At 39.7% G+C, this 72,089-nt stretch overlaps 1 protein-coding gene across 1 annotated transcript; it reads left to right on the top strand.

Moving 5' to 3' along the window:
* The first annotated feature begins 22,763 nt into the window (after positions 1 to 22,763).
* LOC148034871 (uncharacterized) lies at positions 22,764 to 53,765 on the top strand. The gene is made up of 3 exons (XM_087680727.1): positions 22,764 to 23,087; positions 23,183 to 23,614; positions 53,733 to 53,765. Exons 1-3 carry the CDS (start codon positions 22,917 to 22,919, stop codon positions 53,763 to 53,765), a joined length of 636 nt encoding a protein of 211 aa, XP_087536853.1. The 5' UTR covers positions 22,764 to 22,916.
* Positions 53,766 to 72,089: the final 18,324 nt, after the last annotated feature.

Genomic DNA, 72,089 nt, shown 5'->3' with positions numbered 1-72,089 from the left:
ATCATCAAAGTAGTCAAATGATTCCTTTCCATGCATTGTATGGGTAAGGTTGTCTTACGGCACTAAGTTTTTATTTTCCTACCCTATAGGTAGAAGCATTTAAGCAAATGCTTGAAGAAATGGATCAACACAAGTAAAGGCTATAAGGAAAAATGTTTAAGCTGCCAAGGATGGATAGAAAGCATATGCTAATCAATGAAGACAAGAACACATTTTCAAAGAAGGTGATATGGTTTTTATTCAAGTTCACCCAAAGAAAAGTTCCTTATTTTTAGGAGAATTCAAGAAGTTAAGTCCTAGATGTTGTGGACCATATAAGGTGCTAAAGTATCTAGGGCCTAATGCTTATAAGATACAACTCCCTGACAACTTGAAAGTGCATAATGTATTCCATGTCATTCTATTGAAAGCCTATGTTCCTAACCATTATCATGTACTTAACAACCAACAACTTGTGATGCCAAGTCAATGAGTCCTTAAACATCAACCAAATATGCTACTTAATGAGCGAGAGAAGGTTCTAAGAAGTAAGAACTTTAGGGAGTATGTCATCTAGTGAAAGACTATCCTAAAGCAGATGCCACACTTGGGTTGATGAAAAATCATTATGTGACCATGATAGCTCCAATTTCATTCGAGATAAGAATGTTTCCATTCCCCTGAGGGAAAGAAGATGTGATGTTTCAACTTTCGTGACTTTCTGTACATTAATTTGGAAAAACTTAGAATATCAAAAGCAAAAACTTGAATTAAAAATATATATCTTGTACCTCGATACCTTCTGAGATCAATATGGCATGCTAATACCTCTACATCAGAATTGCCATGTGCATGGTGATTATAGCTAGTATGTCCGGAGTAGACTAAACACATTTAATAATTTAAGCAAGTCAAGACTTGACTTAAGGAGGATGAAAGCATAGAAAAGAAAAAAATTTAAGCTTTATTTAAAGCTCAATAGAGATAAGGAGATGTTAAGCTCATTGTACTGTCCCTCCCCTCCCTTTTTTTCAATTTGTTGCCATCATCTTCTCCCCTCCCGATTTGGGAAACGAAAAGATAGAAAAAAAGCATGAGATCTCCCTTCTGAATCTCAACAAAAGACTTTAACAATCTCCCCCTTTTCTTAATTGGATAAGAGGCCCAAATTGAAGCAAGATCCCTCAAAATCCAAGCAAATCAATCATGCCATCTTTGGTAGCCTTTGTGGACCTCAAATGACAAATTGTCAGCATTGGATTGCATCTCAAAAGCTTTTAGATAGCGAGATTGGAAAGATACCATCCATAACAAACTCTCTTCTTCACCACATCTCATAAGACCCCTCTCGCTTCAATTGAATTATAAATATAGGGCATGAGAAGCCATAGAAAATGGTAACTTGAACCAAGGGAAGAGAATCTTCTCAAATCAAGAGAGAAGAGCAAAGGGGGGGAGGCGAGAGGAGAGCAAGAGATAATTCTTATTGCAAAGACAAGGGGGATACTTTGCTACCTTTCTTAGTCCAATTCTGTCTCTTCTACCTTCATTCCTTTTTGTAGAATCGAGACTCTACTTGATTTCTTCTCAATTCCTATTGTCGCCATGTCTATCGATCCAATCAAGACAACCCATATCTCTATAATCAAAGCCTTCTTCTGAAATTTCTTGATCGAAGTCCATGGCCTTGAAGGAAAAATGTATGAAGACTATAGAAGCGAGAGTTGTTAATAACATTGCACGTATGACCACTATAAATGGAATGGCAAGTATCAAAATTACAAACAAAGCACTCATCATAAATCCTGAAGTGCCATATTTGACTATTATTTTAAATATTAAATACAAAAAAGTGATCATCATCTCATGGACTAGTAAAATTGCATTTGTAAGAGTAGGATTTTTCCATATAACCTCATGCATAGAAAATTTTCCAAAGAAAAATTCTTAATCACAAATTCAAAGGATTAATTTGATTACATGAGATGTACTAGCAATAGGACACAAGGAAGTTATTGTACTACACCCGAAAGACTTTATAATTTTATTGCATTGAATTGGATTTACCAAGAACTAGATTTAGGGACTAAGATTTTTTACAACAAGAAATATTTTAGTTAAAAATGTTGAATCCAATTTATACTAAATTGATGAAACCTCTGATCGATAAATACAAATGCTAATTCCTTGAAAAATCTTGAGATGGAGTTATTAGAAACTTTCTATAATAAAATATCCCAGGGTTTAATATCTAATGAATTATCACTACACAAGGACCTATAGAATTTCATTTTTTTAAAGATCGTCATGAAAGTTTGCTTATAGAAGTCCTTTAGCAATCTTTGAAGGTTGATGGGTTGTTTGAACTTTCCAAGATGAAAGTTTTGAAAAATAAACTCTTGTTAAGATTTATCTTGGCCTATATCTCAAGGAAAAGAGTAATCCGAGAGGATTATTGAAAGCTATTACCACTTATGCTAAAGTTTAATCTTGATATTGTTATTCTAGGGAAAGGATTGTCTTGGAATACCATACTAGGGAATTTGGGAATCTCCCAAATTCCACTTTCATCATCTTGGCCACAGCCCACCATCCAATGCCGATAGGACTATTATCAATAGTAAGTACAATAGGTATTCCATACTCATAATTTTATTTTTGAAGAGTCAAAGCACCTCTCAACAATCTCTTTAGTTTCTGCATAGCTCTAGTGTGTCTCATGTCCCAAGAAAAATGCTGCCCTTTCCTCAAGAGCTGGTAGAGATCATCTGCAATATGAGCAAAATGAGAAATCCAAATAAGGTAAAATACACAAGCTCCAAGAAACTTGTGAACCTCCAAAGTAGAAGAGCAAGTCTCCGCAATCTTCTCTATGGCATCAACCTTCGCAGATGAAGGCCTCTTGCCATAATAACCACACATATGTCTAACAGTCAAAACCTCTTTAGCACCAAAAATAGATGTCAGCCCCTGACAAGGTCAAATTCACTTCCTTTAACCTGCAAAGAATCCTCTCAACATCTCTGATATGGGCAACCATAAAAAACCTGCATCCATGATCATCTAAATTATCATCCTTCTCTTTCTCCAAACAACCCTTGATAGGCAGATCATAAATGAAAGGCATGGTAAGATCAAGAATAAAATCCCATAAGGCCTTGTTCATCCCATTCATCATATGAGCAACCGAATTAGTAGCTCCTTGCGGAAGCGTACACATCTAAGCAAGGCCTAAAGGTATCTTCATTGTAGTCAAATCTTTGCTCTCAAGGGCAAGCTAGAACTGGTCATAGCCGGAATAAAGATCAACAAGTGAATAGATATCACATCTAGTAAAAGCCTCTACAAACTAATCCACAATAGATCCTGCACCAACATTCCGTATATAGTGACCCTGTTCATCGACTGTAAGTCTTGTATGAATCTAGTTTTGTATTCTTCTTAGGAACTGTGAACGATTTGTTAGAATATGGAGCTGAAGATGGTTGTAGAATGCCCATCATGATCTGCTCATTCAAAAGCTCCACCAATTTAGGCAAGTGAGTCTTAGGCACAAGAATAGGCCATAGATTCAAGGGACATGTTGAATGGTAAAAATAGCCATAGGCGTCACAACCCTAGGATCAACGCATCCAATCTCATGCACGAAAAAAGTAAAAGCTCTCCCATGTCTACTCAACATCTCTTCAAAACATCTCACCTCTGTTGGAAGCAAAAAATCTTTAGTCCCAATCTTCATCTCTTTCAATGTCTTGACTGAAAACCTATGTCCAATACCTACAAGTTCTCGTAGAGGCTACATAGCTGCTCTTCTAATCATCTCATCACTGTCCAAAGGTAGTGGTCCTACAACTAGTCTAACCTTCTTGTCAACTGTCTTATATTTTGTCTGTACTCTGGCTTCATTGCTACAACTTGCAAATTTTATCCCTTGTTCTAAATACCCTGGTAAACAAAAATTTTGTTGTGTATAAACAACACCCAACTCTTTTTGCTGAAATATTTCTACAAAGAACAAAGTTTTTGTTGAGAATCCTCAACACCCAAATTTTCTTGTAACATGAAATCACCAATTTTGCAATACATCACCAGATAATGGACCTGTAAGACATATGACAACTCTTGATTTTCAGTTTCTAGCAATGTTGAAAGATCCTCCATATAGTATCTAAGAATGACAACCGGCCATAGAGACCATCTACCCTATCTTCATCCTATAAAACACCTAAAAGCTTAAATTCTTTCTCTTTTCTCTTCAAATATTGCCTAGCAGCTCTAGACATGTCTGAAATATGCTGAAAACACAAAGCACTTTCACTACTCACACCATACACACTTGAGGAAAAACTACTACTGCCAAGAAGCGAGAGCTTTCCTTGTCTAGTACCATTGTCGTCTCGCAAGACAGTGGTACCTAACAAAAATTCAACTCTCCTACTCGAAGAGGGGAATCCCTCAAAGAGTCCTTATTCCACTAATTGTTGACACAAACTGTCATGAACTGAATAGCCCTCTTTCCATCCTTTCTTCGGATCTGTGCATAAGCAGGACCCATCATCCAAAACCTTAGTTTCCATCCGAGACTCAGCAATGAATGGTTGCACCAAAATAATCGGATAGAAATAAGAGTTCTGCACGAAGAAATGATAAGTATCATCCACATCTCCACCAATAGAAATCTTCAAGTTCGGATAAGCAACATACAAATCTCTGATAGTTTTGTTGGCTGCATGCATGCGCCATCCATGATCCACATCAATTGGCCATCCACCAATATCATACAATCCATGCACTATGATATTCATCTCAGAGTCATGATCCAAATTAAGAGCAACACAAGGGGTCTCTATCTCACTAAGCTCGACTACCATCTCCGTATAGTCGCACGAGCGTAGTGATTACGAGAAAAATGGCTACAAGGCACCAATCTAGGCGCGCCATCACTCTCTGCATACTGTACGGGTTGAAGTAAAGGCTAAAGAGTCTTCTTGGACTGCATACATAAAGCTCCATATGTAGACTCCTCAGTAATCTCCCCATTAGAATCAATCTCCTCAATTTGCAACCCATAGATAATAGCCTCAGCAACAACTACTAAAGCGTCTCAATGGATCATATTCTGTGCCAGCTCCTCAATAACATGTCATTTTCTTTTAATGATGTCGATGATAACATCATGAAATTATCTTTTGGTGATCCCCAAAACTTCTCCAAGAGTGAATTCAATTTTGCAGTTAAGAATTTGATCCTCAAGTACCTTTTTCAAGTCTGTAGTTGTCTCAATGTCGGAAAGCAGCTTGAGTCCAGGTTGCTTTTTTGGCTTCAAATCCTTTGTCTTCGGGGATTTTTGATTGTCCTGTACTTTCGGCTTCTGAAACATCAGCCATACTCTACTCTGGTCCTGCAAAAGAAGGCTAAGAAACTAGATCACTCCTCCTAGTCACCCCCTTCAAACCTTCGGATTGATCATGATCTCTTTTCCACTTCTCCTCAACAACTGCTTCAAATCCTTGAGACTTCACCATATAAGCATAGATAGAAAAGATGTCACCTTGATCATCCCATCCAATCCCTTTTCTGATCCCATGACCTATGGCTAAAAGTTTGGATGATGAAGCTTTTTGGTTTTCTCTGCATGTAGTGCATAGGACCATAAAGGAGATTTGTCCTTCGGCAATTGCTCTAACTGAAGGCCATAGGCAGTAGCTTCTCTTGCCACCTCTCGTATCACATAAGAAGAGCAGAAAAGAGACTCCTCTAACAATTTCTTCATACCACCTTTACCAAAATTTGGTTTGATCCACTACTCTGTAGTCCTTCCACTCATGATTTGGACTATCACACCACATGCAACAATGGACACGATCATTCCTGGAAGAATTTACAGGAGTAGAAGAAGTTGGGGCTAAATTTGGAGCTAGACTAAGTGTCTATTGCTCCATTCTAGTCATCTTGATTTGTAGATCTTTTAAGTTCTTTGATATCTCCTCCACCATATCTTCAACAGTCGGTTTTGCACATGGTCTGACAATCGCACCAAGAATAGGCATAGGCATAGACATAGGATGAGAAATAGGATAAGTAGTGGATGCTACAAGAGGACAAGTAGGAGAGGTTGTGGTAGGAGAAGACATCAGTGATGATGACTGCATTCCGTTTTGCAAACAAGCCTTCCATCTCCGCCACTTTGTTAGTGTAGAAACCGCATTGACAACATTCTACCAATCCATCTTCAATCCCATAGGCTACGTACTATCCTCTAGCAGCTCTCCCAACTCATCCTAAAGTGCAAGGTCAGTCACCTGTAAGAATAACTCCACTTTCTCCAAGTTCAAAGCTCTTTGCTCTAGTGCATCCAACTAGTTGTATCGCTTGCAACAATTTAGATGCAACAAGTCCATTGTTAGGCTAATAAACCCACTCTCTGAATGTCTTTCATGTAATAATACCATAATCCTCTAGAAAATGTTCGTCTTTAAGTGCTTTCTTGAAAGCATCCCAATTAGAGTCCTGTACAAACAAATCTGTCACTCTAACCCACAAAGCAGGCATGACAAGTTGTAAGAAATAGTTGCTCTAGTTAGTCAAAACTTCAAAGAAGTGCATCTGGATTTCAAAGACTTTAATGTAGGCTAAAATATTCTGGCCATCAAATAATTTTGTCTCATTAACCATAGCCTCGATCGCCTTGGTTGCACCATGCATATACTCCTGTTCTTGATGCAACAGTCATTGATGATCCAACTGTTGTTGATGTAACTGTTGTTGCTACTACATAGATAATTGCATCTATTGATTTTGCATCATAGTGGCTGAAGAAAGAGTTTGTAATAAAGTTTTCATATCATTGGTCAAAAAGGAAGAAGCAACTGATGAAGAATGTGGATCTTCCATCTTCATGATCAAAAGCGATGTCACATTGGGTTCTGTAATGTGCCCGCCCATCGGCTGTCCAGGCACGCTTTCAGCGGTCTATCAAGAAACGAATCTAAGAATCATCTCTTGGCACTCCCATGGAATGTTTCGAGTTTTGTCACCTAGGGTTTCCCGAATCTGCCTCGTAACGGAACATTCGCAGCCGAGACCCACTAGGATCGACCTGAAATTTGGGCTCCTAATGACCAAGGTCTCCTATCAGCATTCTAGTGTCAAATCTTGGACATCCTACTTTACATAGAGATATCCAAGCCGAAGCAGACCCGTGCCGCACTTGGTTCAAAGAGAATGGGAAATGAGAGGGATGCGCCGCTCAACCTCTCTGCTCGTAGGGCATAGTCCCATTAAAATGGCATGAATCGGGTTCTAACCTAACAATACCTAAAGGTTGAATGACAGTAAAATCTTGTGAGAAGCCTCCCAGTTCTCTGGGACCACCCTTCCGTAGGACGGACCCATCAGGGGTTCCGTGTTGAGATATCGAGCTCCACTCATGATATGCTAGGGTGACCGTTGTGCATTTATGTCACCAACGTGTTAGTTGCAGATGCGGTTGGTACACCGCCCATGAATAATAGCTACATGATAGCTATCCTTATCTACTCTAGTTCGTGGCTCAGTTAGTATGCCACCTTAGTTAGTTGAGTTTGGTTTGAGACCCATATATAGGGTTCTTCTATTTCTTTGTATGAGAGTTCTTTTTGCTTACACAACTAAGAAGAGGAAAACTGTTTTCAGCCTCCACCCTTGTGTGTATTCCCCCATTGTGCAAGCAAGAAAGCTACAAGTGAGACTCCTTCCTTCTCTCCCACAATCTTGACATGGTATCAGAGCCTTGTTCGTGGTAAGGAGCTCAAGAAAGCAAGCCAAGCTCGCGGTGGTCTGGTAAGAGGAGCAGTGTTGCTTTCATTTTCTGTTTTGGGAGCAGATCTCTGCAGGTAGCACAGCCGGAAATTGCAAGAGTGCATTGTCTCAGGTTGAGACGCCCTTCGCGGTGAAGCAAGAGGACAGTATATGTTGCGGGAAAGAGCTTTAGCTCCTGGCGACCCTGTTTTTTTGATTTGAGGCCATTTCGGGGCCTGTTTTGGAGGCGGAAGTTTTCTGCACGCACTCAGGAAGAAGCCCTGTTTTATGCTGTGCGACCACTGTTCTACAGGTCGGTGAAAAGTAACCACAGATATTGCATCGTATGCTCGTGTGCAGAGACATTGGGAGTTACAGAATCATCCTTGGTTCCTGTTTATGCAAAATCGTCACTAGGAAGTGACTGTGTGGTCAAATACCACTTTCGCCAGTTTTGCAGATTTGCCCTTGTGAGGGTGAAGCTGTGTTTTTTGCAGTGACAGAATTTTTTGCAGTATTCTGTAATGGCGTCTGATTCTCTTTCACAGATTGTAACTGAAAAGCTTGACAAGAACAACTTCCAAGCATGGAAGTTTAGAATGACGAATTTCCTCTTGGGAAAAGGATATTGGGAATTTGTTGTAGGAAATGAAGAAGAACCAGTTCTTCCTGATGTTCCCAATCAACAGCAAATGCAGGCATTCAAAGCATGGCATGAGAGAGCCAGGAAAGTTATGTACTGGCTGTCTATCAGTATTTCAGACTCTATGATTGTGCATATTCAGGATGCAAGTACGCCAAAGGAGGCATGGGATACTTTGTCAAAAATATACAGCACAAATACTCAAGCCAGGAAAATGCAGCTCAAGCAAGAGTTGCATAATGTGCAAAGAGAAAATATGAGCATCAACGACTACCACATGAAGGTGAAGAAGATTGCAGATGCACTTGCTTCCATTGGGTCGCCAGTGGAAGATGATGATTTAGTTTCTGTGACCTTGAATGGTCTAGGAAAGGATTATGCACAGTTTCGGACATCCATTTCAGTTCGTGAAAGATTTCCTGATTTTGAGGAGTTGATTGCTCTTCTAATTTCTGAGGAGCAGAGAAATGGTGGTGCATCTTCTTCAGGAGGAACTTCAAAAGAAGCTGTCTTCTACTCAAATGCTGGAAGAGGTAGAGGCAGAGGTAGAGGAGGCCGATTTGGAGGCCGTGGTAGAAATCAGAATATGCAGCAAACTCAAGAAAACCAGTCCTATGGAGGAGGACGTGGTAACTCTAGAGGCAGGGGGAGCCAAAGAGGTCGTGGTGGATGGCAAAGAGGTCAAAATGCAAACTGTAACGTTGAATGCTACTACTGTGGTAAAATGGGTCATATGGCTAAAGACTGCTATAAAAAGCAGAATGACATCATGAATGGAAAACTGCAACAAGGAAATTATGCATCTTCTAGTAGACAGGGTGATGACAGAAATGAGCATTTGTTCATGGTACAGCACATGAACAATTCTGTGACAAGTGTAGAAGAAAGCAATGATGTATGGTATGTTGACTCAGGTGCATCAAACCACATGACAGGTCATGCAGAATGGATGGAGGATGCAAGGAAAATGGAAAAACCAGGATTTGTGGAGACTGGTGATGATACTGCACATCCTATTGTGCAGATTGGAAAAATTCCCTTGTCTATGCAGGATGGGAAAAAGAAATACCTGTCCGATGTATTTCATGTCCCGAATATCACCAAGAATCTGGTTTCTGTTGGTCAAATGGTTGAGCAGGGCTTGCAGGTCAGATTTAATCCTCATGGATGCTTTGTTGAGGATATGAAAAATAAAGGTCGCTTGATAGCAAAAGGAAAGAAAAAGGGCAGAATGTTTACATTGGATGCAGACATGCCTGAATTGAGTGCAGCAATGTTTGCACATGGGACCGGTGTAGTTGCAGATATTGATATCTGGCATAAACGCATTGGTCATGTTAATGTACAACGACTTAAATCAATGCAGGCCCAAAACATTGTTGCAGGATTGCCTAAATTCAAGGTTGCAGAAATGCATAAGGTATGTGAAGCCTGTCAGTTTGGAAAACAGGCAAGGAAACCATTTCCTAGACATGTTCAAGAGAGTGAGAAGCCATTGGAATTAATCCACTCTGATGTGTGGACTACTAAAGCTGCATCTCTTGGAGGCTGTCACTATTTTGTCACTTTTATTGATGACTATAGCAGAAAAGTTTGGGTGTATTTTATGAAAAAGAAAAGTGAAGTTTTTGGGCATTTCAAAACTCTTAAAGCTATGGTTGAAAAAGAAACATGCCTGCAGATAAAATGCCTAAGGTCAGATGGAGGGGGAGAGTACCTCTCAAATGAGTTTGCAAGGTTCCTGCAGGAGCATGGCATAAAGCAGCAATATTCATGCAGTCATACCCCACAACAAAATGAAATTGCAGAAAGGAAAAACAGGCATATTGGAGAGGTATCTCGTGCCATGCTCAATGAAAAAGACTTGCCAGATTTTTATTGGGCTGAAGCAGTTGCTACAGCAGTCTACATAATGAACAGGACTCCCACTGCAGCAATACATGGAATGACTCCAGAGGAGAGGTATACTGGTAGGAAACCAGATACTTCTCATTTGAAAATTTTTGGTTGCATTGCCTATGTACATGTGCCAGATGAGTTGAGATCCAAGTTGGATCCAAAAGCTGAGAAGTGCATCTTTATTGGTTACTCTCTGCAGCAAAAAGGGTATAGATGCTATAACCCTTCTACTCGTAAGTTTACAGTTAGCAGAGATGTTGTTTTTGATGAGATGAGTAGCTGGTATAAACCAGTAAATGTGATTGATGATGTAGATGCACAAAATGGTAATGCTGCACAGAATTCACAGCAGCAGTCAAAATATTAGTGGACCTGGAGCGTCCTCTAGCAGTGGTTCACATTCTTCGCCATGGACAGGCAGATTGAGATCAGGAGAATCTTCTCAAAGCAATGCAGATAGTGGTATGCAGGTATCACGAAAAGGAAAAGAGAAGGTTGATCAGCCCATGTTTGATGTGAATGCAGGTCACTCTTATATGGATGGTGAATCCAGTGGCTCAGAACAGAGCATTGATGATGAGTTGGGTATTCCTTCTATTGTTACACCTGGAGTAAGGAAGACCAGGGATGTTTTGAGAGCACCTGGGAGTGAACCTACTTTGCGCAGGTCTACCAGAGCTAGGTATCCTGTGGATAGGCTGAAATATGATGGATTTACAGCCATTCATTATGCATATATGGTTAAAGTGATACAAGAACCAGAACCCACTTCTTTTGAGGAAGCCATGGGAAAAGAAAAATGGGAGAAAGCCATGGATGAAGAAATGGATGCCTTGGAAGCAAATGCTACATGGGAATTGGTACTTTTGCCTAAAGGTAAAAATGCAATTGGCTGTAAGTGGGTTTATAAGGTGAAGCACAATGCAGATGGTTCTGTGAACAGATACAAGGCAAGATTAGTAGTCAAGGGGTATACACAAACATATGGCATTGACTATGAAGAAACATTCAGTTCGGTTGCAAGGATGGCAACCGTGAGAGCAGTCATTGCTATGGCTGCATCAAAGGGATGGTCTTTACATCAGATGGATGTAAAGAATGCCTTCTTGCATGGTGATTTGCAAGAAGAGGTCTATATGGAGCAGCCACCAGGTTATGTGCATGCTGTTCATCCTGAGTTTGTTTGCAGGTTGAAGAAAGCCTTGTATGGCTTGAAGCAAGCACCTAGAGCATGGTCTGACAAGATAGGACAATATCTTGTCACTATTGGCTTTCAGATTTCCAAGGCAGATTTCTCACTTTATGTGAGAAAAACAGAGAAAGGTATTATGCTACTTGTCATTTATGTTGATGATTTGATTATGACAGGTGACAGTGATGAAGATATCCTTCATGTGAAAATGCTATTGAAGCAGAAGTTTGAGATGAAGGATTTGGGAGAGCTGCGTTATTTCTTGGGCATTGAGGTGATTAGATCACCAAGTGGGATACAGCTCTTGCAGAGGCAGTATGGATTGGACATGCTGTCCAAATATGGGATGACAGGCTGTAAGCCTATTTCAGTTCCTTTGGAGCAGAATGTGAAGCTGAGCACAGATGCAGGTGAGCTTCTAGAAGACCCTACTATGTACAGACGCATAGTAGGAAGTTTGATTTATATGACTATTACCAGGCCAGATTTGAGCTATGCTGTTGGATTGGTAAGTCAGTTTATGCAGGCTCCAAGGAAACCACATTTGGATGCGACTAGACGCATACTCAGGTATGTGAAGTCTACATTGCAGTATGGACTATTTTATGAGACTGGGTTCAGATACAGCTGCATGGATACACTGATGCTGATTGGGCTGGTAGTATTTCTGATAGATGATCTACCAGTGGATATGTGTTCTCTTTTGGGAGTGCTGCAGTCACTTGGAGCAGCAAGAAACAGCCTACAGTTGCCTTGTCGAGCACAGAGGCTGAGTACAGGGGTGCAGCAATGGCTGCATGTGAGGTAGCTTGGTTGCATAAGCTACTCTATGATATGCATCAGTCTACAGATGGGCCAGTTGTCATTTATTGTGACAACATGAGTAGTATACACTTGGCAAATAACCCAGTCTATCATGCTAGAACAAAGCACATTGAGGTGCATTATCACTATGTGCGGGAGAGGGTTTTACTAGGTCTTATTGATCTAGTTTATGTCAGCACAGAGGATCAGGTAGCTGACATATTTACGAAGGCATTGGGCACAGAGAAGCTGCGCAAGTTCAGAGACCTGCTTGGTGTGCAGGAATTGGGATTGAGCTCGAGGGGGAGTGTTGAGATATCGAGCTCCACTCGTGATATGCCAGGGTGACCGTTGTGCATTTATGTCACCGACGTGTTAGTTGCAGATGCGGTTGGTACACCGCCCATGAATAATAGCTACATGATAGCTATCCTTATCTACTCTAGTTCGTGGCTCAGTTAGTATGCCACCTTAGTTAGTTGAGTTTGGTTTGAGACCCATATATAGGGTTCTTCTATTTCTTTGTATGAGAGTTCTTTTTGCTTACACAACTAAGAAGAGGAAAACTGTTTTCAGCCTCCACCCTTGTGTGTATTCCCCCATTGTGCAAGCAAGAAAGCTACAAGTGAGACTCCTTCCTTCTCTCCCACAATCTTGACATTCCGCCCACTCGCTTTCCTTAATAGCTTTAGTTTTCTAATTAGATCCTACCACATTTATGTGTGACACTTAAAGTCAGCTTCATTAATTAAGCCTTTTAGGGAACATGGTTCGTTCCCATAACTTATTCCATAAACACGAAAATACAGTAAAGCAACCTATTGACAAAAAAGTTCAAACAAGTTCCTTAACTTATCTTCAAGTTAATCTTTGTCTCCTACCTATACAAGAGAAATTATATATCCCTTCTGTCCAACAGAAGTATCTCTTTTTCCCTACAGAAGTAACTGGTCCAAATCACATAGCACCACAAATTCATACCTTTATCTAGAATAGGATCTCCCAACATGACAAGACGTTGGGGGCCACAGAGGTCTTCAACTCCATTCTAGACCTAGGAAGAGGTGTCCAGAGCTCCACCTGACCCGAAAACTTTCTAGGAGCGAAACATCATTCCCGTGGTTGGCCTTTTCACCACTCAACCTTTGGCCCATGAATTGAGCAGTGCTCTCTTTGGGTTAATCCCCGATGCAATCATGGAGGTCATCCACCCGTGCAATATATCCTTAATTAAATCCTTTAGGAATCTAGCATAACAAGGCATTCAGCCCTATTATCATTTTCTAGGAAAACATTCATTTATCCCCATGGCAACTTGTCATCACAGACCCTTGCCATGCATTTAGCATAAATCACAAGCACTTGGAACAATCGTCCAGACAACAAACTAACAACCAACTGAATGTAAAAGCGTTTAGGATGTTGTTAGGTCAACCAACAAAAAAAAACCAATTGTATTCTTGCCAAACAATGCAAGAATAGTCGCGATAACATTACCATTACATATACGTTCTTCCCCTTGGGATCAAAGAGCGATTCTATGTAAAATTTACTTAACACTTAGATGCATAATTTTTAATGTCATGATTATGCCATTCATAACCCTTGACTGATTCCTCCTTGTAATTGCTCTATCAACGAACAAGCCATATGCAACTAGGTGTAATTAACTTTCCTTAATACATGCACTTTGCAAGCTTGATCCTTTGAATGCGTGAGATAAAGTTTATCCCTTCCAATAACCTATACTCGTGCATCATAGTATGGGGCCTAATGTATCTCATACGAGAATCAAAAAAAGCATCTATCAATTTGGAAATACATTACTTACGACCGGAATCGCAGTTGGATTGACAGTGATACCTTTGCTCGGAGCTTCGTTGCTGGTTGTGGGATTTCCATCCGCATGCAACATTCTTCGCTTGGAGGCTATTGTCTCGCAAGTAGATTCAAGAGATTAAGAAGGTGGAATAGATTCGAGATGGGAGAGCGTAAGAGAAGATGGGTGAGTCAAGGATTAAAATAGAGGGAATTTAGCTAACTCTCTTCCTTGCAGCCTCTCGGGGTGACTCCTCTCTCTCTCTCTCTCTCCCTCTCTCTCTTTCAAGATCTCTCTCACAATCTCTTGGAGGGGTATCCTTCTCTCTACCTCTCGCTCGCAGGCTATCGGGGTCTCCTTATACTTATTGTGCCTCCCCATGCCTCATATTTATAGTGCATTAGAGAAGAGGGCTTGTAGCTGGGAGATGGAGCACTTTGTGGAGGGGAATCTTGGAAAGATCAGAGATCTAATGCTCAGATCATAAATTTGATGGTTCCATTAGCTCCGAAAGGGGGGTAAAAAGCCAAAACACTTGGTTAGAAAGCTCTTAGTTCACTCCTTCTTCTTTTCTCTGTTCGAAGTGTTGTTTTCTATCTGTAGACTGCGATCGCGGCCACGATTTTGCAAATCCCTCTCTTTATTCTTTCTTTTAAACTAACTGAAAAATCACTTGTCTTTTCTTTTAAATGACATCCAGTTCTTCTAGAAATCTCCATATCTTTTTAAGATAATATCTAAAGTATCTAAAATATACTAGTTGTGCCCAAAATCTAATATTTTTGGATCATCCAAACTATACACATTAATACTAGTGATTAATATAGCTCATAAGCCTCGTTCACATTGTAACTTACGTGAAGGGTGGCTACGGTCCTTGTCAATCCGAGAAAAATATCAGATTTATGACTCTTGATTTTTAAACATATATTTTTAATAAAAAAAATCCTTAATTATTAACGTTAGATAGTTTTTCTTTTTTCTTTTTTAGTTAGTCTTTAGTTAGTAATCTTACTAACTTATTAATTGACTAACTAACTTTCAAACTAACCAAATAACTTTTATTGTGTGGAAATACTACATCCTCCTCCCCTTAGAGAAATCGAGATGTCCTCATCTCGAGAGAAACCGGGGGTATCATTTTGGAACATGTGGATTATTGGCCCACCATGCTTTCGCTGCGTTACTTTGATCACTCACAAGCATGTGGTCTTTTGAAACAACAACCTATTGTATTTGATATATTGGAGTCTTGATTACGATAGAAAATTTATGGTAGTTACATCTTATGGATATCTTCTAGGTTTTTCGTAAGCACTAGTATATTCTGGATCACTGGAGCTTGTACAACTTCATTTCTTGTAAGCTCAAGTTCTCTTTGAGTTTTGTTGGGACAATTGATGTAGTTATATCCAATGTTGTGGCACTCGGAGCATTGGTGTTTAGGGTGCTTTGGAAAATCCCTTTTGAAATGACTTAACTCCCTGCAATAGAAACATCGCGGAACTTTATCACTTGTGGTCACAAGATTCTTGGTTGTCCTTGGTAGGATTTTTTTCTTTAGACCAAATTGTCCTAGGATCGTTTTAGCAGATTGGAGTGGTCCTTTATCTCGAAAACTACGTTCCCAGATTGTCCTCTTCTTAGTTCGGGACGATTAAGCTCCATGGACAATTGGCTTTACTTGTAATGCGAAAGAATACTTCCAAGCTTCGACATTCTAGTAAGACCCAATCTATATAAGTTGATAAGAAACGACTTAAGAGAAATTCATTGCACGTTATAACTGTCAATTCTTGCAAGAGTATCTCTAATCATTTGCGAGTTCTAGGCTCAAAATAGATGCAATACATATGATGCAAATTAAATGTAGTTATAAGAGTAGGATTTATTGGGGTGTTCTTAATACCAAATGTATTACATTTTTGAAAGATATCTAGGGTTTCTAATCATCGTGAAGAGGTGTTGTAGGTTCTAGGTCTTCATCTTCATCTAATTCCTCTATCTATCCCTAGAGTGCACCTATGTAGCTTCGTTTTCTTGGAGGTTTAATGTATTTCAGACTTAAGTCAGGGAAGTCTGCTTGGACATGCCCTAGCTCATTGCAATGAAAGCATTGATGGTACGGACATCTCCTACAGATGTGCCCTATCTCTCCACACGTATGACATCTCTCATCCAGATCTCGAGAGTCGACTTTGCTACAATTGCCCGATTTAAGTTCTTGGACGATTGGATTCACTCGGAGTAATGCATCTTGCAAGTTTGTTGGATACATAGCTTCAAAATGGTGGTTCAGAGGAGTGTTTAGGCCATGGAAAAACTTGGATACTTGCTGCACAATATCCATAGGTGGTGTATATTTTAGTAGGGTTACAAACTTTGACTAATAGGCTTCCAAGGTTAATTCCACATGCTTGAGCTTAAAAAATTCATTCATCCTCAAAGTCTGGTAGATTGACGGAAGGTATCGTCCGCGTACAGCATCTTTCAGTTGAGCCCAAGTGACAGCGGCTTCAAAAATACCTTGATCCTTGCACCATTGCTTCCACCATAATGGGGCCTAGAAAATTAGCTTAAGTTTTGCTATCATTGCTTGATTGGTAGAAGCAGTTCTTCCCGAAGTAGAGAGATAATCACCCATTGACTCAATCCATATCTCCGCCTCAACTGCGATGTCTATTCCTTCTCCATTAAACTAGTGTGCCTTAATTTGCTTGAGAAGAAATTTCTTCTCTTGCATGTCAAAATTTGTGGATGTAGAAGGTGCCTAAAAAGAAGCTATTTGAGAAGGAAAGATAATTTTTATCATGGTTAAATATTTATAAATCTTATACTACCTACTTGTTGATAATAGTAAAATGTATCATATTACATTTTATTTTTAAGTTATACTATTAGTCTAAATCATGTTATATTAGTATATCATACTATGTGCATATTATGGAATATATTATCAAAATATAATTTAAAAATATATATATTAAATTAATTTATTAATAATTAATAAATATAATTTAAATCTATTAAATCATATTTTGTAAGATTATGTATATTAAATGTATCTAATATGTAATGTGTATTGTCATTGAGGATTTTGAACCCACCTTAGTGATAGTTCGAGAGTAGAATCTCTAGTAGGGTAGGATAGAGAGTATGTAGGAAAAATCTCTAGCTGTGGAAACATGGGCAATATCACAATGGTGGGTTCTTAAGGAGGGGCGAGGGGGAAAGAGCTGGTTTAGGAGAAATGCCCCTAGTAAGAGTTTGATGGCAATGTCTTCCTCAGTGGAGGTTTGGGAGCAATGCCCCTAGTTGGGGTTTCAAGATAGCACTCGTTGTAGGGATTTGGGGACAAAGCTCCCAATGGGGGATTTAAGCAGTAGGGCCCTTGGTGGGGGTATGCGGGCAACACCCCTAGTAGGGGGTTGGGGGTAGTGTCCTTGATGGGGGTTTGGGGGCAACGCCCCTAGCGGGGGTCTGAGGGTAGTGCCCCTGGTGTGGGGGTTTGGGGGGGCAATGTCCCTGATGGGGGTTTGGGGGCAACACCCCTAGCGGGGGTCCGAGGGTAGTGCCCCTGGTGTGGGGGTTTGGGGGCAATGTCCCCAACGGGGGGTCCAGGGGGCAGCGCCCCCTTGTGGGGTCTGGGGGCAACGCCCCCAGCGGGGGTTCGGGGGCAGCGCCCTCGGTGGGGGTTTGGGGGCAACGCCCCCAACGGGGGGTCCGGGGGGCAACGCCCCCCTGTGGGGGTCTAGGGGCAACGCCCCCAGCGGGGGTTCGGGGGCAGCGCCCCCGATGGGGGTTTGGGGGCAACGCCCCCAACGGGGGGTCCGGGGGGCAGCGCCCCCCTGTGGGGGTCTGGGGGCCCAGCGGGGGTTCGGGGGCAGTGCCCCCGGTGGGGGTTTGGGGGCAACGCCCCCAACGGCGGGGTCCGGGGGGTAGCGCCCCCCTGTGGGGGTCTGGGGGCAACGCCCCCAACGGGGGTTCGGGGGCAGCGCCCCCGGTGGGGGTTTGGGGGCAACGCCCCCAACGGCGGGGTCCGGGGGCTGCCGGTAGACCCCGGCGGCCTACGGTATAGCCATTACGTGATTTTTGAAAAAATCGCGACTTGAAATCTTTAATAAAATTAAAAAATAGACACAAAAATAAGATCTAAATCTACTCGTATTCCGTAACAAGTTATGGTTATTCGAATAGCGTGATACATTAAATGATTCGTTTCATGAGTCGGCCTTTACAACTAATCATGACGTTTTTCAAAATGAGTTTCTCTTCCCCTCCCTCTTTCTTGCACGTAACTCTCTAACCTGGGCGTTTTCTCTGTTACGTTTTTACAGTTGCAGGTTTCGCATTTTTGATCCTCTGCGTTTTTATCTCTGCTCCTGTCGCCCCTCTCTTACTACATGTGTTGCAGCCCTAATCTTTGGCAGTTCTATCCCCCTCCTCTTCTTTGACTACTCTCCATTGTTTCATTTTCTCAAACTGAAACAGATTGTGTAGTGCAATTTCTGGTTTGAATCAGGGTATTTCTTTGATTCGCTCCACTGTTTCATTTTCTCAAACTGAAACAGATTGTGCAGTTCAATATCTAGTTTGAATCAGGATATTTCTTTGATTACTCTTCAGTGTTTCATTTTCTCAAACTGAAACAGATTGTGCAATGCAATTTCTGGTTTGAATCAGGGTATTATGACCAAAAGTACGTGCATCTTTAAATCAAAAATCTTGCTCCAAGGCTTCAGCAATTCAACAAGCTAGTGAATGATCGCTAGTCCACACCGTGCCTGCTCCTACTTCACGGGTGATTTCTGTTACGTTGGCACACATTACTGACCTACTAATTACAATAGGTTTTCAACTTTTCCCTACTTCATTTTTGATTTTGAGCTAAACTACATTGATTATGACTATTTCAATCCATACAATTACTACAAATCACACTACTACTCTTTTGTATGATTAGTATTGAATAATATTAAGATCAAACACCAAAAGCATTTTCTAAATAAGAATCATGTATGAAAACTAAATGCAATATGTATTTCTGTATATGTATTTCTGTAGCAATGAGATTAGGCACTCACTCTTGAGAATTCAATGTCTTCTTCTTCTTCTTGATTGCTTGATTGATCTCCTGGAGTGCTTGTGTTTTTTGTTCTCCAACCACTACCTTGCAAGTGATAGCTTCACTCTACGTCAATATTGAAAACATGACTTCTTGCACTGTTGAAAATACTCTTTTTGTTGTGAATATGAAGTATATGATTTGTGTAATGTTGAAAAAAGTCTCTTAGATGTGAATATGGAATAAATGGTTTGTGCAATGCTTTTATCAATGATGAGTGCTTTCAAAATACTAGCCTTTCTTTCTATTCTGTGATGCTATATACCTCAAGATTTTGCCTCAAGGCTAAACCTAGCCTTATATTTATTGTATCATTCTGTAATATTAGAGCATTTTATCAAGTTCTTATACATTGTATTATACTTTACTATATAGAACTTTCCATTATACTGTATTTTCATAGTAAAAGCATTACCATCAGATTTTATGGTTACACTGTTTATAATTTTGCAATAAGCATATGGCTATACAATACTTACAAATAGTCAATATGATTTTGCCATAGGATATAATTTGATTTTCTAACAACACATATCATGATCTTTCATCAATTTATAGATTAGACCATATGGTCAAAAAATTTCTTGCAATATAAGAAGTACTTTTTGTTAATTTATTCAATACAATCTGAGATTTGGCCATGAGGTCAAATCTTTTTTTATAATATAAGAAGTAATTTATGTTCGTTTTTTCAATATACTATGAGATTTTGCCATGTGGCCAAACCTTCTCCTTAAGCTATCTCTTGGCCAAAATAAGGACTCCTGTAGTATCACAATATCTTGCAACCAATCAAGCACTTTGTTCATTTTACTACAAGAATGACATTTTGCCATTTGGTCAAATGCTTTCTTATATTATCAACCCTTGCTTACTTCCAAAGGGAAAGGCTAGTTTCTACTTAGAATTCCTTACTTTCTATAATTTGGCCATGTGGTAAAATCTTGTCTTGCAACAAACGAACCACTTTTTTGGAATTTGATCCTAAAAAATTATGACTAAATCTATGGTGGGTTCAATCACACAAATTTTGGGTATGCTAGATTTGGTTGTATGGAAAAATGTTCTAAGAAAAACATCTTCTATATTATCTCCAAAAAAGGAAGACCATGTTCTACTTGGAACTCCTTGATTACCTACTATATTTATAGGAAGTCTCGCCATGTGGTCAAAACTTGTTGTGCAACAAAAAAACCACTTTGTTTCCATTAACCATTTCTTTCATTTCAATTTTTCATTACTTTTTATAAATATCATATCATTTTTCCACAAATTAGCCACTTTTTCCATTCCACTACAAAATAAAAATTGGCCATATGGTCAAATCTTTCATTTTGTTATCAATGCTAGCATCCAAGAATCCCCCATTCTTGTTTTGTTCAGCCATATGATCAAATCTAATCTCATAAATCTTACAAACCATGAGACTACTTTTTCATTCCATTATAAAACAATATTTGGCTATATAGTCAAATCCAATTTCACAGCATGTTACAACAAATGAATCACTTTCTTCATATGGTTATGAAACTAGATTTGGCCATATGGTTAAAACTAGTTTATAGAAATCATCTTGTCTTGTAGGTTTTGCCATGAGGTCAAATCTCCACCTTTCAAGTGTTTTTCGCTTTATCTTATATTGATATCTATGGGATTTGCTACATAGCTATATTTGTTTATATGTGAATCTCATATCACAATAAACTGCATCCTCCCTTTAACTAGCCTTTAAGAACCCTATGGTAAAAAACCATGGCAAAGTTTCTAATCTGATAGATAAGTCTTATGGCTAAATAGGATTTGACCACATGGCTAAAACCAATGACAATGTTTCTACAATATAGCTCATTTCAAGGGAAACTTACATGCGCAGTAATTAAAATGTTAACTTTGGGCCAAATGGAATTGTGAGATTGCTACATAACCACATCGATATATAGGTGGATCTCATATTGGACTAAATCCCATTCTTTGATTAAATAGGATTTGACCACATGGCCAAAAATCTTAGCAAAGTTCGTAGAGTATGATCCTTGCATGGAGAAGAAATCCAATATTAACCTAGGGACAAAATCATCCATGATATTTTCTACATAACCACAATGATTTTTCACTATATCTCATACCACACTCACACTCAACATTTCATTATCACTTGACCATTTGGTTAAGCCCATGGTCAAGTCTCACTATTAATAGAATTTGATCTTCTCACCGAAGTCCATTGCAAAGTTTTTACTATATGATTCTTGTAAGAGAAACATAATTAATGCTAACTTAGGGCCAGGATAATCCATGAGATTTGATACATAAGCACACATATTTATGGTTGGATCTCATACCACACTTAATCTCAAATTTCAATATTCCATTTTATGGAAGAGTCCCTTTAGAGTACATTTGTCTTGTATTTCGTAAAATCTTGTGTTGTTGTGTTTTCAATTTTCAACTTAGAAATCTTATACATTTATGTGGGTTTTGTGAATTTTGAATATTTTTAAATCCACTTTTGTCTAACAACTTTTTCTCTTTGTAGAACTATTCAATGGCAAAGAAAGATAGCACATCCAAAAAGGAGACCCAAACCATTGATGGAGTTAGTGGTGGTTTTGTGTATCCATGGTATGTGGATGTTTATGATAGTCAAGGAAAAAGAGCTGACAATGTTCTCTTATTCACTTTGAAGAGTGATATTGCATTTTTTCAACAAGATGGTGTCATAGAGAAGATAACAGATGGATGTGCTGGGAAAGAGGGAATACCATGTAATCTTGTTAAGATCAAGGGGAAAAATGTAGTATACAAACTTGATCCTTTGTCATTTCACTTTGCCAGTATTAAAGAGGATGAAGAATACTCTTTGAAAACAATGGGATGGACCTTATTTGAGGAGGTAAAGGGCACAGAAGACATTATATTAGCATTCCAAGCTGTTCAAAATAGTGAGCTACTTTCCCTATCAAGAAAATGTGATCGCCCCAACAAAAGAATGAAGCTCCAAGATAAACAAATAGACTTGAGATCTTCATCTTCTCCTCAAGAAGAAAATAATTCATGGAATCCCACAAGCTCAAAGTCAAAATCACCTCAACAAAGTTCCTTGTCACAAGCTCTTGTTGTTAGTATGTCTGCTAACACTACTAAGAATGATGCCACTTTACCTTCCATGTTAGAAGTTACACCTGCAAAGCCAATAATTTCTCTTGAGGTCAAGGGAGTAGAAAGAACATTCGATTTTCCTGAAATAGTTAAGAAGAAGGGAAAGAAGGAAGAATCGGGATTTCACATGTTTGAAAAATTCTTTCCATTTGGGCCAACAACACAATTTCCTATTCTCGTTGATAGGTGTTATGAGGCACCTCCTTTGTATGCTTATAGGTCACTATGTTGGGATTATGTAGAGAAGCTAACCACGTCTTTCATAAAGACTCCCATGAACCCAGCAACAGCAGCATATCTTATGCCTTTTGTACAAGACAATAATGAGAAGAGACCCATGCATCGTGATGAGGTGGATGCTAATAAGTTGGACACTTATAGTTATTGGATTATATCAGGGCTTCACTCAATTCATGCAGCAAAGATATATATTCAGAGTAATACTACACGTTGTCTAGCAACCAAGCATTTATACACCACAAGAAATGCTAGAATATTAGTTGATTGTCCTGCGGAAATGTGCATTGAGCTTTCACGAATGACAAATATGGAATCACATAATGTTATGAAGAATGCACCTTATGTTGAGCAACTTCAACAATTAAGAGATCAGTGGCTAGCATTTGGTTCTCCACCAAAACCCCAACAAGGGCTTTCTAAGACAAGCTCTCAAAGAGTACCATGGCAGGTAATCATATATAAGCTTACCTTCTTTTTTTGTGAAGATTAGTGTGATGCTCTTTCTTTTGTTCTATGCTCACTATTTTGATCTTTTTTTTGCAGAGATTTGTGGCATACATTGGAGAAAATTGTGCATCTAGAGATTGCCATATGATTGTTAGCTCCCAAGAAATATTTGATAGTTGGATCAAAATCATGAAGAGATACTCTAGAGGTGAACTTATATCCCAAGAGGAGAGTTCGAGAAAAAAGGGAAGGCAACCTTCTCCTGCTGCATTTCGTTGCCTTATGGGTTTAAAGGATGGAGACATCCTTACACTACAAGAGGAGATCAATGAAGGTCATATCCTTTTTCTTAGAAACAAATGGGATAAGGAAGATATGATTGACATGGAAACAAGGGCTAAGCAAATCAAGCAAGATAGGGTCCTAAAGGAGGAATTAGTCACTCTTTTCAATGCTTCAGTTCCAGAAAGTAGCGCTGTGATGAAGACTTGGGAAGAGCTTGTTGATGATTATGATATCAATGATGAAGTCTACACAAAGATTTTAGGCATTTGCAATGATTGGGTATCAAAGAAGCTCACACGTGGAGCTGATGCAGGGTCCCTACGAAATGGAGCAAAAGATATTGTGAACTTCCTAATTGGAAAAAAGCAAAATCCTCTTCAATCCTCCACTACTTCCCCTTGGCGTGTATATGTTGTCGGATGCAATCTAGAAACCTTTGATCTTATACATAATTTTTACAGAGATCCAATTACCATTGGGGTTGTTGTTCTAGATGCAGCACATGGGGTTGAGGGAATGAAATGGGACTCTATAAAGTTTGGAAAGGTTATATCCACTCTACTACAAATGACATGTGAACCTAAACAATTCATGTTGTTATCATTTCTTGATCGAAAGCAAATGGCAACTTTGAAAAATGCTCTTGAAAGCATTTCTTGCAAGTATCGCATGCTAGTTGGTAGTGTTGACTTCCTACCAATGGATAGAACGTTTGCTTTTGGATCTATAGATTCTTTTGTGGTTTTGACATTAGTGACCATGGAGAAAAGTTTCATCAATTTTGAGCGATATATAAACAATGTCAACAAGCCTTCCATTTTGGACTTTGAAGGCTTGGACAAGGAGTGCAATGATGAAGATCTTGAAGAAGAACAAAGGATTGCAAAGGCCGTTTTGAGAAAGAAAATGAAAGTTATGGAAACTACAATCAAAGCATTCAATGATGCTCATGAGGTTGTATTTGATGTATATGCAAGTGGACTTGCATCTAAGGTGGCATTGATAAATCATATGAAGACTATTGCAGTGGTTTGCAACACTCAAGAGCAAAGAGAGGTTGAAGCACAATTGTGGAGGGTCCATGAGAGTGCCAAACAAAATTCAAACTCCCAAGAGGTTCCTCCTACTGAAGTTCAAGTTCTTGAAGTACCACCCGAGGGCATAGAAGAATCAAGCCAAGATATAGCAAGTCTAATTATGAAAGAGAAATTAAGGGCTACTTCAGGTGTTTAAACTCCGTTCCTTCTCCTTTCATCAAGGAAGACACATTGATGTAATTTTGATTTTTTTCTTGAGAAGTTACTTTCATTAGCATTTGCAATATTTTCTTTCTTTGATGATATTAATTAAAGAAACTATGTCTTTGGTTTTTTAATTTTTTATAAAACGTACCAAGCATGTTTGGTTTAAAAATTTTATTTAAGTAAATATTTTACCAAATCGGTATTAAAGAGCTCATTAAAATTTATCATCATTTGTAAGGATAACTATTTAATTGTAATCTAGTGTGTAAGAATACTTATCATAATGAAAAGTTTGAGCTATCTATGAAAATTTTACTTAAGTCTATTTTAGATCTTATTTCAATTAAACTCTTATATGTGTTGTGTTATGATCTTGTCATGTTAGTTTTGGTTAGATTTGTCCACATGGTCAAATCTCTTATCTCTTATAGCCTCTTTTACTACATCACTAGTGTATGTCTATGCATGTACCTTAGGATAACAAAGCCAACAATATATTGCACACCCCAAAAAAGATTCGTTGCACCTCCCAAAGGAGTTTTACCTCAGTTATAAATATTGCAACAAAGATTTCTCTCCAATATATCTTTTGAGATGTGTATATGGAATATTAAGGTAAAATCCTTGTTACAATTCATGAGTTTAAATATCTATGGGATATAACTAGTTCAAAAAAATAAATGGTTAGTCCTTAAGAAGAAACTATGAAAACTTATTCAAATAAAGTATAACTTATCTCAATTAAATTGTCATGTGTCACTTATATGTGACATAGTTTTGGTCACATGGTCAAAAGTTTCATGTTTAAATTTTCTTTTAATAATTAGGACTAATAAACATCTTCTTTGTACATGCCATTTTGAAGGTCTTTTAAAAAATTGAGTATGTTAAATATTATAATGATAATATAATTTGTGCAACTAATTACAAGAATCTATTGTTAGTATCTCAAGTATACTTATAACTAGCGATAAAAAGTAGATATGGAAAAATGACTTTATTAGAATAGATTTTACTTCAAAAAATTTGTCATATATATTTTTTTCACCTCATGATATTACTTTTGATTAGATTTGACCACATGGTCAACAGTCTCTTTTCTTAAGACATCATTTTTTAAGTAGTACCTATTTATGTATTTATCAATGTGAAGTTAAATTGCTTTAGTGTTCTATGCCAGTTTATATCTCAAAAATTAGGTAGAATGATGAGGAAGTAAATGAATCTAATGTGCTTCTTTTTCTTCTTTGTAACTTCAACTAAGACATCTATGGTTGGATATCTAGCAGATTCAACAACAGTAGAGCACGATGATGTGATTGATGTTTCCTTGATAAGAAATGCAACACAATTATGTGTAATACTTGATCTCAATGGTCTTCTTTTACAACGATGCTTTGCTAAGTCTAAAAGGTTTCAAAGCTTTCAAATGGGAAAGCAATGGTTTGTTCTTCGACCAGGATGTATGGAGTTTCTTGAAGCCTTATTTGCAAGATTCCAAGTGGGAGTTTGGTCAACAGCTTTACATAAGAATGTCATGGCAGTTATTAAGTGCTTGGAGATCCATGCAAAAAGGAAGTATCCTTTCTTCATGATTTGGGGCCAAGAACAATGTCATAGACATCGACTCAAAATCATATATAGGCCAGATAAGATGGGAGTAGAAGCAATGTTCAAGCCTCTGAAGTATGTATGGGATCAATATGGAGATGTTTGTCAGCATACCAAGACTATTCTCATAGATGATAGTCCTTACAAAGGATGTCCAAATCCTGTTGAGAATTGCATTTATCCAAAAACATTTGATATTGATCGTGAAGACTCTATCTTGATCAAAGAACTTCTACCATACTTGACTCGCTTAAGCAAATACCATGATGCACGTGAAGTCATCAAGTTTAATCGATATGGACAGGATCCAGTTCAATATGGACATGAATTGTATGCTCAATTCAAGGTTGTCATTGATGAATGGACTAGAGCAGAGAATGATGGTATTTCATCTTCATCATCAGCACTGCACGAGACCATGATTGATAAAGATGGTATATATGTTCAATCTTCAATTACTTCTTGCTTCAAGAGACCATCTATTATACAAGCATCCTCAACAAATGCTTCACGTCATCCGTCTCTTACATTGAACAGCTCACAATTATCCATGTTGAAGCAAACTCCTTTAGTCTCTACTTTGAAAGATATGGAAGCAATGCAACTTGCTCATGAGTTAGGATATCACAAACATTTCATAAATGGTAGTGCAGCCAAACGTTTTATACAAAATCTACAAAATTTGTATTTTTCCAATATACATCACGTAACAAGAAGGCGCTGACTCTATATGGATTAATTTTGACTTTCATAATCCCTTACATTAAAGGCTTTTGCATGGCTATGAAATATATGCTTGTTAGAAATTTAAAGTGTTTTATGTAATTACCTTGGTGTTTCTAAACACCACCAAGATCAATGAGAGAATCTACTTGATGTTTCTTATTGTTTCAATAACATTAGTTAATTGTATTGAAATTTCTTATAAAGTGGTTTAAATCCTATTTTGTACTTTATGATAGTCTACTATACAAACATACTCAACAAATGCCTCACATCGTCTATCACTTACATTGAACAACTCACAATTATCCATGTTGAAGTAAACTCCTTTAGTCTCTACTTTGAAAGATATGGAAGCAATGCAACTTGCTCATGAGTTAGGATATTACAAACATTTCATAAATGATAGTGTAGCTAAATGTTTTATACAAAATCTACAAAATTTGTATTTTTCCAATATACATGATTAACAAGAAGGCGCTGACTCTATATGGAATAATTTTGACTTTCATAATAAATATATCCCTTATATTAAAGTATTTTATATGGCTATGAAATATATGCTTGTTAGAAATTTAAAGTGTTTTATGTACTTACCTTTGTGTTTCTAAACACCACCAATATCAATGAGAGAATCTACTTGATGTTTTTTATTCTTTCAATAACATTAGTTAATTGTATTGAAATTTTTTATAAAGTGGTTTAAATCCTATTTTGTACTTTATAACCATCTACTATACAAGCATACTCAACAAATGCCTCACATCTTCTATCACTTACATTGAACAACTCACAATTATCCATGTTGAAGCAGACTCATTTAGTCTCTACTTTGAATGATATGGAAGCAATGCAACTTGCTCATGAGTTAGGATATCACAAACATTTCATAAATGGTAGTGCAGCTATCTACAAAAGTTGTATTTTTCCAATATACATGATGCAACAAGACAATGACTCTATATGGACTAATTTTGACTTCCATAGTAAATATATCCCTTACATTAAGGGCTTTTGCATGGCTATAAAATATATGCTTGTTAAAAATTTAAAGTGTTTTGTGTAGCTACCTTGGAGTTTTTAAACGCTACTAATATTAATGAGGAGAATCTACTTAATGTTTTTTATTCTTTCAATAACATTAGTTGATTGTGTTGAAATTTCTTATAAAGTGGTTTAAGTCCAATATCATATGAAAATTCATTTAGCTAGTCAAGGTGTGAAACTCTTTAATTTTGGCCAAAGTCAATATCCATCTTGTCCATATATTGTCAAGATAGATAGAAATTTTGAATAAAAGATATTTATATATCATGCATATACATACAAAAAATGTAAATGGAGTGAGCAATTATTTGACATACTTGTGTCTATTGGTTTACACAAAAAAAGAACCATCACATCATAGGTTATCCAAACTTATTACGATATGATATTAGATCAAGTTATTAAACCACACCTAGTTAGTGGTGACTCTTTTAAGGTCCTAGTTCATGAAACTTATACATGTCACTTTAAATGATGCTATATCTAAAAGAAAAAACTCGTATTATATTAATATCTTCAAATCCATAACATTATAAATTTTGGCCATGATAATATATTTTCATACAATGTTTAAGGCTCTTGTATTCTAAATTCTCTCTCCACTCCATCAAACCTTTGTATTCTTACATTAAACTTGGAAATTTCCTAGGTATATACTAGTTAAGCCTCCTTGATGTTTCCACCAACATACAACATCATATTTTGTTAGTATGCTAGAAAAGATAGAGGTGAATTCCAAATCTCGTAACAGCCACATAGCTTACATTCATCATTTAAGCTCTCAAGATGTCTGATCTCATATTTGTAACATACAAAGTGCCCTTTAAAGATAAACATAAACATAGTGCTCTCTTTCATTCACAAAAGTAAGACATTCATTCAAAGTGGGACTTGGGAAATTCCCAAAATCTCTAATATGGTGTTAATATACTAGTTTTGCCCAAAATCTACTATTTTTGGACCATCCAAACTATACACATTAATACTAGTGATTAATATAGCTCATAAGCCTCGTTCACATTGTAACTTACGTAAAGGGTGGCTACAGTCCTTGTCAATCCGAGAAAAATATCAGAATTACGACTCCTGATTTTTTAACATATATTTTTTTATTAAATAAAAATCCTTAATAATTAATGTTAGTTATTTTTATTTTTTATTTTTTAGTTAATCTTTAGTTAGTAATCTTACTAACTTATTAATTGACTAACTAACTTTCAAACTAACCAACTAACTTTTATTGTGTGGAAATATTACTAGTTCACCAGATGTCACATAAAAAATGCAGGGGAGTTTGTGAAAGTCGCTTGTAGTAGGGACACTTTGTGAGATCGGAGCAAAGATTGATGAAGAGAACTCAACGCAAGATAATTACCAAGAAGAAGTTTTTTAGATACAAGGCGAATGTGAAAACATACTCATTGATGAAAGATATGGTCAGGATACATGTTCAAAAGACTGTTGGTTAAGAGGAGTTAAAGGATATGATCAAAAGACATCTGAAGAGCTCGAGATGGATCTTGTGATGATAAATTTTTTATTAATATGATGTTGCTCACCAGAATTATTTCCTTCTCTTCCCTATGAATTCTCTCTCAATTTCTACCGTCAACAAGAGATGGGTAGCAAAGACAGTGACACTGTTCTAGAGAAATTTACCTTATCTCTTTAAAGCAAGCAAAGGATCACTGGCCAATCAAAAATCAAGGTTGTAGTCTTGATCTGAGAGAGAAGAGAAGAAGGTGGAATGTGAGGACTTGATGGAGAAATCTTTGAGGAGGGTAAGGAGCTCAAAGCTCATACTCAATATCCATTCCCATTACACCATGGGACTAAGTCTATGGACTACTCCTTTGGGATAGCTCTTTTGAAGCTCTAAATATACTCGACTTTGAAACTTCCCATATTCATATAGCTAGTGTTTGGAGTCGACGAGCTAAATATGGTTATTTAAGCTTAAAACACACTTCTCCACTTGTGAGTTATGGACCTCATTTACAACATAAAAGCTTCTCCTACCTTCAATGCCTTGCAATTGTGAAATCTAGGTGGTTCTAGACCAAAGTTAACCAATAAACTATGTAGTGAATATAAACGTCACTAGCATTGGAGGTGAGAAACTTTTGGATGTAGAAAACATTCAGCAAGACATCAAAACATGCCTCTTAATTAATTTAATATTGCTCAAAATGGTCATTTAGCCAGCGCACACGTACCAAAAGGCTTGTCGGAGAAGGTGATAGAAAATATAAACATCCTGAGAGGCTTATCAGAGATGGTGATGGCACCAATGGCCACATCTATACCACCACAACGTCCTCCAAAGCAACAATGATAGAAGTCATCAGCTCATTCCTATAATGCTTGTCTCCTCTCACATAAAAAGCAGGGCAATTTGGTGCTCGCTATATTTTGATTTGGAAGATGAGTTGCTCACTCTCTGGCTCAGCTCACCCTTGTTAGAATATCAAGCTCCCGTTACTCTTCAGTGTGGGATAAAGATTGTAGTGTGGAGGTGGGTTGAGCATCAAACGGGCCCTGATTTGCAGATCCACAACAAGTTTCAAAACCCGAAATAATGAAAAATACATGGTAATGACATTTTTACAAAGGAAATGGCTCTTTTTTCACATTTCATGAAGTTTGCAATGTTCATATGGGCTAAAAATTGATGAACATGTTTTTTGCTATTGGTTTTAGTCTTTCATAATAAAAAACTCAAGAAATATACACTTTAAGTGTGGGAAATAAATGGGAAAAACCCGAAAAGCATAGTTTTCAGAGTAAAAATGGGGTTTTTGGGCTTAAAATCAGATAAGCATGAAAAAAAAGACCAATAAATTCCACATGGTTGCTGTTTAAGGACTCAATAGCCATAGCTCTGAAATAATGCTAATTTTCTTCCATTTGTTATGATAATAATAGGAAAAATAAGGAAAAATGAGGAAAAATGTTGTTCAAAAGGGGGAAAAATAGAAAATGGACAAGGAAAATTATGGATGTGTCTGTGAATGTATAATGAGGATAAAGCATGAGGTTTTGCCTCAAGTTATCCCCATTTTTATAATTTTTTTACTGCTTATTTCGTGCGAAATACACATGAAATTACCCTTTTACCTATCACCGCAAGCAAAACCCTAAACATTAGGGAGAGAGGGGAGTTTGAGCACTAAAATATGATATAAAATCTGATGTATTCACTGCATTATTCATATAAGATGACGTTAAGTTAAATAAAGGGAAGTACAGCATGAGTGTGAGGCTCAGTGTCTTCTCTCATTACAACAATTATACATTAGTGTATGGAAGAATGAAAAGAATGGATTTGCACAATGCATGAGGCTATTTTTCAATTTTTTGAGCACTTAATCATATACACATTTTCATCAAGCATCGTTAAATGGTATCAATTACAAGCTCGTGGATGCATAGCACTTGGTTTCTCTAAGACTTGACCCACGTAGAGAGTGAGCAACCCGTATCCAATAAAGACACATTTTTTTGCCTTTGGATCAAGCTTCTTTCGTAGCTCATCTGGCACATGAACATATGCAACACAGCCAAATACCTTCAAGTATGATACATCAGGCTTCTTTCCAGTAAAGCATTCTTCAGGAGTCATCCCATGAACTGCAGCTGTGGGAGTTCTGTTCATAAAATAAATAGCAGTATGAACAGCCTCAGACCAAAAATGCTTAGGCATATTCTTTTCAGCCATCAAGGTGTGTGCAACTTCTGCAATATGCCTGTTTTTCCTTTCTGCAACACCATTTTGCTGTGGGATATACCTGCATGTGAACTGTCTCTTTATCCCATGAGGCCTCAGAAAATCACTGAACTCATTCGAGAGATACTCTCCCCCTCCATCTGACCTCAAGCACTTTACTTTCAAGCATGTTTCTCTTTCAACTGCAGCCTTGAAACACTTCACTCTTTTCCTTCATAAAATATACCCACAGCTTTCTAGAACAATCATCAATGAATGTGACAAAGTATGAACTGCCTCCAAGAGATACATTTTGTGTAGGCCCCCAAATATCTATATGCACAACATCAAGGATATTTCTGCTTACATCTCTGTCATGTCAAAAGGGTTGTCTTGCTTGCTTACCAAACTGACATGCTTCGCATACCTTATGAAATTCTGCAACTCTAAATGTAGGAAAACCTGTAACCAACCCTTTGGACTGCATTAATTTCAGACTTTGTACATTTGAATGTCCAATGCGCTTGTGCCAAATTTTAATATCTGCAACAACACCTTTTCCTTTAGCATACATAGTAGCATTCATAGTAGGAATTCCAGCATCCAGAGTAAACATATGTCCAACTCTACTTCCCTTTGCAACTAACCTGCACTTGTCATTGAAGTCTTCTACAAAGCAGCCCTTTGCATTAAATTTGACTTGCAGCCCTTGCTCTACCATCTGACCGACTGACACCAAGTTTTTTGTAATAGATGGCATATGTAATACATCTGAAAGACTCTTTGTCTTACCATCATGCAAGGACAAGGAAACTTTTCCAATGTGTGAAATTGGGTGGCATGAATCATCGCCCGTCTGCACATAACCTGCATTTTGCAAATCCTGCATCTCTCCAAACCATTATGCATGGCTGGTCATATGATTGGATGCACCTGAATCAACATACCAAACATCATCATGTGTTCCCTTTCCTGTAACAGTATTTAGCATATGTTGCATAACAAACAGACGTTCATTTTTGTCTTCATTCTGTCTTGAAGACGATGCATAGTTTCATTGCTGCAACTTACCACTGCGAATATCATCTTTCTTAGCATAACATTGGGCTGTAATATGACCCGTTTTGCCACAGTAGTGACACACAATACCAGAGTTGATAGAACCTCTGTTCTGCCATCCACCTCTTCCTCTAAAGCTCCCCCTGCCTCTAAAGTTACCACGACCTCCTGAAACCTGCATATCGCTAAATTGCTGATTCAATCTGTTTTGCTGGTTATCACTACCACGTCCTGTACCACGGCATCTTGAAGAGAACCTGCCACGTCCCCTTTCTGAACTAGAGTAGAAAGCTTGGACTTGTTCACCACTTTTTTCAGATGTCTCACTCTACATGTTGATCTTTTCAGTGATCATAAGGGAGACCAACACATCGAAATCTGGAAATGGCTTTCTAACATTACGGAAGTTACAAAAGACTTCCAAGCCTTTTCATTGTTAAGTCTACCCAAGGTAGACGACACCAAATCATCATCATCGGGCATTGCATCAATCGCTACCAAGACATTTGCAATGCTCCTTACCTTCAGTGCATACTCATTGATAGACATCTTCCCTTTCTTTAATGTATTCAACTCTTGCTTGAGTTGAATCTTTCGTGCTTTTGTATTTATGAAAAACATACTTTCAAGTATGGTCCAAGCTGCATATGAATTCTCTGCATTTCTAATATGTCCCAACATATTATTGTCAATTACTGCAGACAGCCAATACATGACCTTTTTGTCTTTTTCATTCCATTCCTTCCGTGCCTTTGTCTCTTCTGCAGTTGGAGGATCACTCACCTCCGGCTCCTTTTCTTTACCTGAAACAAACTCGTAGAGGCCTTTTCCAATAAGGAAGTTCGTGACATGAAACTTCCATGAAGGGTAGTTATTCTTGTCGAGCTTCTCAATGATGAGGCTTCCACTATTCTCTGCCATTATCACAAAACTAATACCAAACAGCAAGCAAATCTTCTACAACCCTCGACCTATAGTGCACAAAAATACATCAGATAGCCTTTTTCACTGTTTGCTCAACAATACATGCAATCTGCAACTTGTTTGTAGATAAACCTTATGTTTGCTTCCTGCAAACACCTCAAGAATTATAGATTCGCAATCTATAACCTGCGCACCCAATTTCGGTCAAAACAGCCAAAATCACAGTGTACCTTGAAACTGTTGTCCGCAACCTTGCGGCTCTAAAACCGGGCCTGAAACGGCCTCAAATGCCCAAAATAACTGCAGAATATACAATGCTCTTCGTGCACACCAAATCTCACTGCAATCTGAGATTTTTGCTCGACCCTGCTTCCGGTGCCTCCATAGACACTATCCAAGAGAGAGAGTGGAAGAATGGGAGAGCTTCTTACCCGTGGCTTGCTTGCTCGAATCTTGCTTCTTCTCCTTCACTTCAGCCTTCGAAATCAGCCTCTCTCAGCGGCGCGGCTCTGATATCATGTCAAGAATCGCATGGTGGGGGGACTTGCTCAAGATGCTGCGCCGAACACACACAGAATGCACAAGGAGAAGCTCACTCAAGAGAGAAGAAGAGAGATGGAGGCCAAAACGTTTTCTTGCTGGTTTCTTCTTCTTCTTCCACACACTTTTCAATGTACACAAAGTATAGATAAGATACAACATAAAGGAAAGTGGCCTACTAAGTCAAACAATGCATAACCGACTACAGTAGTCGACTAGCGCTATAACTATGCCAACTGTAAATAGGTGTAACAACCTGAATATAATAAGTAATGAGTCAATGGCCATATGAGAGTCATAATGATCACTAACGTGCTGAGTGTAGACGTGTGGACCCATCTAACCAGGCGGTCCATCATTAATGTCCACATGTGTTGAGCTTGTCATCTCAACATTCTCTTTGTTTTTGCTTCTCTTATCAGTTTTTGGGAAATAATTGGCTATTGTGATACAACTTTCAGTAGCTTCAGAGGATAATGGGATCACTCTATCACATAGAGCCTGCATCAAGAGAGTGACATGCTTCTGCCATTGAGGGATGCACTTCTTGTAGAAAGACTTTCACTATGATGATCTCCAATTCTTTAACAATTGCAAGGATTCTCTAATCTTCCATTTCTTTTCTTCCTCTTCAATAGTGCCACTTCTTCCATTTTTAGCCTCTGTTGGTGCTTATTAATGGTAGTTTTTCCCATCTTCATACCGAAAATATGGAGTCCTAAGAGGAACACCAAGAAAATGGGGAATCTACTACAAGAAAATCTTTCATGTGTCATCAATAAGCACGTTGTTCATTTTTTAATCAACAACAACAAGAAAAACAATACCAATCTTCTCAGATCTTCATGCAATATCATATGACAATTCTCTCACGGATTTATCACAACATCAACACATTCTTCATATTCTTCATCAAAAGAACAAGAGAAAACAAAAAAATACTCCATTTTGAATAGAAATCATCACATAGATCTCATCTTCAATGTCTTCATAGTCTCTATAATCTCTCTCATGATCTTTTATGCATAGATACATTATTTTTCATTAAAAAATGGCTATCTCTTACACACACTCTCTCTCTTGTTGGAAGAGAGGGAGAGAGAGAGAGTGGAGCAGAAGATGAGCCTCAGTTCATTGTTGTTCTTCTTCAATTATTCTTCCATCATACTAACTGAAAGACACTTACACACATAGGTATGACTAACCAAGACTAATTGTGGTTAAGTCACTGACTACATCGACTTATTGAATGTCATGCACGTGTACAGCTGTATCCAGCTAATGTTGGTCATACACATAAATATAGACTGATTGAAGAGTAATGGGAGCTTGATATTCTAACATTCCCCCTCAAGCTCAAACCATCGAATATACTCCAAGTAGGTGTCTGAAGTATATGACCTTTTCTTTACCAAGAGACTTTGTAAATATATCTACTCCCTGGTCTTCAGTCTTCACATGAATCAAGTCAATCTGCCCTGTAAAAACCATTTCTTTGATGAAATGGTAGTGAATCTCAATATGTTTGGACCTAGTATGGTAGACAGGATTGCTAGCCAACATAACACTGTTGAGGTTATCACAATTCAATATCACTCTACTTTCTAGCTGTATTCCCAAGCCTTTAAGCAATTTCATCAACCAAACGGCTTCGCAAGCTGCTAAGGCAGCTCCCCTATACTCAGCTTTTTGTAATAGACAATGCAATAGTAGGCTATTTCTTACTCTACCAACTAATCATACTGCTGCCCAATCCAAGTGCATAACCACTGGTTGACCTCCTCTCATAGGCACAACTAGCCCAATCAGCATCAGTAAACCCTATCAAGTCAAGGGATTTTCCATATGCATAAAATAGACCATAATTTGTAGTACCCTTTATGTATCTCATGATCCTCATGACTGCATCTAAATGTGGTTTGTGAGGCTTCTGCATGAACTGACTAATCAGCCCCACTACATAACATAAGTCAGGGCACGGGTAATAGTCAAGTATATCAAGTTGCCCACCATGTGTTGATACATCATCACATTCTCTATGTCATTCCCAACATCAATTTGCAGCTTGACATTCTGATCAAGAGGTGTCTCCATGGGCTTGCATTCAGCCATACCATACTTCTATCATGTCATGAGCATACTACTTCTATTGCATCCATATACCTTGAGGCGTAGAGACTACCTCAATCCCAAGAAAATACTTTAGTTTACCAAGGTCTTTGACTCTCAATTCAGCCTCTAAACATGATTTAATTTCAGCAATGCCCTCTCCATCATCTTCAATGATGATAAGATCATCTACATAAACCACTAGAAACACATATCCATGATCTGTCTTCTTTGTGAATCTGCATCACCTAACCTAAATCCATATTATTGTAAATAACTATTGATCCAAGAATTTCATACTCTAGGTGCCTGTTTCAATCCATATAAATCCTTTTACAGCTTGCATACATGTGTAGCAAAGTCTGGTGAACATAGCCTTCAGGCTGCTACTTCCTAAACCAAATCACTGTTCAAGAAAGCATTCTTGGCGTCCATTTGCCATAATTTCCAGCCTTTGCATGTTGCCAAAGCAATGATAGTTCTGACTGTTGCCATTTTAGCCACCAAACTAAAAGTCTCCTCATAGTCAAGGCCTTATAGCGTTCTAACGAACCATCTGACTTGCACTTAGCCTTGTATACCCATTTGCAAACAATGGGGACTTTGCCTTCAAGCAACTCAACCAATTCCCATCTCTCATTTTCAGCCAGGGCTGCATACTCCTCATCCATGTTAGCACATGAGTTATCATCTCTAACTACATCTTCAAACTTTGTAGGTTCTTTGTAACCTGTCACACTAGCCATATATGCATAATGGTGGGCTGAATAACCAATGTATATAAACTTGTCAACTGGTTTTTTGACTCTCTCAGATCTTCGTAACTGTGGCTCACTCTGAGCTTGCCTCTCATGAGGGGATACATAACGACTATGCCTTGCTCTAGGCATCATAATAGACGGAATGCCCAACTCAATATCCAAGCTATCACTGCTCGATGACTCATAAACTATTGTAAGTGGACCTGTCACATCCTCAAGCATCTTTTCTTTTCCCTTATCCAATCTCCCCCCCACTGACATATCTGTGTGAGTGGACGTAGGAGTACGACTCTACAAGCGTCCTGACCAAGGACTTACTGTAGGTGACCCATCATCTATATGACCACTCATAGATGTACTCACTGTAGGTGTGTTTTCAGCATTACTAGTTCTAGCTAATCCATTAGTAGCCACTACAACAAGATTACCATACCACGATGCCAGCTCATCAAAAACAGCATCTCTGCTAATCAATGTCTCATGTATAGATGGTACATAACACTTGTAAGCTTTCTGGTCTTGTGCATAACCAAGAAACACACTCTTGACCGCTTTAGGATCCAATTTCTTCCTCCTTTCATCAAGAACATGCACATATGCAATGTTTCCAAATACCTTCAACTGTGAAATGTCAGGCTTATGACCATACAACCTCTCATATGGAGTTACATCATGAATCTCTATTTTAGGGGTTCTATTCAGCACATAGACAACATTCACTATTGCTTCAGTCCAATAACCATTTGGCAAACTATTCAGCACATAGACAGTAGTCACTACTACTTCAGTCCATTGGTAAAGCCAAGTATACCTACTGAAATCATTAATGAAGGATACATAGTAACGAGCACTACCAAACAAAGCATTATGAGATGGACCCCATACATCTGAATGTACCAACTACAAGGGTCGTGAGCTATTCCGTACATGTCTCATAAATGGAAACCGTGATTGCTTTCCAAACTGACATGCATTATATACATGTCTAAAGTCATGATACTTGAAATTAGGTAGTCCAAGCACAATCTCCTTCTGATGCATAGATTTCGGCTTTTGTACATTCACATGGCCAATCGGCTTATGCCATATCTCAACATCTTGTATAGCACCATCATCATGTGCAAACATGGTTGCTTTCAATTCTAGAATTGACACATCAAGAGTAAACATTCTACCATCTCTTCAGCCTCTAGCAATCAATTTGCAGCCATTACAATTCTTCAACAAAGCATCCATCTCTATTAAATCTCACATGCAGATTCTGTTCTACCATCTATCCAACTGACAAAAGATTCTTGGTTATTATAGGTACATGTAGTACATCATGCAGGCTCTTTTTCTTGCCATTAGGCATCAACAACAAAACAATTCTTGTGTGCTAAATGTCATGTTGGGTGTCATCCCCACTACACACATAACCATGTGGACCTGCAACCATCTCATCAAACCATTCTCCATGGGGTGGCATATGATTTGAAGCCCCTGAACCAATGTACCATCTCTCATATCTATTCTGCCTAGATGCATTCTTAGACACATGCTGCATGGCAAACAATCTATCAACCTGCTCATCATGAGCACCGATAGAAGATGCATAAGGCCCATGCTGTTTTCCCTTTGCCTTCATATCTACCTACTTCTTGTAACAATCCTTTGTAATGTGTCCATATTTGCCGCAGTAATGACAATCCTTATCTCTGTTTGACTGATCATTTGACTGCCATGAACCAGATCCACCACCTCTACCATGGGGTGATCTTTCCCTACCTCTAAAGCCACCAGATCCACGTTGGCCCTGTGTATTTGTGCCATGCTAGGCATTCTATTGATGTTGTCCATAATTGTTTCGAGTGTCTCCTCGACCTCAAAAAGAGCCATGGACTCTACAACCTCTACCATGCTGGCTAGAGTAAAGAATAGTGTCTTTGCTTTGAGACGTACTAGAACTTGTATTCAGTCCAAGCTTAACTTCCTCATGGAGCAGCAAAGCAATCAGCTCATCCCAATCAGGGGATTCAACTCTCACAGAAATGGACGTATCAAATGATTTATACTCTTTGCAAAGTCCATTCAATGTCACTACAATCATATCATCCTAAGACACTGAAGATCTAATGGTGGCAAGCTGATCCGCAATGTTCTTGATCTCTATAGTGTAGGCATGAATTCTTCTGTCATTCCTAGACATGTTATTGAACTGTTGCTTTAGCTAAATCTTTATTGCATGTGTTATATTTCCATGATTCTTCATGAATATGTCCCATGCATCCTTTAGAGAATTGCATCCAGTAATCTGTATAACCATAGCATTTGATATACATAAGGAAAACCAATGTAACACCTTGCATGCTCTCTCAGTCGATAGCTTATGAGCCCTTTTCTGATCATTTGTCAGATTTCTTTCATGCATTTTAGGTTTAGCCTCATCACCTATACATAAGTCCCAATAACCTTTGCCAACTAGAAAATTCTTCATACTGAACTTCCATAAAGCAAAATTTTTATTGTCCAGCTTTTCTCCCACAATTTGAGTGATATTTTCAGATCCTTGAGCATTTTCCATAGTTGCAGCTTAGGTATTCAGTGATGTATACAACCTGTAAGTATCTGACTCCTTTTCCTACAGTTCAGGATCAGTTTCCTGCTATTCAAGATAGTTTCCTACAATTCATGACAGTTTTCCTGACAACTTGCTTTCTATAAAATTTATTGCTGAGAAGACTCATGAGGATGCAGTTTGGTATATTGATTCGGGGGCATCGAATCATACGACACCTCATGGTGACTGTTTATAGATTGGTTCTTGAGAAGAATTGCTATGTATGCACAGGGGATGACACGCAACATAGCATAGAACATAAAGGCAAAGTACCTTTGGTAATTCATGATGGCAGGAAGAAGAACTTACATGATGTATTGCATGTCACGTCAATTACTAAAAATCTATTATCTGTGGATCAGATGACTGAGAAAAATTTGCAAGTCCAATTTAACAAGCATGGATGCTTCATTGAAGAGTTTGATAATGGCTGCAAATTGATTGCTCGTGGTCATAGGAATGGCATGATGTTTACTCTTTGATGCCACTTTGCCATAGCTAAAATCAGCAATGTTTGGCCATGGCTCTAGTATAGTTAGAGACTTGAAAATATGGCATAAGAGAGTGGGACATGTTACTCTTCAACAACTACAAATGATGTAGAAGAAACAGCTTGTGACAAGTTTACCCAAGTTTCAGTATACAGATATTGGTCATGTCTGCGATGCTTGTTAGTTTGTTAAATGGTCGAGATTGCCTTTTGTCAGGCATGTAAGAAATAGTACATGACCATTGTAGTTAGTTCACTCTAATATGTGGGGGCTTGCTCATAATGCATCCATGGGAAGCTCCAGATGATATGTGACATTTATTGATGGTTATAGTTGCTATACTTGGGTTTATATCTTGAAAACAAAGGACAAGGTGTTCACTATTTTTCAACTGTTTGAAAAGCAGACTAAAAAGGAATTTGATTTCTACATCTCTTGCTTGAGATCTGACAGCGGTGGGGAGTATGTGTCAAATGAAGTTTTTTGGCTGAAAATGGCATATGTAGCTAGCATACCTGTGGCTACACTCCTCAGCAGAATGGGGTAGCTGAACAAAAGAACAGGGTATTGATGGAAGCTGCTCAAGCAATGATGAATGAGAAGAGTATGCCGCTCTATTATTAGGTTGAGGCTATTATGACAGCCATGTATATCTTGAACAGGACTCCTACTATAGGTATTCATGAGATGAGACCATTTGAGAAACTATATGGCTAAAAGCCTGATATCAGTCACATGAAAGTATTTGACTGTCTTGCTTATGTGCACATACCTGATGAGAAAAGGAAAAACTGGATCCAAAAGCACATAAGTGTGTCTTTATTGGATATTCACAGGAGAATAAGGCATACAAATACTATGATCCCTCTACTCTGGATACATTAGTGAGTAGAGATGTCATCTTTGATGAGATGGCTTCTTGGTATGCATCACCGGCTATAGTGCCATCAAAAATGCCTTCTACACATGTATCTAGAGTTGATTCACAACAAAGTACTACTTTGACATGCCCTAGTGGTACAAGGGTATCTTCATGGACAGGGAGATTGCTGAGCTCTAGCTCACCTTCCACTAACACCACTATGTCAGTGAGGGGGAGATATGATGTGATGGACAACAAAGGGAAAGAAAAAGCTTCTGATGATACATCTGGTGTGATGATACCTGGCAAGATGACCTCAGGTTATGACTCATCTAACAATATAGATAGTGAGCTTGGTATTTCGATAGTGTATATGCCTCGCACTAGGCAGAACAGGTACATTCCGCCTCATGAGAGGGGAATCGAGTAGTACACCACATCTTGGACAATCACAGAGAGTCAGGTACCTTGTGGATAGGCTAACTTATAATGGTTTTTTTGTGTAGCATTTTTCTTATATGACAAAGGTGACAAAGGTCAAAGAGCATGTTACATTTGCTAAAGCAGTGATGGATAAAAATTGGTGCACAGCTATGGATGAGGAGATAGATGCTTTGGCTGAAAATAATACTTGGGATCTTGTGCCACTGCTAGAAGGAAAGAAGACCATTGGTTGCAAATGGGTCTACAAGATTAAATATAAGTCGAATGGTAGTGTAGAGAGATAGAAGCTGGTCACAAAGGGTTATGCCTAGAGTATCAGTTAGACTATGAGGAAACATTTAGCCCTGTTGCCAAGATGGAAACCATAAGAACAGTGATTGCATTGGCTACTGCTAAAGGATAGAAATGGCAGGAGATGGATGTTAAGAATGCATTTCTCAATGGTGATTTAGCATAGGATGTTTATATGGATCAGCCTCCTGAAGGGTATGTACACCCTGATTTTCAACATTATGTATGCAAACTGAAAAAAACATTGTATAAAGGCTGAAGCAGGTTCTGAGAGCTTGGCATGCAAGGATCAGTAGTTACTTGCAGAGTTTGAGATTCATTGTTGGCAAGGCTAATAATAGTCTATTTACAAAAAAGACTTGGTAGTACTGGTTATCTATGTTGATGATTTGATAATCACAAGTGATGATGACTTGAGGATACAACATGTTATGCGGATGCTAAATCCTGAATTTGATATGAAAGACTTAGGTAAACTAAAGTATTTCTTGGGTATTGAGGTGATCAAGGCTAAAAATGGTTTATGGCTAATGCAAAAACACTATGCCATGGAAATGATAAAGAAATATGGCATGGTTGAATGTAAACCGCTGGATACACCTCTTGATCAGAATCTCAAGTTGGACATTAGCGCTGGAGCTGAAATTGATGATGTGACTATGTACAGGAAGATGGTTGGTAGTCTGATCTACTTGACTATCACTAGGTTGGAGTTGAGTTATGCTCTTGGGCTCATAATTCAGTTCATGCAGAAGCCCAAAAAGTCACATTTGGATGTTGTTAGGTGGATTATGAGATATGTAAAGTCGACTATAGATCATGATTGTTCTATGAGAAGGATAAGGCCTTGAAACTGGTTGGATACATGAATGCAGATTGGGCAAGATGCTCATATGACCATAGATCTACAAGTGGTTATGCCTTTGGATTTGGAAGTGGGATGATCAATTGGAGCAGCAAGAAGCAATCAACAGTTGCATTGTTTAGCACTGAGACAGAGTAATAAGTTCAGTTGATTCCGATAGCTACTTGGTGTACAGGGTTTGTCTTGAGCTTGAGATGAGGACTGTTGATACTTCAAGCTCTTTTGTGTGACCGAGAGTGTCTTAGTTATGTCCAGTTGTATCAGCAAGTGTGGGACATTAAATAAGTTGATGACTTTAGGCTATGTGTGAATGGTCTTTAGACCTTAAAGTGTTGTATGCACTTCAAATATATGAGTTAAGGAATAATAGAAGAAAATGAAATGAGAGAACACAACCCCTCTCTATTGGTTCAAATCTCTGTCTCTCTCTTTCAACAAGATGTCTAGAAGAATATGCTTGCCGTGGTTTAAATACAAGGCTAATCAGCTTTCTGATCTTTAGTTTTTGTTCCTTTGAACTTTTCTCCTTCTTTGACACAAATTCATCTTCATCAGTCTCATTCATCATCACTGGGTTCCTTACTACATGCTTTTTTTTGTTATTGAAAGAAATTTAATTCACATGTATCCTCTTCTCTTGAGGCTTCAGAGGAGATGGATCAAACTTCAAAGGAGAAAGCTTCAACATATCTTTCTTTGTGGAGGCAACAAAAGACTTTTTGGTCGTTTCTTTGGCAGTGCACTTACCGATTGTATATTTCACTTATCTCTTGGCTTTGCCCTTGGGAGATTTAGGATGAAGAGGGGGAGTCAAGATCCACTAGTGTGATTGCCCTATCTAAAATTAACTCAATATACCTCTCCCTTATCCACAATATATATGACTTAGGGTAATCTTTGTATTGAAACAAGGCACACAACAACTCAGTTGAGAACACAATACAATTTTAACGAATAAGAAAAAGATAAAAAACTTACCTTCACCCCATATATGTTCAACAACTTTGAAACTATAGTCCTACAAACATTTGAGATAACTCTCCATCCACAACTATGTTTATCACTTTGCAGTCAAACCTCTTAAAGAAGAAACTTAAAAGGTCTCTCAAAGTCAACAATACCTTCAAAAGTGGTATCCAAGTGGGTAGTAACAAGTCTAGCAGCACTAGAAATAAAAACTTGTTAGGAAACAATAAAGACTACTTGTAACAAATCTAGAAAATAAGAAAAGACAATTGATGATACATTTTTTCCATGCCATGAATTCTTGAAAAAGAATTCATAATGATGACCTCTCGAGCAAGCATATTGAAATAGATTAGACTCCAATGACCCATGTAAAGAAAACATTAGTTAGCAACAAATATGGAAAACAATCATAAAAAGTAACTATATATAAGGGATTTTCCTTTCAACATACAGAAAAAAAAAGTGTGTATAGCACTATCAATTTTTTTTTTTAAATCATGCAATATTTGAACTTAGTCTAGAATTTGAAAAAAGATCCATAGAGAGAAGTAGATCAACAATAGAATCTGATAGCTAAATATCTTTCTTCTCTAGTGTACTCTTGTCTTTTGGAGATATACTAAGGCATTCCTCTTTATTTGCATCTCAAGAAACACTTACAACCATTTGGGAAAATAAGTGGCTATCATGTCATAGGGGACTATCCATGAGTTGCAAGTGGGACAATTGGAGAGGTTGCATAGGGTGCTATCATGTCATAGGGGATTCCCAATGGTAGATACCTTGCAAAACCTAGTCGTGCATACATGACTCACAATAGAAAACAAAACAAAGATATAAGATTGAGTGAAATAGTACAAACACATTATAAGTTTTTGATAAGAAGATCTAACTTTTGGATATATGTTTAAGCATCATAGTGTACACCATTGAAAAAATATGTCAATATTATTTGCTTTGTATAAGGTATATATCTCTATTGAACAAAAATATATAAAGCATTCAGAATTCGGTCTTGCTCATTAGTACTTCTTTTGAAAAAATATTTGAAACAAACTTCATAACTTCAATATAATTCTATAAATTAAAATATCTTTGATTTATATATTCAAAATATTTTATTCAATTATAAGTTATAAGATGATGGGATAATGCTATGATCTTTATTTTTAGTGAGACTTTACACTTATATAAAAAAATTAAACTTACATAAATATCTTGGGCTCTAAAAAAAAGTGAAAATTTTAAGAGAGATATTTGAGCTTTTTTGCTATTTTAAAACCATTTTTTGGCCAAAAATATGGTTGACAAATGTTCAAAAAAGCACAAATAAATCATTAAAAATAGGGTATCACAAAACAACCTAAATAAGGGGGAGTTCGGTCATCACCCAAGCCCCATATTTATGCTTTATTTTTCCTAATGCAATCATTCAACTCCCTATTCCCACCGTTTTGTGATGCCTTATTTTTTGGTGATCATTGCCCAACCTCCTATTTGCATCATTTTGTGATACTCTATTTTTTATAATAATCACCCAATATCCCTATTTGCACTATTTTGTGATGCCCTGGTTTATTGTGATTTAATTTTTATTAAAAATGATCAAAGAATCACAAATAAATGACAAAAATGGAGCATTGCAAAATAGTACAAATAGGGGGCATGGCAACCTCCCTATTCATGCCATTTTGTGATCACCTAATCCTCCTATTCATGTTGTTTTGTGATGCCCTATTGTTTTGTGATTTTTTTGTGATTAAAAATAGTCAAAATCACAAATAAATCAAAATAAAATAGGGCATCACAAAACGATGCAAATAGGGGGGGTTGGATCATCCAACCCCCCTATTCACGTCATTTTGTGCTACCCTATTTTTTGTGAGACCTTACACCTATCAAAAATATTTTTAAACATTTCATCCCCCCCCCCCTCCTGCTTTTCATGCCGTTTTGTAATGCCCTTTTTTTGTGATTAGTTTGTGAACTAATGACCTATTTATTCAAATCCATTGATTTATCAAAAGTTTATATTATTATATAAAGGACTCTACTAATAATATAGTTATCTAATTCCATTAACTTGTCAAAAGTTCATGTTATTTCATATAGAGGTCTTTGTATAACATCATATAGTACTCTTTAAACCATTTTTTAAAAATAAATAAGATCATGAATGCTATAGAGTAAAGGAGATTTATAATCACAATGATGATTTTGATGGATATTTTTCTGTGAAACATGAGATATATTACATTTGAAGAAAGATATACAAGGATAAGGCATCAATACTATAATGATGCTTTCAATCATAAAATCGGCCTGCATTAGAATCATAGTTTTGAGAGGAAGAAATAGAGTCAAGTCCTTTCAATTTCTTCTTCAAGGGAAGAGATATTAAGAGATTGCTAAGGATATGATAACATGAGTAGTATTATCCCATGATATCAAGACACCATTTAGGTATTGAAATCTAATAGTACTATTAAGATTTGCACTTGAGGATATTGAAATCTAATAGTGCTATTAAGAATCACAGTTGAGGGTACGATGAGAAAATGACTCCTAAGAGCTAATATCAAGTAAAAAGTTATATCCTTAATATTCTCTGAAGTATCTTGCACACATGAAATCCTCTTAGTCTTAAAGTTGATATGATGCACAATATCACTAATACTTTTATCTATTACTAGTTTAATATTTTTATATTTTAATAGCCAAAAAATTAAGTAATAAATGTTAAAAATAGGAGGAGCTTTACTAGTAGTAACAAGATTGTTGTAGTTAATGTTTATGATTCCTAGAAATAAAAGTACTTCCTTTCTTCCATCTATAATATATTACCCTTGTCTTATCCATTAGTGCTTGCTAAAAAGTTAATATTATAACAATGTATAATGAAGATATTCTATTTTCAAGTGCCAAGATTAAGGTGAAATTTTTTACTTTCTATTCCATTAGCTTGAGGTTCATCCTTAGTATATCTATCCCTACCAATTTGTATCAACATCATGAGTCTCTTCTAGCCATTTTCTTATGAATCAAATTAAAGAGATGGAAGAAAAATCTTAGATTTTATTGAAACAAAATCTTACCCAATGGATGACTTAGGGGACACAATAAAGATGTGGCTTGGATGTCCCAACCCAGTTGGGTCTACTGAAAATTGAGGAGTTGATCTTGTTTCAGGTCCATGGAGGACCATATCTCTATAGCTTAGTTGGCAAGTAAGTGGAACTAGTCCTCTATGTAGAGACTCTTTTGATTGTTGATCACCTTCTCAAGGTTTTATGAAAGAAGATGAAGGGAGACCAATGCAAACTGCTGGTATGAATACTGGATGTAATTTTGGTGAGAAAATTTCTGACGAAGCATAATTTTCTTTAAGAACTACAAAATAAAGAGAAGAGGAGAGAATGATGGTTCAAATAAATGTAGATGAAAAACAAAGGTGATTTTGGTGGAAAATGTGATAGTATAATATTTAACCATTCAAAAAGAAAGAATGGCCGAAAAGTGACCCTTGATATGAGTTGACATCCTTAGGCATTTGATGGCTGGCCTCCTCTTAAATGAATAATACATTCTCTCATTAATCATGTCTAAATAGCCAAATTTAGAGGGTTCATTCTTTTAAAACCTCAACTAGTTAGAAACTTAATCATTTTCTTACAAGTACCGTTTTTGAGAAAATTTTGGCCCTAATGGCTATGTTCACTGTCAAACATCTCATGCAGTTTGATTGTGCCCCCTCAAGTATTTAATAACTGAAGTATATCTATCATTTATTCTTAGAAAACATGCATAATTCTTGGGTAGATCACATTGATTTTTGCTGCTGTTCTAGAGCTCATTACTGAGTATTCATTAATGTAAGCTTCACATGATGCTCCATAATGCCGAGCATCTCAATCATATTATCCAACACTTTCAGCTTCATAAGCATGACAAATCTTGTATTGTTCATGTAGTCAATAACAGGCACAAATCTGAAATGATCACGTTGAATGCATGTTCATTATGCTGGCCACTAAAGCATGCTCCCAAGGCTCCAGCTCATGTCACTTATCCTTCCTATCAAGCCTTCATAGGCTCAAGGAAATATAGACTTCAAAAGGAGTGATACATACCATTCAGGTATTGGTTATGGCTATCAATGTCCTCTTGCAAAGATTCACACTCCAACTCCCGCCATGCCAAGCTCACAGGCTCTTAGGGTCTCATTGCTCTAACACCATGTTCATGATGTAGAGGGAGAGAAAAAGAGATGGAGAGAGACTATCTCTCAAAGTAGACAGCTCTCACCCTTCTTTATTGTTCATTTCACTACTAACTTTCACACACAATATCAATGGAGCCCCAAGAGGAACACCAAGGAAAAGGGAATTCTCTTGCAAGAAAATCTATCTTGTAGCATCAACAAGGTTGTTTATTAGGTTTCATATGATCACAATGAAGAAAAGAACACCAGGCACAACAAATCTTCATGCAGCATCATGTAGATCTCCCATGGATTTGATAGAATCAACCATATTCTTCAATATCTTCACAAAATCCATCAATATAACAAAGAAAGAAAAGGAATACACCATCTTTGAATGGAAATACATCACATAGTATTCATCTTCAATATCTTCATAGTCTTCTCTCTCAATCTCTCATATACAATCACTCTGTTTTAATAGAATTGGCTATCTCTGACTCCCTCCCTCTCTCTCTCTCTATCAATAATACATCATATCCTCACTACAATCTCTCAAAAATCACCCTCAATAATCCTTCTTAGGTTGTGGATACCCCTCCCAAGAGGTATGTCTGATATGAAGGGTCACCAGAGCCACTACAATGTCCGTTCATAGCTCACTACTGTCACTTCACTCCAGTCTTTACTTGGGTCTTCAGCAGCTACTTCTTTCACTTCTTTCAGCTCTTTTGCACTTGTATTCACCTCTTTCCAAGGCTAGAAAAATTTCCCAAGCTACACTCTCATTCATCAGAACACATACAGAAGCATATAGAACAGTCACAGTACAGTACCAGAACAGCTACAGTACAGAACAGAACAGAGACAGAAGCTCTACAGAAGACCTACAGAAGGTTACAGAAGATCATCAAAACCACATAACTCATACTCAAACCATTCCAAAATCTCACAAACCATTCAATAATCTTTCACAAGATCTCAATCTTCATCAATCAATACCCCATCCCTCCTTACAGAAGACAATCAGAACAAAACAGAACAAAACAGAAGGTATACAGAAGGTATACAGAACCAATCAGAACCTATCAGAACATCACAAAACCTCATATCTTCACTGATAAACATCATGAACTTCCAAAACACAATCAATATCATCCAAAACACTCTCAAACCACTTCCAAACCAATCAATCATCTCATAAAATCAACCATTCAGCTCTCAAAAACAACAAAAATCAGCCAAAAAACAAGTCATTTCAATACTCAACATATCCCCACACTTAATAAGGAAGCGTCCTCGCGACCCATGAAAAAGGGAATACAAGTTTATTTAAAAGCTCAACTTTGATCTTCAATATGTCTTCAAAAACAGTCGAGCCAACCATGACCCCAACTTATAACCTGTATCTAATATAAAAATACAACAAAAGGAAAACCCTTTATACATTAACACTTCTTATCAAACTAGAAATCACAACAAACTTGGAAAGGATATAAGAGGTTTCGTCTTCTTCATCTGCATCATCTTCAACTCTCCAACCACGACCCCATCACCACAATTCTTCAAAATGTAACTCGCACAAAATCCAATCCAATAGGCAATCACCACGTTCGTATTACATAAATGAACTCACAACACAAACACTACACAGAACACAACCATCTGAATGACTCCTCCAAAAAGAGAGATTTTCATTAAAAAGCATCCACCATACATTGGAAATGTATCAATGAAGATGATCCCTCTTGAAAGATTGATGATTTCGGAAACGATCCATAGACAAGGATTCATCTACAAATGTTTTGGGAGGATTCTAAAAAAATTGAAGACAGCACATCCTTTCCAAGAGGACCAGGTATCTGCTAGGCAAACAAAGGGCATGAAAATACAATATATCCAACTGTTGGGAATCAATGCTCACATTGACATTCATGCACAACTTTGGAATAGGCTTGGAATCATTATGAGAGTGCCTATGCATATACGCCAGGTACCAAGCAAAGTGAGCAGTTAATCTCACTGAAGGATCTGCAGACTGTGAATACTGTTGAGCAAAATGAATATAGTTCTGATAAGCTTGACTGACAGCTGTCCATTCTCCTGGAATTATGGGCCAGTTTATTTGAGGTCCTGTAAGGGAATCATTCGAGCTCCATCCCCTTCTTCTGGAAATCTGATGATCAAACCCGTCATAGTCACTAACCAACTGAGGTGGTTGAGATATAGAAGTGTTAGGAGAGGGAAGTGGAATAAGGAAAAGTGGATGAAGTGAGGGGTAGGCAAAATCATAAAAGGAAGAATGATTTAAAGAAGGAGTGGCAAAAATTTGTATGGAATCAGTTAAGAAGGGTGCTAACTGATAAATAGGAAAGGTGGAAGGTACATGAATGGATGGAGAAGGACATGGTGGAGAAGGGGAAAATACTCTATCCTCAATAAAGGAACAATATGTAAAAATGGGAATTTGTGGGAAAGAGGAAGGTTGGAAAAGAAGGGTTAAAATGGTTGTGGAATTAGATTGACAAAAGGAAAGATATAGATCATATCGGTGAGCCATTTGTTGGTAATACAAAAGGGTAGGAACAGAAGGTCCTAAGAGAGATCTTCTATGATAGGCATCAAAGAAGGTAGAATCAAACGGATTATGTTTTGAAAGATAAGCTAAGAGATCCACCCTCAGTTGATTAGTACTCTGGGCATAGGTAGGGGCTGTGTTCTGTCTTTGATTCAAGACCACAGAATCAATCATGGTATGCCAGGAATTATCAGGACAATTAACCACTTTGGAGGAGTAACTCTGGAACATGTCAGCTATGCGCAACTCTAAATGGTTGATATACAAAACAGCTTGTAGAACCACGTCTCCCACATACCATGCCATATCCACCTCATCGGGAATTAACAAGTCTCCTCGTAGATACATGTATGACATCAACATGGTATCGGTCGTGACAGAATCTTCAAACACCATCCTGACCACCTCTGTCAGCAACTAAGTAGACCAAGCCCCACTCCATCCATCCTCAGGAAGAGGTAAATCCATCGTGGAAAGCTTCATGTAGAAGGCCAACTTCTGTAAGTGGTAGTGGACAAAGAAAGAATGGTCCAGAGGAACATATTCCTGAAACTGCTCAAATGTAGACCATAACAAATCCATTCTGGATTGCAATCTTTCCACTTTATCTTGGAATAGAGGACACAAGGTAGCCTGTCTCTGAAGAGCAGCCAAGTCCTGCTGTGAAACAGAAGGGATCAAGGGAACATTAGGGCTTGGAGGAACAGACCATGACTTTACCAGTTGATCTTGCAACTGCTTGATTTGGGAAGCTTGGGATTCCACTGTGTCATTAGCAGTCTGTAAGGCTGAAAGTTTGTCATCTAAAAGAGTTTGGAACTCCTACGCTTCTCTGGACATCCTCTCCTTCTCCTCTGAAAGGCTAGTAACCTCTGATTGAGCCTCTAGTAACTGGATCTTCAAAGAAGAGATCTCATCTCTTTGGGTTGCAACCAGTTGAGTTTGTTGTTCCATCTGCTTAAACAAATCTGCTAGGGTATCCTTAGCAAAGGCTAACTCGGATGTTGCCTTATGCAACTGGTCCTTAGACTGCATCAACTCTTCATAAAAGGAAGCACAGCTGTTGAACACAGGCCGTCACTGACAATTCAATGGAACTCTGAATGTCTTTACAGAGGAAAGGAATTGCATCTCCCGAGACTAGACTGCTCAGTGAGGGAACTGATATATCCAACGAACCTTCTCGATGTGCTCTGAACAGGTTATTACAAGTGAGATACCCAGGGAGATCACTGCCAGAGGTAGCAGGAATGGGCACTGAAGGAAGAATTGAAGGAGCTTTATCCGCTACCCGCTTCAAGCGTTTGCGCTGTATGACCAGGGGAGGCGGAGAATCATCATCCTCTATATCAATGCGTTTTGACTCATCTGAAGGTGGAGGAGGAGGTACTGGATCTGATGGAGGAGGTGGAGGCACACTCTTTTGTAAACCTGAGTAGGTCAAGAAGGTAGACAAATACGATCGATATGTGACATTGGTAACATTACCCCTGGTGACTTTGACGAAATGTTGATCCATTTTAGTGAGGAGGTAAGTGCTCCAATCAATAGCAACTCCTTTCAACACCATCCTTGAAGCTGTGAAAAGCTCTTTTGACAAGTACTGGGATGGCGTTTTGGCAGGCATAAACCTGTCTTGGAGAAACTGACAGACTATCTTCCACACAGGATCAGTGATCATGGAAAAGGAAACTTCTGAAGAGTTTATCACCTTCTTAACATCCAGCATTTCCCTTGTCTATTTTTGTAACAGCTTCAAAATCTCTTCATTAGAGAAAAGCTGACGAGTGGTAATAAAAGGTTCACCTTTGGAGGGAAGAGACAGAGCCTTCCCTAGGCCTCGAGGTGTCAAAGTCATAGAAATACCCTGGACTAGTCCCGACTTCTTGCTGTAGGAGGCCAGAAACTCATCACACAACGATGGATCCTCTGGAAGCAATGGAAAGGAGGTAGCCACAAAAGTAGCGAGTCCCGCCTTCGTGAGAGGCTCAAAAGTGAGTAGGGAAGAGTAATCCCTACTAACTAGTGGGACATACTGGATAGGAGGAGGAGCGTGAGAAGGCGCCATTCAGAGGGTTACACACACTCCACAAACACAGACAATCAAGGAGAATGCCTGCAAAGCAACAGACAAAAAACCAAGGATAAGAGAACAACCAAAATGATAAAACGTGACTCGACCAACTATCCCCAAGCAAACCACAGCCTAGAAAAAATTCGACATGACCTCTAGACATATGCGACCAAAAGCTTCATGCTATGCATCATACAAACACCCAAAACCCCGTATCAGGCAATAAAAAAACTACACACCGTACCCTTAACGGTATCAAAGACACGAAACCAAAACATCACCACAACCTACACACATCAAGACCACAACTTTGATAAACCGGTGTTTGACCATGGAGACAACTCCAAAAACTGCGCATACCCATCCCACGAAACGGATTCATTAAAAAGGGGAATTAAGTACAGTGAGGGGGAAATTAATTTAATGAAAGGTCCATTTTAATAAATTATTAAGAAATGAGTGAATTTTTATTAAGTGATAAACCTTAGCAAGAAAACGGCGGTTCCTTCTTAAAAATTTAATTACCAATTATTAGGTGAAAGCGGTGCTTTAATTCGAATCCCGGACTTCGATACCCAGACTGGGTCTCTAAATGCAAGTTCATTGATTACAAATTAAGGTGATGTGGAGCGCTTTTTTGCCAGCGCGTGCTCTTGTGATGGCTGGTTCATTTTAATTAAAATGTTAAAGTGCCTCTTTAGCGCACTTAGCGCGTGTTAAGTGAACGGCCGGTTTATTTTTATTAAAAAAAATGGTTTGTTTAGCGCGAATGCGCGTGCCATGGTGGTGTGTAGGGTTCATTTTGTATTATGTGTTTGTTTGTGTGTTTTGTTTTGTTTTTGTTTTGTTTTTTTTTTAAATATATTAACCGTGGGTTGTGGGATAGCTGAAAAAAATAACAAATAAAAGGGAAAATACCTGGTAGTGGGTGTATGGAAATGCAAAGCATGCGCTCTCCTCAATCCAAAAATATCTGGATTTTTTTTTCTAGATGTTTAGTTTGTGTTTGGATGAAAAAGAGGTTTTTATTATTATTTTGTTTTATGTTTTATGTTTAAGGATTGGAGGTGTGAAATGAAATAGTATGACAGCTTAGGAAAAAATGCCAAAAATAAGTAAAAATATTAATGGAAGTGTTAGGAATTTTTCAGAAATTAATTTGGAATTTTTAGCATTTTTAAGGAATTTTTTTATTTTTTTGGTATTTTTTAAAAGATTTTGGAATTTTAAAATGTTTTGAATTTTTTTTCTTGAAATTTACAGGTTTTAAAAAAAGGCAATTGGTTGCAGAATTAGTAGGAAATTTTCTAGATTTTTATGGAATTTTTTCAGAATTTTAAGTGTTTTTTAATGATTTTTTTAATTTTTCAATTTTTTTTTGTTTTTTTTAATTTTAAAAGGGTTTGCGGGTTTGTGAATTAAAGATCTGGGAAAATACCCAGAAATAGGCTGCGTGGCAACTGCGTGTCAGCAACGGACGAACAAAGTCTCGCACCCGCGCACGATCAATCACGTGCAATCACACGCGCACGAACAGCCACGTGCTCACACACCTACGCGTGTGTCGAAGGACGGAAAATGGTATCTGCGTGTGTGGTGGGAACAGTGGCTTAGGAAGGGGTTCTGCGGTTGTCGGCGTATGAACAGTGGTTAGAGGGGGGTGGTTGCTGCGGGTGTGCCTGTGGGGGGAGTTTAGTGTGTGTGTGGGCCTTGGGAGGGAACAAGGGTTTATGAAGGGTTGTGTCTTGCGGGTGTGCCTGTGGGGGGAAGGGGGCTTAGGTGGGAGGTGGGTGGGATTTTGGTGTGCTGGGGTGGGGGTAGTGGTGGGAATGGGGGTTAGGTTGGGGGGTGGGGAGGTGGGTGGGTTAGCTGGGGGGGAATGGGGGCTAGGTTGGGGGTGAGGAGGTGTGTATGTTTTTTGGGGGAATGGGGGCTAGGGAGGAGGTGGGGGGGTGTGTGTGTTTTCTGGGGGAATGGGGGCTAGGGAGGAGGTGGGGGGGTGGGTTAGCTGGGGGAAATGGGGCCTAGGGAGGAGGTGGGGGCGTGTGTGTGTTTTCTAGGGGAATGGGGGCTAGGGAGGAGGTGGGGGGGTGTGTGTGTTTTCTGGGGGAATGGGGGCTAGGGAGGAGGTGGGGGCTAGTGGGTTTTCTAGGGGGGAATGGGGGCTAGGGAGGAGGTGGGGGGTAGGGTGGGACATGTGGAGGAGGCGGGAGGTCAACGGGCGGGAGGTCGTGGCAGAGGCGTCGAGGGCGCTGCATGGCTTGGACGTGGCAGAGGCGGGGCGCCGCAGAGGAGGACGAGGGGCGTCGGGCGAAGGGCATTGCGGCGGGCGACGGACATGCTGCGGGGCAACGTGGAGGGCGGCTGGCGACCGGCGAGGCGGGCGGGGCAACGTGGAGGGCGGTCAAAGGGCGGGGCGGAGCGCTGCAGGACGGGCGCTGACGTCGAGGGGCACGCAGAGGCGGGGGCTGGCGGCTGACGGAAGGCCGGGCGGCGAGGACGAGGCGACCATGGCGGGGACAGGGTGCTCAGAGGCGAGGGGGGCGCCGCACGGTGTCGAGAGGACGAGGCGAGGCATCGCGGACGGCTTGGAGGGACGTGGCGGGCGACGAGGGGACGAGGCGGCCTGCGGGGCGGAAGGGGCAAGCAGAGGCGGGGAAGAGGGAGGGGAAAGAGGGGAAGGAGAGAGGAGTAGGGTGAAGGAGATGGAGGGGAGGGGAGGACGACGCAGGGAAGGGAGAGGGAGAGGTAGTTGGAGGAGGGAAGGGGTCGGGGTAGGGGGGGGATAGGGAAGGGTGTGGGGTAGGGGTTAGGGGTTAGGTCATAGGGGGGGTGCCCAAGGGGTGGGGTAGGGGTAGGGGTTGGGGGTAGGGTAGGGTGGGAAGATGGGCAGGGGCCCAAAGGGGGAAAATGGGCGGGGGGGCCCATAAAGGAGAGGCGTACCCCCCGTCCCGCGCGCGTGCGTGGGGCGGGGGTAAAAAAAATTTGTCGTGACGGGATTGAAAGGGCGCCCAGATACTGGGACGAGGCACGTGGATGCAACCGGGTGCGTTAAGACACGTAAAATCGAAAACGGGCACGTTCACTCACGGGACGGGGCGTGCGAAAACACATAAAAATAAAGAAAAATTAATATCTCCCAATTCGAACGTCAAAACGAAACGATGTAAAAACAAAAAGTGGGCAAGACGGCAGGGGGAAGACAGGGAAAATGTGCAACGGGAGTTCCGGGGGAAAGACAGGGCGGTCACGTGCAAAAAACACGAAAAACGAATAAAAAAACACAATTAAAAATTAATATCGGAAGATCCGTGCATCGGAACGAGGTGGAGGAAAAAGGAAAAATGTGCAGAAAGATGTGCCCGACAATCCTATCATGTCAAAACATAGTTCCGACTGAGATAAGACGCGTTCACATGGGAAAAACCCAATAAACAGATCCAGAAATGGGATCGAAAATTAATAGGGGACGAATCATTCACCGGAAGGACATGCAGTAAAAAGGAAAAATGTCCACAGGAAGGGGTGGCACAGGGTTGTCCTGTCAGAACATAGTTCCGGTGGAAGTAGGAGGGGTTCACATACGAAAAACACCAAAAATACGGCTGAAAACTCATTTAAAAATTAATAATAATAAATCCAGAAGTCGAAAGAGGGGAGAGAAAAAAGGAAAAAGGTGGGGGAAGGCATAGGGGACATGGCTATCAAATCAAATTGGGATTCCGATGCAAACAGGGCAGGTTCACATGGAAAAATGTCAAAAAGACGCACGAAAAAGTCTTTAAAAAACCGGAAAATTAATATTGGACAAACCGTGCATCGAAATGACTCGGAGTAAAAAGAAAAAATGTCAGGGGAAAAGTGGTTGTTAGGGCTATGATGTCAGATCACGGTTCCGAAGCAAGAAAAGCACGTTCACATGGAAAACCGGCTAATTTGTATAAAATGCTTCAAAAATTAATAACTCGAAAACCGTACACCAGAACAGGGGTACGTAAAAAGAAAAAATGGTCAATTCGGAGGGAGGAACAGGGCTATAAGGTTGGATTTGGACTTCGGTGAACGTAGGGTGCATTTACAGGGCAGGACAACAAAATCAGGAAATGAAGGAAAACTGCAAGGGAACAGCCCCAAGGGTGGGTGGAAAATGAACGGGTGGGTGGGAAGGGACCCCATCAAGGTAAAAGCAAGTCATGGCATAGAGGCATTAGCAGGTTGAGGCATATGCAGAAGGATATGCAATGTAGACGCGTAGGGACGCGTCCCCATACTTAAGACGTTAACGGATAGGGTTAACCGAGCAATAGGGACCTAGGACCACATAACAGACCATCCACTAATGTCCCCACACTTAAAACATGAACGTCACTGAGAAACAAAAGGTGTAGGGTTAGAAAAACTTGGCCCATTTTGTTGAGGATCACGGTTGATTGTCAATGACACTTCCACCGTCGTTGTCGGCTGCAGGAGGTACCAAGGCATCTTCTTGGCACACGTCCTTCATGGCAGGGACCACGTGGCAGCACCCAGGGAGGTAGCTGGTTGAAGGAATAGCAGGAAATTTGTCGATGACGAGGGATATTGCACTCAACTCACAATCACTCAAATGGAATGAAAGAACTGTTACTCGCCCCATTACTAATATCACTCGAGGAATAAGGATTGAAACCCATATCGCATACCCAGTTTAGGAATCAACAGGGGATAGTGCAGAAGGAGTATTCCAAGGTGCACAGTTGATCCCAATCACGACGATGTGCGGCAATTGTTCTTGTCAGAATCGAGCAGAGGATGCGATTCGTGACTTCGACTTGGCCGTTGGCTCTGGGGTAATAAGGAGTGGACTTGCGATGGTGGATCTTATACAGCTCTGTCAACTCTTCCATGACTTTATTAATGAAATGAGTGCCTCTGTCACTTATCAACTCTAGGGGACTGCCAAAACGGGTGATGATATTCTCGTACATGAACAGGGCCACGCTGTTACCATCGTCCCGCTTTAGGGCTTTAGCTTCACACCACTTTGTAACATAATCCGTACATACGAGGATGTATCGGTTTTGTTTCCTTCTGGTAGGAGGATCAATTGGACCTACGAAGTTGATGCCCCACTTCTCGAAAGGCTTCAAGGGAAGGATAGGTTGCAGTGGCATGGCACTTGTCTTGGTAGGTTTCCCCATTCTCTGACAAACATCACATCTTTTACAGTAATCATAGGCATCCTTATGAATGGTAGGCCACCAGTATCGTGCTAGCAAAGCCTTCCTGGCCGTAGCTTCTCCTGCAAAGTGGCCTCCACATGGCTCGTCATGGCAAGCCTTCAGAACAATCTCAATCTCATCTCCTGCAACACATCTTCGGAGCACTTCATCTTTGCCTTTCTTGTACAGTGCACCGCCTAGCAGGGTGTAGGGGCAGATTCTAACATAAGCTTCTTCCTCTCCCGACTAGAAATGCCAGGAGGGTACTAGCAGATTGGCAATGTCTGCATACCAGGGAGTTACAGTTTCTACCAAGAATAGGAAAGCATCAGGGAGGTCTGGATCATCCTGCTCCTCGTCTGCAGTTTGTGGGATACGCGATAGATGATCAGCCAGAACATGGGAACGACCAGGTTTGTTGGTAATTACCTCAAAGTCGAACTCCTGGAATAGAAGGAGCCATCTCATCATTCGTCCTTTCACGTCTGCTTTGTTCATCAAGAAGGACAGGGCCTCGTGATCCACATAAAATTTAAAGTGGGTAGATAGGAGGTAGTGGCGGAACTTCTCTAGGGCAAACACCATTGCCAAGCACTCCAGCTCTGTCACTGTATAGTTCCGTTCCCTATCAGTGACTTTTCGGCTTGCATAATAGATCGGTTGATCCAGCTTCGAGGAGCCCTTTTGGCATAGGACTGCGCCTAAGCCTTCGATAGATGCATCCGTGTGTACATGGAACTCTTTCATCCAATCAAGAGGTTGCAGAATGGGTGCCTCAATCAGACACTGCTTCAGAGTGGTGAAGGCTTTGTCACATTCTTCCGTCCAAGTAAACTCTGCATCTTTCCTCAGAAGCTTATGCAAGGAGGTTGCCTTTGTTGCGAAATGGGCTATGAACCTTCTGTAGTAACCCACATGGCCTAGGAATCCCCTCAACTGTTTGAGGTTGGTGGGTGCTGTCAAAGCTGCGATCTTTTCGATCTTTGCAGGGTCTGTTGATATCCCTTGTGCAGAGACAATGTGGCCCAACAGAACTCCAGAAGAGACTCCAAAGATGCATTTGTCGGGGTTAAGGGAAATCCCATACTCCCGGCATCGGTCAAAGCATTGTTCCAAATGTCCCCAGTGTTCATGGATCAAACTATAGACACAGAAGTCATCCAAATATACCTTAATAAAATCGTGCAGATGATTTTGGAATGCGGCCATCATGACTCGCTGAAAAGTAGCAGAGGCATTGCAAAGCCCAAACGGCATCACTCGGTAAGCGTAGGTCCCCCATTCTGTGGTGAAGGTTGTTTTGGACTGGTCTTCTTCTGTGATTTGGACTTGGTTGTATCCGCTAAATCCATCCAGAAGGGAATAAAGCTCATGTCCTGCCACTGTGTCCAACAGTTGGTCTGTGAAAGGGATAGGAAAGTGACCCTTCTTCATCTTGGAATTAAGCTTTCGGAAGTCAACACATATACGAAGCTTGCCATTCTTCTTGGGTACAACTACGATGGGTGAAATCCATTCACTATTTGCCACTGGATAGATGAACTCAGCTTCCAGAAGCTTTAGCAGCTCTGCTTTCACCAATGTGGAATAATTCGGGTTCATTCGCCTCTGTCATTGCCATACTGGCTTGGCATCGGGTTCCAGGTCAATATGATGTTGACATATTGTGGGATCAATCCCCTTTAGGTCTTTGTAGGACCATGCAAACACGTCCAAATTCTCTTTCAACAAGTTGTACAAGGTTGACAACTCCTCTTCTAGGAGACTGCTACCCACCTTCAAGTGGCGTTCAGTGCCATCTACATCCACAAAAGTTAACTGCCTTTCACCTTCTACTTCACAGATGAAGGTCCCACGGACTGCTTCTGGGTACAGATCCGACTCCTTCAAGGGAGTGGTGTCCTCTTCTGATGTCACACTAGAACCAACTTCTTCTTTTGGTGGAGACTTAATTTGCTCCTTGAGATGTTGAAATGGGATTAGAGCCGTTTCGGGTTTGGTTTCAAGATTAGTTATCTCTTAGATCGAAGACTCATCTTCTGATGACACATCTAGGAATGTCACGTAACAGGGACCCTCTGATTTCTGTTGGGTTTGTGAGACTGGTGCTTGTTGGCACGGTGCATCATCATCATCTTTTCTTGGCAAGGATGGGTAAGGACGGCATGAGCCACTGCTGAAAGATGGCTTATTCTTCTTAATCCATTTCTTATAAACATTTTGCATATGAGAAGATCCATTTACCAGACCAAATGGTACCATCGCCATTCTGTCCCATAGCATGAGCTCGTCTACTTCTGAGGCTTCTGGAACTTCTTCTCCAAATGTATCCTCTGCAGGAGAGATAGATTCTTCCGTCTCGCTTTCATAACCTTCTTCGTCCATATCATATTCATCCTCTTCTGTCTCTGTCTCTGTCTCTGTAGGAGCTCTGTAAGAGAAGAACAGGTTCTCTGTTTCATCTTCTGCCTTTGTCTCTGGCTCTGTCTCTGTAGGAGCTCTGTAAGAGAAGAATAGGTTCTCTGTTTCATCTTCTGCCTCTGTCTCTGGCTCTGCTATGGCCATGTAACAGGGAGAGCAGTACATCCATGCTTCTATCTCACTGTCAGAAGTGATTTCGGAAATTGTTCCTGGTTCAGGCATGAAGTATTCACCCATTGACAATGGCTTTGCATCTTTTGGGAGTTGGCTTACAGTATCCACTGTTAAGGAACGTGCCACTGTTTTCTTGGGAAGGATCTGTTTGACAGCATCTTCGTCTGCTGATGTTCCATCTGTAACCTCATTAGGGGAGTCATAAGATAATTCCAAGGAGGTGGATCCATGTCCTTTTTGAGAACCATATAACTTCAACACCACTTTATTGGGTCCTCTACCCAAGGTCAAGGTTCCTTTGAACCAATCCGTCCTTGCTCGGGCTTCAAAAAGCCATGGTTTACCTAGTAATAGAGATTAGGATGTACCATAAGAGTTTGGCTTCACCACCAGATAGGTTAGCCAATAATCTTTTCCAGCCACTGTAGTCTTCACATATGGGAGAATGCCCAAAGGCTTGATTCTGCTCTGATCCGCCAATCTGATGAGCCATTGGGTGGGTTGCGCACCTTGTAGGCCTAGATCCTTCATTGTTACATCCATCATAATATTCACTGATGAGCCACCATCAATCAGTGCATTTGCAATGAAGCAGCCTTCTATCCACACACCAGTCTCTGGGGTACCCGGATCTAGGAAAGCGTTAGCTACGTCCACTTATTTTACAGGCTCTGGAGCTTTATTGGATTTTATTGCTGTTGAGGGAGCAATCCTTAATTCACATCTTCTTGTCAGTATACTTTTGAACCGCTTTCGACAACTGGGAGACAACATCAATAATTGTCGGAATGTGAGGTTTGGTTTAAAGGTATCTAGATCTCTGACCAGATCGTATTCCTTAATAGGATCCACTGGCTTCTCTAACCGGTTAGGGAATGGGGCAACACCCATTTTCATTTTCCCTCTTTCTTCCAACAGAGGCATCATGGGAACTTCTTCTGTCACTTGTGGCACTTCCTCCTCTTCTATCTCCTGGACCTCTAGTCCTGTCTCTGGAACTGTCTCTGTAACTGTCTCTGTAACTCTCTGTGGCACTCTAGTGCTCTGTACGGCACTGTTAGGCTCTGTTCTATTCTGTTCTTCTGGTGGAAGATCGAACGTCACTGTTCTAGCAGGAGGATTATTTTCTTTCTGGATAGGTGGTTCCTTCTTCTTTGCACGCATGATGACAGCAACTTCCAATTCCACTAAATTGGAGGTAAGCTCTTGGGCCTTGGCCGAATTATCAGTAGCACTATTTTTCACTGGGGCTGGGCTTGGACAGTCTTTTGCAGTGTGGCCTTCTCGTTTGCATTGACTGCATAAGGGCTTGTAATCCATTGACCTTCTGGGATTTGGACAATTTGGTGAGATGTGTCCCTTTTCTCCACATCTGTAACACTCCACTTCTGATCTCTGACCACCGCCAGACTGTCTTCCTCTGTAACTTTGGGAGGGAAACCTTCGGGGTCCGAAAGTAGGACCAAACTCTCTAGGCTTGGGTCCAATATCCTATGTTGTCATTTTGGATTCCAGCAAGTTGAATCGTGCGTCTTCTTCCTTCCTTCTCCTATCATGCATCTCTTTCAGAGAGCAAATGTCCTTTGTATAGTTCTTCCGCAAACAGTAGGAACAGAAGGCTCCAAGGATGGTTGGTTTTCATGTGCATTCAGTGGCTAAATGACCTGCTTGATGACACTTATCACACCAAGTATTTGACCGCATCACATCTCTACCTGCTCCTGCAACGTCGGATATGCTAGCGGTATTCACTTTCAGCATCTGTAGCTGCTCTGTAATCACATCCATCAACTCCTTTTTGATATTTGCAACTGAATTGGATAAGTAATCCTTCAAGCTTTCTCGTCCTGAGGCACTGGCAGGAGGGTTTTGAGGAGTCTCTGTAATCACTGCATAAACAGGTTGGGCTGGTGCAGAGAGGTCTCTGCTCTGATTCTGATTCAGAGCTCCTGTTTGAACTATTGGCTGTTGACTCCAGTTGGTAGGGTTCCACTGTTGCTGCTGATTTGGCATTGGGGAAATTGGTTGGGACCATTGTTATTGTGGTTGAACCATCATTTGAGGCATTGATTGTGGCCACTGTGGATTTGGTGCACTATACTGTGATACTGAGGGCATCTGTGGGTAAGGGTAGGGGACTGTCCCTGGAGCTGCATTTGGTGGGTACATCATTCCTGGCATCAGAGGAGGTAGGACTCCTCTTCCTGGATTCATTGCCAATCTAGCTTTCACTTCATCGTACAGTCTTGCACCTTCTGTTGCAGCCTGTAGTGTGGCTGGTCTTTGCAGCTCCACAAACTTACTGACTTCTGGTTGTAATCCTCTGAGAAACACCCCCTTCTGAATGCCATCATCTAGATTATGGTTAATCCATCTCTTCAGGATGGATTCCATTCGTGAGACATAAGCTTCCACTCTTTCTCTAGAGGACTGACTTAGGTTCATAAATTCCTCTCGCATCCGCTCTTCAAAACCTTCACGCCTGAATTTAGTGAGGAAGGCTAACTTCAGGTCGTCCCATGTGCCAAAAGTTCCTGCTTCTTGTCTCTCATACCACTGAAACGCCGCTCCCTTGAAAGTGGCGGGGAATATTGCTAGCCAATGCTCAGGGGTTCTGGCATTGTTAGCCACACATGCTACCATAAACTCTGCTACATGAAGATCAGGGTCTTCATTGTACTCTCCCTTAAAAACTGGCAATGGAACTACATTTGCTGGCCTATCATCAATATTTCCAGGACGGATCTGGCTTGGAAGTGGACCTCCAGCAGGAGGAGGAAGGGCTTGATGTGCCATTGGGACTTCTGTAAAGAGTTCCGCAAGGGCGTCAAAGGCGGCTTCTGTTGCGAGCTCGTTCTCAGCTTTGATTTTTGCTTTCTCTCTTCTCACGTACCTCTGGACTCGTTCTAACGCTTGCCGCTTTATTGCGTCATTCATCAAGGGGTTGGCTCCACTATGTTGTTAGTGCTCCACAGAGGGTTAACAGAAGGCTTCAGTCTCTGGAGGACTCTCTTGCCAACATTTCTTCTACTTCTTCCTTTTCAACGTCTCTGAATTATGCTTTCATGCCACTACACAGAGGAAGGTATTCGGTTCTGAAGGTGTCAAAATGCATACGTCTGAGCATTGTGGTGGTGCCATCATCATAGTAATGCCAGCTTCTGATGGTTTCAACAGTGTATGTTGTAAAGAACACTCTGTCTACCAACTTCCAGTGGGTTTCTAATTGAACAAAATGAAGATTATCAGTGCACCAAGCATCCCATGTATCTTTCTGTTGAGCATCCACGAACAAATTCCAACTCTTTTCCTTCTTGTCTCTGTGAACCTCCACAGACCAAGACTCCTGAAGCTTCTTCACAATCTCCCACTTGATGATGTCTGGAAACTTCTCAATGAATGACAAATCTTCCATGTATGGATATTTCTCTCTGTTTCTGCTCTTCAGTTTGTTCCCAAATAGTTTGCCACCAAGATGCAAGTTTCTGCTGCTTCAACAGGAAGAGGAAATTGTCCACCACATAGAGCATGCATCATGATGGTGATGTGTTTCCGCCATTGTGGGATGAACTTCTTGTGGAAAGTGGCTTTGATTATGAGAAATTCCAACTCTTCAGTGGAAGAATGAACTTTACAAACATCCATTGAATTCTTCTCTTCTTGGCAATGCCATTTCCTTCATTTTCAGCCTCTTCTGGTGCTTGTTGATGGCAAGATTCCCCGGTTGCGCACCAAAAACATGGAGCCCCAAGAGGAACACCAAGGAAAAGGGAATTCTCTTGCAAGAAAATCTATCTTGTAGCATCAACAAGCTTGTTTATTAGGTTTCATATGATCACAATGAAGAAAAGAACACCAGGCACAACAAATCTTCATGCAGCATCATGTAGATCTCCCACGGATTTGATAGAATCAACCATATTCTTCAATATCTTCACAAAATCCATCAATATAACAAAGAAAGCAAAGGAATACACCATCTTTGAATGGAAAAACATCACATAGTATTCATCTTCAATATCTTCATAGTCTTCTCTCTCAATCTCTCATATACAATCACTCTGTTTTAATAGAATTGGCTATCTCTGACTCCCTCTCTCTCTCTCTCTCTATCAATAATACATCATATCCTCACTACAATCTCTCAAAAATCACCCTCAATAATCCTTCTTATGCCGTGGATACCCCTCCCAAGAGGTATGTCTGATATGAAGGGTCACCAGAGCCACTACAGTGTCCGTTCATAGCTCACTAATGTCACTTCACTCCAGTCTTTACTTGAGTCTTCAACAGCTACTTCTTTAACTTCTTTCAGCTCTTTTGCACTTGTATTCACCTCTTTCCAAGGGTAGAAAACTTTCCCAAGCTACACTCTCATTCATCAGAACACATACAGAAGCATACATAACAGTCACAGTACAGTACCAGAACAGCTACAGTACAGAACAGAACAGAGACAGAAGCTCTACAGAATACCTACAGAAGGTTACAGAAGATCATCAAAACCACATAACTCATACTCAAATCATTCCAAACTCTCACAAACCATTCAATAAGCTTTCACAAGATCTCAATCTTCATCAATCAATACCCCATCCCTCCTTACAGAAGACAATCAGAACAAAACAGAACAAAAGAGAAGCTATACAAAAGGTATACAGAACCAATCAGAACCTATCAGAACATCACAGAACCTCATATCTTCACTGATAAACATCATGAACTTCCAAAACACAATCAATATCATCCAAAACACTCTCAAACCACTTCCAAACCAATCAATCATCTCATAAAATCAACCATTCAGCTCTCAAAAACAACAAAAATCATCCAAAAAACAAGTCATTTCAACACTCAACAATCAAGTTATACCTAAGTCTCCATAACAATGTGAAAGGGACTTAGTCAATAACTAGTATACAGCTCTCACCCTTCTTTTCATTTCACTACGAACTTTCACACACAATATCAAGTTATACCTAAGTCTCCATAACAATGTGAAAGGGACTTAGTGAATAACTAGTATGGTTGGTTGTGATCAACATTATGACAGCACACATGTCATCCAACTAACCTACAGCTAGAGAGAGTCATCTGGAGAAAGTCATTACATCTACTAAGATTGATTCTTCACACCTTTGGATATCCACCATGAATCTCCATGCTATTATCCTATTGATCTAATTGATTATCATCCCTATAATTCTACCCTAAAGTTGTAAGCTTTTTGGCCATAAATAAAAAGAGATAGTCTCTTCTTTTACCATCTATATGAAATAGTTTTTATACTTAGAAATCCATTTGATTCAATAAAAAATTTCAGCTAGCATTATTTGTTAGAATATCAAGCTCCCGTTACTCTTCAGTCAATCTATCTTTATGTGTGTGACCGACATTAGCTGGACACAGTTGTACACATGTGTGACATTCAATAAGTCGGTGTAGTCAATGACTTAACCATAGTTAGTCTTGGTTACTCATACCTATGTGTGTAAGTCTCTTTCAATTAGTATGATGGAAGAATAATGGAAGAAGAACAACAATGAGTTGAGGCTCATCTTCTGCTCCACTCTGTCTCTCTCCCTCTCAACATAGTATCAGAGCCTGAATGCCTAAAGCCTGAAGGCTTAGCAGTGGCCATTTGACATCAAGACATCACATTTGAAGAAAACGTCATCAAAGGAGACTGTGCCTGCAGCCCGTTTTTTTGTAGAAGCTATATCTTACTACATAAATGGTTTTTTGAGAAACAGCCCATCAATCTTGACTGTTTCAACATGGTCTACAACTTTGCATAAGAAAGTTTTCTCAAATTCCTCACAGATTTTGAGATATTCAGTACAGACATGTGCAGACTGGCTATTTACTGTAGTATAAAACAGGTGATTCCAAGGCACTGGTGGCTTTCATCCTAACAATGTATATGCGCTTATTATCATGCATTTGAGCATGATATTGGAGTGTTAAATGCTCAGTTTTGGAGCTTATTTGCAGGCTGGAAACAGTGAGCTCGTTGCTGTCCGAAATTTGGAAACAATACACCTATAGGGTTGAAGTATCTATGATGCTTATTTGCTAGTGATAAATGCTTGGATCATACCACTTGAGTGGTAGATGCTTTTTGGGATATTGTGAGTGCTGAAAGTCCAAAGTTTGGACTGATTTGTTACTGGTTATACCAAGGTATTGACTAGTTATTGTCTGCAGGAAGGATACCTATCATCTTCACTTGACATACATGCAATATATTCTAACCGATTGGACATGTATCAACTCCTGCATAGAGTGGAAACTAAATGAGATGTTTTGGGGCTGTTTTGAGGTCTGAATACTCTTTTTTTTAACAGAGAAAATATTGTTGGTTATAGCAGTGGGCTGGTTGTATTTGGTACTGCTACTTGTATATAGTATAAAATTGATACTTGTATGGACATAGTTTGTTGTTGGGATGTTTTGCCACTATGATAGAATGTTTTGAACTAATTTGAGCTTGGTTTATGCTCAGTTGACTATGTTTTTTCATTGTTGGAATACAGTCTATAGCAAGCAAGTTGTCAAGAAAACTATCATGAATCCTGAATAGCAGGGAACTGGTCCTGAATTGTAGAAAAATGAGTCAAATACTTATAGGTTGTATACATCATTGAATACCTAAGCTACAACTATGGCAAATGCTTAAGGCACTGACAATATCACTCAAATTGTGGGAGAAAAGATGAACAACAAAAATTTTGCTTTATGGAAGTTCCATATAAAGAATTTTTTGGTTGACAGAGGTTATTGGAACTTATGTAGATGTCATGAGGTTGGACCTGAAATACATGAAAGGAATCTGACAAATGATCAGAAAAGGGCTCATAAGCTATGGACTGAGAGAGCATGCAAGGTGTTACATTGGTTTTTCTTATGTATATCAGATGCTATGGTTATATAGATTACTGGATGAAGTTCCCCAAAGGATGCATCATACATACTCATGAAGAATTGCAGAAATGTAACAGATCCAAGAAAGATTCACTGGCTAAAGCAACAGTTCAATAACATGTCTATGAATGGCAGAAGCATTCATGCCTACACTACAAAGATCAAGAGCATAGCGGATCAACTTGCCACCATTGGATCTTCAGAGCAAGCCTCTGTGGCTGCAATATATTCGGCCTTTGTAGTAAAAAGGGCCATATACTTCTACGCCATGGACATCCAAGAGATAGCCCCTCCAGCATAAGTGAACACATAGCTAGAAGTGGACTTCCTACTATCTACATGTCCTCCCTAATCAGAGTCAATGTGCCCCACGACTCCTATATCCTAGTTGCCATGACAAAGACACATATCTGCTGTGCCCTCCAGATACCTCATGATACCCTTCATGATGTCCCAATGTTTCTTTCCAGGTGTAGCCATATAACGTGCCACAACCCCAATTTCAAAAGCAATATCTGGATGGGTGGCTATCATGGCATACATAAGACTGCCCATGGCTGATGCATAGGGAATGTTGGCCATCTTAGCTCTCTCCTCATCTTTCTATGGACAATTGGCTTAACATCCTGCATGCGGAAGCGCTCAAGGACTTTATGAATGCACTCCCTCTAAGACAGATAGAGTAGTCCCTAAGATCTATCGCGCGTAATGCACATACCAAGTATATGAGAGGACTATCCTAGATCTTTTATCTCAAAGCTCTTCTTGAACTGAGCCTTAAGAGAATCTAGCTCCTCATGAGCTGCCCCTGCTAAAAGCATGTCATCCACATAGAGTACCAAAATCAGTAAAGAACCATCACAAGCTTTCTTCATGTACAAGCACGGATCCATAGCACTGCAGCTATAGCCCTATGACTGCATGAATGCATCAAACTTATGGTATCATTCCCTAGGTGCCTGCTTCAAGCCATATAGACTCTTCTTTAGCTTGCACACTAGGTGTTCCCTGCCAAGGTCTGCAAAGCCCTTAGGCTTCTCCATGTAAATCTCATCATGCAATTCCCCATGTAAAAAAGCCATTTTGACATCCATCTGGTATAAGTCGAGGTCAAGCTCTGCAACCAAGGCCAAGATTAAGTGTAGCGTGGTCATCTTGACCATAGGAGAAAAGAATTCATCAAATTGAACACCATGCTCCTGATTAAAACCCTTAGCAACCAATCGAGCCTTATATGCCGGCTTGGGGTGTCCAAGGGTACTTTTCAGCTTGTACACCCACTTGCATGGAAAAGCCTTCTTACCTTGAGGAAAGGAAACCAAATCCCAAGTCTGATTCTTATGCAATGAGTCAAGCTCAGACTGCATAGCCCTCTCCCAAGAGTGACAATCACCCCTGTGCATAGCCTCATCATAAGTGAGAGGATCTCCTACATCTGTAACTAGTACATAATCCATAGAGGCCATAGAGGGCACAAAACGGTCAGGAGGTCATCTATCTCTAGTAGAACACCTCAACCTAGGCTCTGTTGCATGGCCGACATCTTGTCTAACATCAGCATGTCTAACATCTCGGCCATGAGCATCAGGTGATGCTACATGCTATCTAGCTAGCTGTGGAGCGGGCTGAACAGGAGCAGGGGGCTCCTCTTGAAAGATAACTCGGCATACCTCAACCACTTTCTCAAGCTGCATATGCATTTTGTCCTCATGAAAGATGACATCATGGCTACAGATCACTTTCCGTGCCTGTGGATCCCATAGATGGTAACCCATCTCTCATGCATCTCCATAGCCAATGACAATGCATTTGAAACTTTTAGGATCCAACTTATTGCGTTTGTCATTGGGCACATGGTAGAATGCCTCACATCCAAAGACATGCATATGATCATAAGAGGGAGGCTTACTTGCCCATACCTCCTCTGCAACCTGAAATTCAATGCCATTGCTAGGCGACCTGTTAATGAGATGCACTAGAGTAGTAACTGCCTAAGCTCAAAAGTATTGCGATAAGCCAGCCTGGCTAAGCATGCTATGGAACCTTTTCTAAATAGTCCTATTCATGCATTTAGCCATACCATTCTGGGGAGGGGTGTAAGGAGCAGTCAACTGATGCTTAATATCCCACTCTCACAAAACTTCTCAAAAGCACATGATACATACTCACCCCCAATATCTAACCTTAAGCAATTTAACCTTTTCCTAGACTGGTTCTCTGCCAATGCAAGCCAATGCTGAAATGTGTCTACGACATCAGATTTTCTTTTTATGGGATAAGCACAAACCTTACGTGAGTAGTCATCTATGAAAGTAACAAAGTAGTTTGCCCCACCAAGTGACTGACAAGGCATGGGCCCACATACATCTGAGTGCACAAGAGCAAGGGCTCACCCATGCGTTTCTTACCAGACTTTTTATGCGTATTTCTAGTCTGCCTGCCATACAAACAATGATCAAAAGAATCAAAATGCGAAGAGTCAAAAGGCGGAAGATATTGCAAAGCATGTAGCATTTTCATTCCTTTAAGAGACATATGCCCCAAACGAGCATGCCAAAGGAATACATGAGGAATAGAACCCATAGACAAAACATGATCCAATGTAGCTCCAGATATAAGTAAGGGATAGAGGCCACCAGACTTGGCACCTCTTGCAAGCACAAGTCTGCCACGAGTAATCGTCCATGCAGAGTCTCCAAAAGACACAAAATACCTTGCATCATCAAGCTGTCCAGCTGACATAAGGCTACGAGTCAACGCAAATACATGGCGTACATCATGCAAAACAAAAGAATTGCTAGAAGGAAACTATAGCCTTACATCTCCAATGCCCACAATGTCAAGAGACCTATCATCACCAAGATTCACATAACGAGATATGGTATGATAGGTATGAAACCAATCTCTACAGGGTGTCACATGAAAGGACGCACCCGAATCCAAGAGCTGGCACTGCGCATACATAGAACGTATCTCAAAAGTTTGTAAGGCATCGCATGAAGAAGCTGCAAGTATGTAATCATCATCTGAATGAGTGGCTTGCATGACATTAACCTCTTCTATCTTCACACTGGACTTTGCATGTACAATACTGCACTCAGAAGACTTTTCCTGCACTTTTTCTTTTTCCTTTTCATTGTACTTATCATCGCACATTTTATGGCAATGTGGCCTAATATGTCCTGCTTTTCCACAATAATGATAGGTAAGATCAGACTTCCGTCCACGAGACTTACTGTGACCACGTGATTTGGACCTGGACTTCTGAGAGTCCTTGCCCTTATGATCATTATCATGCCTACCATGTCTGCCACCTCTGACGGACAATGCATGTGAAGAGCAGGAAGCATCATTGTTTCGCCTATTGATTTCCTCAGTCAATAAAGCACTCTCAACATCTTTGATTTTCAGCCCATCAAGCTTGTTCATGCATATGGCAGTACGAAAGACATCCCATGATTCAGGCAGGGTGCCAAGCAGAAACAAAGGGTGCAATTTGTCTTTGAACTCAATACCCTGTGACAACAGACTCTTCATGATAGCATGAAACTGACTAAAATGAGATGAAAGGGAGGTCCCCTCCTTCATGCAAAGGTCCATTAACTACTTCAGCCAATACATCTATGACAAAGACTCTACTATGCATAGAGAGTGCATAGAGCATGCATAGAACTCATGAATCTTCTCCCATAAATCCCATGCACTCTGATTTTCATCTTCAACAACATTATGATGGACCTCTTCTGAGAGTGACAAAATAATGGTAGACTTGCATAGCTCATCAACTTCCATCCAAACATCATCATCCATATCCTCAAGTTTAACACCCTTGAAACACAAGGGTTTAATCTGCAACTTCTGCACCAAAACCTACCATATTTGGGACTTCCAATACCCATAGTTGGTACCATCCAACTTGGCAATGTTAAAGAGAGCTGTATCTTTCAGATGTGTAGTTTTTTCTTTTATTGCCTGACACGGGGTTTTGTGTCAAGATTGTGGGAGAGAAGGAAGGAGTCTCACTTGTAGCTTTCTTGCTTGCACAATGGGGGAATACACGCAAGGGTGGAGGCTGAAAACAGTTTTTCTCTTCTTAGTTGTGTAAGCCAAAAAAACTCACATACAAAGAAATAGAAGAACCCTATATATGGGTCTCAAACCAAACTCAACTAACTAAGATGGCATACTAACCAAGCCACGAACTAGAGTAGATAAGGATAGCTATCATGTAGCTATTATTCATGGGCGGTATACCAACCGCATCTGCAACTAACACGTCGGTGACATAAATGCACAACGGTCACCCTGGCATATCACGAGTGGAGCTCGATATCTCAACACTCCCCCTCGAGCTCAATCCCAATTCCTGCACACACCAAGCAGGTCTCTAAACTTGCGCAGCTTCTCTGCGCCCAATGCCTTCGTGAATATGTCAGCTACCTAATCCTCTGTGCTGACATAAACTAGATCAATAAGACCTAGTAAAACCCTCTCTCGCACATAGTGATAATGCACCTCAATGTGCTTTGTTCTAGCATGATAGACTGGGTTATTTGCCAAGTGTATACTACTCATGTTGTCACAATAAATGACAACTGGCCCATCTGTAGATTGATGCATATCATAAAGTAGCTTATGCAACCAAGCTACCTCACATGCAGCCATTGCTGCACCCCTGTACTCAGCCTCTGTGCTCGACAAGGCAACTGTAGGCTGTTTCTTGCTGCTCCAAGTGACTGCAGCACTCCTAAAAGAGAACACATATCCACTGGTAGATCGTCTATCAGAAATACTACCAGCCCAATCAGCATCAGTGTATCCATGCAACTGTATCTGAACCCCAGTCTCATAAAATTGTCCATACTGCAATGTGGACTTCACATACCTGAGTATGCGTCTA

Source organism: Lygodium microphyllum, chromosome 6 (genome assembly GCF_053477565.2).
Source record: "Lygodium microphyllum isolate KBCC chromosome 6, Lygodium_microphyllum_v1.1.10, whole genome shotgun sequence".
NCBI classification, from domain to species: domain Eukaryota; kingdom Viridiplantae; phylum Streptophyta; class Polypodiopsida; order Schizaeales; family Lygodiaceae; genus Lygodium; species Lygodium microphyllum.
The sequence above is the reverse complement of the archived record's forward strand: the minus strand, read 5'-3'. Positions and strand labels throughout refer to the sequence as shown.

Bases quoted from the DNA above. Each gene is read 5' to 3' on its own strand.
- LOC148034871 (XM_087680727.1), top strand. From the start codon at position 22,917: ATGTGCATTGAGCTTTCACGAATGACAAATATGGAATCACATAATGTT. The intron at 23,088-23,182 runs GTAATCATATAT...TTTTTTTTGCAG, and splicing joins CTCAAAGAGTACCATGGCAG to AGATTTGTGGCATACATTGG. The intron at 23,615-53,732 runs GTCTACACAAAG...TGAAATTTACAG, and splicing joins ATTATGATATCAATGATGAA to GTTTTAAAAAAAGGCAATTG.